Source organism: Equus caballus, chromosome 29 (assembly GCF_041296265.1).
Source record: "Equus caballus isolate H_3958 breed thoroughbred chromosome 29, TB-T2T, whole genome shotgun sequence".
Classification (NCBI taxonomy): Eukaryota; Metazoa; Chordata; class Mammalia; order Perissodactyla; family Equidae; genus Equus; species Equus caballus.
The window spans coordinates 10,287,086-10,359,174 of NC_091712.1; the positions used below are offsets into that span (position 1 = coordinate 10,287,086).

The 72,089-nt window shown below is 38.1% G+C and overlaps 1 protein-coding gene and 3 pseudogenes across 1 annotated transcript; 3 read left to right on the top strand and 1 right to left on the bottom strand.

Annotated features, from left to right (window-relative positions):
* On the top strand, positions 31,898 to 32,707 carry OR2CJ1P (olfactory receptor family 2 subfamily CJ member 1, pseudogene; annotated as a pseudogene).
* LOC119645537 (olfactory receptor family 2 subfamily T member 102, pseudogene) lies at positions 49,851 to 50,757 on the bottom strand (annotated as a pseudogene).
* On the top strand, positions 49,855 to 50,767 carry OR2T102P (olfactory receptor family 2 subfamily T member 102, pseudogene; annotated as a pseudogene).
* Positions 59,851 to 60,881, top strand: OR2T1B (olfactory receptor family 2 subfamily T member 1B). The gene has a single exon (XM_001488476.5). It carries the CDS (start codon positions 59,851 to 59,853, stop codon positions 60,805 to 60,807), a length of 957 nt encoding a protein of 318 aa, XP_001488526.5. The 3' UTR covers positions 60,808 to 60,881.
* The last annotated feature ends 11,208 nt before the right edge of the window (positions 60,882 to 72,089 follow it).

Below are 72,089 nucleotides of genomic sequence, written 5' to 3' on the forward strand. Positions count from 1 at the left end.
TAGTATGTTTCGAAATCGGGGATTGTGATTCCGCCGGCTTTGTTTTTCTTGCTCAGGATTGCTTTAGCAATTCGCGGTCTTTTGTTGCCCCATATGAATTTTAGGATTGTTTGTTCAATTTCTGTGAAGAATGTTCTTGGGATTCTGATTGGGATAGCATTGAATCTGTATATTGCTTTAGGTAGTATGGACATTTTAACTATGTTTATTCTTCCGATCCATGTGCAAGGGATGTCTTTCCATCTCTTTATGTCATCGCCTATTTCTTTCAAGAGAGTCTTGTAGTTTTCATTGTATAGATCCTTCACTTCCTTGGTTAAGTTTATCCCAAGGTATTTTATATGATAGACCCACAGCCAACATCATACTCAATGGACAAAAGCTGAAAGCCATCCCTCTGAGGACAGGAACAAGACAAGGGTGCCCACTTTCACCACTCCTATTCAACATAGTTCTGGAGGTGCTGGCCAGAGCAATTCGGCAGGAAAAAGAAATAAAAGGAATCCAAATAGGTAACGAAGAAGTAAAACTCTCGTTGTTTGCAGACGACATGATCTTATACATAGAAAACCCCAAAGAATCCACAGAAAAACTATTAGAAATAATCAACAACTACAGCAAAGTAGCAGGGTATAAAATTAACGTGCATAAATCAGTAGCATTTCTATACACTAACAATAAACTAACAGAAAAAGAACTCAAGAACTCTATCCCATTCACAATAGCAACGAAAAGAATAGACTATTTACTTTTTACAATAAACCCAATTTATGTATAAAACCAAAGTTGATGTGAAGGTAGAGAACTAAAAAATATATAGCAGGAAAGAAAATCTTTATTACTTTATCATCAGGTAAAGTATTGCTAGAAATAAAAAGTGTCATTTTAGATTGAGAAAGATTTAATTTAGTGTGAAGATAAAGAAATTGCCAATTCCTACTCAATTAATTGCATAATTCACAATATAAAATGGATGAAACTGACAAAACTAAAAGAAAAAAGTGAAATCCACAAACATATGTGGAGATATTTACATTCTTCTTTCAGTAACAAACTGAAACACCAAATAAAAACTTCATAAAGATTGTGATTAAACTACTCTTTTGAAAAGTTAATGTAATTAATATTTCTAGAACAGTGCACAGTGTATTTTTATCAGCTGCACATAGAACATTTAACAACTCAATGTTTAGCCAGAATAATATGCTAACACTCAGCAAATTCTAAAGCATTTAAACTATATACCTTCCTAATCACATAGAAACAAACCAAATATCCAAGACAGCGCATAACTAAAAATTTCCCAATAGTATAGAAACAAAATAGCACAATTCAAGAACAAGAACTGGATCATATGTGGGGGCAGGCCACATGACCAAGTGGTTAAATTTCCACATGCTCTGCTTCAGTGGGCTGGGGTTTGTGGGTTCAGATCCCAGGTGCAGACCTACTCCACTCATCAGCCATACTGTGGAGGCATTCCACATACAACATGGAGGAAGAATGGCATGGATGTTAGTTCAGGGCTAATCTTCCTCACACACACACAAAAAGAATTGGATAAAAAGAATAAGAAATAAAATTAATACAGTATTTTAAACAAAAATATAATGAAAATTAAACATATCCAAATTTATGATATGCTGCCAAAATAGTGCAGAGATTTATAGCTTCCAAAGTGTACGCTGAAGGAGAAAAACATTTGAAAATGAATGATCCAAGTGACATCCCAGGAAGGTGTAAGAGGAGCAAAGTAATTCTAAAAAGTAGAAGAGAGTAAATAATTAAATAAAAGGATAAATTAATAAATACCATGCAGGTCTGTAATGGAAAACAGATCTAAATATTAGCCTCTGTGGGAGTGAGGTCTCCCAGGTGTTTCACATGAGCTGTTCCCCAGCACTGCCCAGGTTAGCAAGGCTAAGGAATCCTATGAAATCTCGCTTCAGGAAAGCAGGAATTTCTCTTTTGAAATGGGCTGAACATCAACAGTGTGTGGTGTCCCCTAAAAGTCCCTAATTCTGTCCCAGTCTGTCCCTACATGGTCAGAAGATGGGGTAAGATCCCAGGAAGCCTGGATGCTGTGTCATGCCCAGCCAGCACACACATAGTTCACAGCTGAGCTCCTGCCCTCAGTCATCAGTCCCTCTACACCCATTTCATAGGGCCTGCTCCAACCACCAGGCATTTTCCTGGGGCCAACAGTTTCCCAAACTGTGCCATTGATGAGGAGGTTTAATTGCGATTACCCTAGGATAGGATAAGGCCCTGATGTCCTTTTTCCTGCAGTTTTTCTGTCAATCATGATTCTCAGCTCTCTCCCATCTTTTGGAACCATGGTCAGGCCTGGAATGGCTTTAGAGATCCTATCAGATATGGCAGTAGTGAAACCAGTAATATGCTGTGGAGCCAGGTGGAACTTGGCATCTCAGGTGTCCCCCAGAAGCTCCATGTGTGGCCCAGACTATCCCTACATGGCCCAGATGCAGGAACTAATACCAGGGAACTTGGATGCATAGTCAGGGCAGAATGTGCATGCCCAGTTGACTCCCAGAGCACCTGCCTTCAGCAATCCAGTACTTCTATACCCATTTAACGGGGGCCACTCCAGTCCCAAAGCCATCTTCCTGGGGCCTGTGACTCCTTGCTCTATATTCCTCATGAAGTCCAGGAAAGCTCATTTCACCAAGCCCCCTTGTGACCCTGTGCCAGAAAGACACACAGGCCTCTGTGGGAGTGAGTTCTCCTAGGTATTTCTAATGAGCTGTTGTTGGCACAGCTAGGGATGGCACGGCGAAGAAACTCCCATGAGTTCTGGCTTCAGGAAACATGCATGACTATTTTTGAATGGGCTGGACCTCATCAGTGCAGAGTGTTCCCCAAAAGTCCCTATCTCTTGCTCAGTCTTTCCCTAGATGACCAGGACTTGGAGAAAGATCCCAGGTTTCTGAATGCTGTGGCAGACTGACCCACATAAGCACAGTTTGCACCTTAGTGCCTGGCCCCAGTTATCAGGTCTTCGAGGTCTGCTGGCCTGAGACTGCCATAGGCAAGCAGACATTATGCTGGGGCTAGTGTTTCAACGTCACACATATGATTAGAATGTTTGGATTGTGGTTACCCTCTGACCCCATAAGGCCCTGTTGCACTTTTTCCCTGGATCCTGTCTGGTCATCATGATTCCAAGCTGTCTCTCAGCCCTTTGGAGCCTGGTTCAGGCCTGGAATGGCTTCTGAGAACCCCTGAGATCTGGCTGCAAGATGCCATGAGATGTGGCCTCAGGGGAACAAGTAGCTCTGCTTTTGTGCCTGACAGCCCTGGGTGTCCCCCATCGGACCCCGCCCATGGTCCAGACTGTCCTTATACAGTGCAGGCCCAGGGACTGAAACCAGGTGTATGCAGGAGAGAAACAGCCGAGGACACTACCACGGAGCTTCGGGGGATTGAAAAAATGTGCACACAGCCAATGGCAAAGTAGATATACTTTTATTCACTTGGGCCTGGCAAACAGATGGTGGGAGCACAGCAGCTCCCCTTGTGGCCACTTTTATGTGACCATTCGACAAAAGTGGCACACAGCCAGCAGATGACATACAAGGTTTACATTATGCAGGTTACACAAGGTGTTTACACACATGGTTGGTGCAGGTGCTGCCTGCAGTGAACATGCTGAGTCACATCTGCCTGGAAACTGCTCTGGTATGACTGTCCATGATATTTCCATTTCCCTTCACCAGGGAACCTAGATGTCTAGTCAGTGCAGCGTGTGCTGCACAGCTGTCTCCCAAAGTACCTGCCTTCAGGGATCCAGGAAATCTAGGCCTGTGAAAAAGGGTCCTCTTTGGCCCAGCAGGCCATCTTCCTGGGGCTAGCGTTTCTTCCCAAATGTACTTGTGATGCAGAGCAGGAAATGTTGTTTCAGCCAGACCTTTTATGACTTTGTGTCAGGAAGATACACAGGGCCTGTGTGGGAGTGAGGTCTACCATGTCTTTCACACGAGCTGTTCTCCAGCACTGCCTGGAATGTCCAGTTTAAGTATTTGCCATCATGTCTGGTTTAAGTGGAACAGTTATTTCTTTTTTGAAATAGTTTTAACCTTGGCAGAGTGAAGAGCCCCCACCATTCCCCCTGTCTCTCTCTACATGGACAGGACACAGGGAATTATCCCATGGAGCATGGTTGCTGAGACATGCCAGGACATGCATGGACAATTTTGCCAAGCACCTGTCCTAAGTCATCAGGCCCATCAGGCCTGTTTGATAGGCTCTGCCCTAGCCTTCTAGGCATTATACTGGTGAGCAGTTTCCTGCATTGTGCCACTGATGAAGAGTTTTGAATTGTGATTATGGTGAGACCTCATAAGGCCCTGCAGTCCTTTTTTTCTGAGGCCTGTCTGGCTTCATGACTCCCAAATGTCTCCCATCATTTAGAGCCCTGTTCAGGACTAGAATGATTCTGTGATCCTGCAAGATCTGGCTTCAGGAGAATTAGTTAACTCTGCTTTAAAGCCAGATGGGCCCTGGAGCTTGCAGTGTCTTTCAGAATGCCCCATCTTTGTCCTGCACTATCCCTGCAGGGCCCAGGCCCTGGGGACCAATGCCAGGGATGCTCAGTGCATGGTCAGTGCAGAATGCTCATGTGCAGTTGTCTTCCACTTGCCTTAAAGCATCGAGGTCTTCAAGTCCTTTGAAACTAGGGCTGTGCCAGCCCAGCAGGCCATCATCTTGTGGCCAGTGGTTCCCACACTGCAGTCCTGATGTGGAGCAGGGAAGGTAGTTTCAGCCAGACTCTTTATGGTCCTGGGTCAGGAAGATACACAGTGCTTCTGTGGGTGTGAGATCTCCCAGGTATTTCTCATGAGCTGTTCCTGGGAACTGCCCAGGATGGTACAGGAATTTATGTAAGTCTGGCTTCAGAGGAATAGGCTTCTCTTTTTTGGAATGGGCTGAACCTTGGAAGTGTGTGGTGTCTCCCTGGAGTCCATTTTTCTTTCCTGGACTGTCCCTACATGTCCAGGATCCTTGAAATATCCCATGGAGCCTGGATGCTGAGTCACACTGGCCTGAGCACGTACAGTTCACACACAAATAATTCCATCTGTCATCCCTCTAGACCTGTTGGATATGTCCTGCCTCAGCCCACCAGGAATTATCCTCGGGCCAGGGGTTTTCCTTAAGTCTTTTATGAGAAAGTTCGAATTGTAGTTATCCTCAGAGGAAATAAGCCTCTGTTGTCCTTTTTTTCTGGGTCCTGTCTGGCAGTCATGATTCCTAGCTGTTTCCTATTCCTTGGAGCCCTGCTGAGGCCCACAATGAATTCTGAGAGACTGGGAGAGATGGCTTCAGAGGAGTTCCTAACAGTTTTGGAGCCAGATAGACCCTGGCAGCCCAGGATAGGTCCAGAGACCCCCAACTTAAGCCCAGATTGTCCCTATATTGTCCAAACTGACAGTCTGATCCCAGGAAGCCTGGATGCCCTATCAGTGTGGCACATGCACGTGACATTGCCTACAGCGCTTTTGTCTGCAGGCATCCAAGACTTCCAGATCTGTGTAACAGGGGCTACCACAGCCCAGCAGACCATCTGCAGGGGGCAGCAGTTCCCCACATTGAACTGCTGATACAGCAAACTAAAAATGGAAACTAAAAAAAGTTTAGTTTTTAATTAACGAGACCAATTGGTAGAAAACTAAAAAAAGAGAAATTGCATGATTATTTCAATTGATACACCAAAAGCTTTTGACATAATCCATTATCCATTGCAGATTCAATTTCTCAGAAAACTAGGAATTGATGGAACTTCCTCAGTCTGACAAAGGACATCTATGAAATACCTGTAGTTGGACTTCAATGAAATAACTCTGTTTGGAATGGCCAAGGAAACCAGCATTCCTAAGAATTTCTTTTAAAGCTGCATCTTTTAGACTGGACTACAGGCAGAACAGTATGGTGAACACATTCACATCACTGAAATAACGTTGTGCTGAATCACGTGTGCAGCTAGCACTCTTCTATACTGACTTTTTAAACATTTTAGTAATATGAAGGTATTGTTTCACATTGTTTTCTCTGTTGCATTCTTTCCAGTGAGAACGCTGTGGTATCTTTACCTTTGCTTCTCTGTATATAATGTTATTTTCTCTTTAAGATTGCTTTCACTATTTTCTCTTTAACACTGATTTTAAATCAATTTTATTTGGTCAACTCTGACATAATTTTCTTCATGTTCCTTGTGCTTGAGGATTGTTGAGCTTCTTGGATTTGTGGCTTTATAGAGTTTTTTTAAACTTTGAAAATAAAATGGCCATTATAACTTCAGATATTTATTCCTGTCCACACTAAATTTTCTTTCTTGGATACATCAATTACATGTATTGATCACTGTTTTCACATGTCCTCCAACTCACTGTTCCCATTTTCTTTCTGAACCTCATTTTGGATATTTTCTATCGCTACATCTTCAAGTTCACCATCTTTCTTATTTACTATGTCTAGTCTGTCATTAATACCATCTCATGTAATTTTCATCTTACATGATTGTATATTTTTTATTTTTAGAATTTCATTTGGGTTCTTTATATCCTTCATACCTCTACTTAACATTTTGAACATATGAAAAATAGTTAATACAATTGTTTCTGATTTCTTGCCTTCTATCTGTATTATCTGCTTCTGTCTAAGTCGTTTTTACTGATTGTTTTTTCTCCTCATTGTGTGTTGAATTTTCCTGCTGGTTGCCTGCCTGGTCCTCCTTGATCAGATTCCAGATATTGTTAATTTTACCTTTTTAGTTTTTTTTTTTTTTACATTCCTATAAATATACCCAAGCATTGTTCAAATTCACAGTTTAGTTGTTTGGAATCACTTTATTGCTTTAAGATCTTCCTTTAAGATTTATGGGCAAGACTGGAACAGTGTTTTTCCTGAGGCAAATCTCTCCTGAATACTCTACCCATTGTTTTCTGAACTCTGAGGTATTCCATTCTAATTGTTAGGTACAGCCATGGTTCTGCCCTGTGTGAGCATCTGACACTATTCCCTTTAATCCTTTTAGATAGTACTTTTATGGGCCTTTGGCAGTTTCCTCCCATGCACATGCAGGACAGTGCTCTGCTGAAAACTTGAGGGTAATTCTTTGCAGATTTTCAGGTTTCTTTCTTTGTAGACTACTACTATTTTGGATTTTATCCTGCAAAGATAGCCCACTTAGTCTCCCCAGAATGCCATGTCCATCTCCTCAACTCGTGATTTTAGTGGACTCTGCCAAAGTTCCACTTACCTGTGCCACAGCCTAAAAAGCTGCTGGAGACAGTAAGCTCAGGGAACTGTGGGACTTACCTCATCTGTTTTCTGTCTCTCAGGGATCTTTATCCTTCATTGCACATTATTCAGTCTCTTGAAATTTTTTAAAACTATACTTTGGCTGAAATTTCCTGATTGTTTCAGGAAGGAAGATGCACTACACAAAATCTCATATGTCCCCCGATGATCCTCATGTATTCCTATTTATACCCTTGTGTTACCCCCTCCCTTAAGTGGGGCCTGGACCTATTGACTTTCTCTTATCAAACATGATAAACGATGAGATGTCACTTGTGATATTAAGCATTAAAAAGAATATGGTTCCTTCCTTGGGTACCTTGTCATACACTTATTCCCTTGTGTGCTGGTCCTGATACAACCTGCTGCCGTGATGTGAGGCAGCCCTGTGTACAGTGCCATGTAGCAAGGTCCTGGTACCTGAAAACAACCATGTGAGTGAACTCAGGAGCAAATCCCTCAGGTTACTCCACTAGAGGCTTCAGATAAGAACGCAGCTGACAACTTGATTGTAAACCCATAAGATATCTTGAGACAGGTACACTCAGATAAGCTGCTCCTGGTTTCCTGATCCTCATAAAATCTAAGATAATAAACGGAAATCCTAAAATGTTTGAAGACATTCATTAAGTATGAGTTTATATTTGGAAAAGATTCAGTACCTGGTAGTGGGATCATGGCATTACAACAAAAAGTTAAAATGTGAGCATGTCCTCGATAGTAAATGGTAGGCTTTGAGGTGCCTGTGAGTGAAAATGTAATATATCTGATGAGTTATCAATAGAAATCTCATGGTGTTGGATAAAACTGCCAGTATGGGCTTGTAAGAACCTGAGAAAATTCTTGTTGGAACTGAAGTATGTGTAAACTTTGTGATGTAGTATTGGAAAATTTAGTAACTTTCTAATGCAGTAATGTGGAAAGTACAAAATTAATCTAATGTCTCAATCACATTTTTTTCTTGTGATGAAAACTTTTAAGATCAACTCTCTTAAGGCAACTTTCAAATATACAATATATTGTTGTTAAATTGGACACCATGCTGTACATGATATCCTCAGAACTCATTTATCTTATAACTGGAGTTTTGTAACTTTTGACTACTCGTACCCATTTTCCCCACACCCACCCCCACCTCTCGAAACAACCAAACTGTTCTCTATATCTATGAGATTCTTTTTTTAATTCCACATTTGAGTGAGACCATGCATTATTTGTCTTTCTCTGTCTGACTTATTTCACATAGCACTATGCCCTCAAAGTCCATTCATGTTTTCACAAATGGTAGGATTTATATATATTCTACATTCAATTTTGCATCCACACCAAGAGTGTACAAGTGTTCTGATTTTCCACATCATTGCCAGCACTTGCTTTCTTTGTATTTTTGATAGTAGCCATTCTAACAGGTGTGAGGCGATGTCTCATGTGGGTTTCACTATCATTTGCCTGATGATTACTGATGTGGAGCACATTTTCATATACCTGTTGGCCATTTGGATGTTTTCTTTGTAAAAATGTCTATTCAGGTAATCTACCCATTTTTAATCAGATATTTATTTTTTAAGATTTTATTTTTTCCTTTTTCTCCCCAAAGCCCACTGGTACATAGTTGTATATTCTTCGTTGTGGGTCCTAGTTTTGGCATGTGAGATGCTGCCTCAGCATGGTTTGATGAGCAGTGCCATGTCCACGCCCAGGATTCGAACCAATGAAACACTGGGCCGCCTGCAGCGGAGCACGTGAACTTAACCACTCGGCCACGGGGCCAGCCCCTAAGAATTTTTTTAATGTTTACTTGTATGAGTTCTTTATATATTTTAGATATTAACCCCCTTAGTGGATATATATGATTGACAAATATTTTCTCCCATTAGTTAGGTTGTCTTTTCATTTTGTGGGTGGTATCCTTCACTGCTCAGAAGCTTTTAATTTTGATGCAGATATGCTTGTTGACTTTTGCTTTGCTGCTTGTACTCTTCATGTCATAAACAAAAAGTCATTGTTAAGAACAATGTCAGTGAGGCTTTTCCCTATGTGTTCTTCTAGGAGTTGTACTGTTTCTGGTCTTATATTTAAATATTTATTAAATTTTTACTTAATTTTTTGAGTGATATAAGATGGGGATCCAATTTCGTTTTTTCTGTGTGTAGTCATCGAATTTTCTCAAGACTATTTATTGAGGAGTCAATCTTTTTACATACATGTCTGGCTCCTTTGTCATAATTTAATTGACCATATATCAGTGTGCTTATTTCTGGGTTCTCTATTCTGTTCCATTGACTTTTGTGTCTTTTTATTCCAATACTATATTTTTAATTACTATATCTTTATAATATAGTTTGAAGTCAGGAATGTAATATCTCCAGCTTTGTTTTTATTTCTCTAGATCTCTTTGGCTACTTGGGGTTTTTTGTGTCTCCATACCCATTTCAAAATTGTTTTTATATTTCTGTGAAAAAGACATCATAATTTTGATAGAGATTGTGTTGAATTTGTAGATTTGTTTTAACAGTAATGACATTTAAACAATATTCATTCTTCCAATCCATGAGCATAAAATATCTCTCCATTTAGTTTTGTCTTCTGTTTACTTCATCTATGTCTCTTAGTTTATAGTGTACTAATCTTTTATCTTCTGATTAAATTTATTCCTATGTATTTTATTTTTATTGCTGCTATATATATGTGTATTAAGTGCTACTATATATTTAAACTATTTGAATTTTTCCTAAGTATTGAATTCATTTGTCATTTCCTCATTTTTTAAACATAAACTTTAATACATTGTTTACTGAAATTGGCTTTTGTTGTGTCCCTTATGATTTTATATGACCTGGTTTAAATTTAATTTTGTTCTTTATACCAAATTTGTTGGATAAAATGATCTTGAAAATGTGCCAAAGTTGTTATAAGACAGAAGTGAAGGCCAGCTGGGAAAATAAAAGTTTAGAGAGAACTAATAATCTCCCGATAATGAGGAAATATTTACACCAGTGTTTAAGCTAAAAGTAATGCTAGAGGTTTACATTATGAGCCAAATATACTGAAATATACTTAGGAGTTGACACGTGTTAACACCTACACCAGATACTGAAGGGTCATCTTTTTTTTCTTCTTTTATTTTCATGTTATACTTATCTACTTTATTATCTTTTTAATGACAGAAATGATGCAAGCTAAAATCAAACAATAACAAAGTATGGAAAGAAAAAGTGAATATCCCTCCCTACCCCAATAACAGCTGCACAGCCACCATCACCATCCCTCAGGGTGATTGTCAACAACTTGGTGTGTATCCCTTCACATCATTCTCTGTGCTCATCAACATAGAGACACTCATGTGGGTTTCAGTTTGCTTATCCTCTAAACATGTAATCACATACTTAGCAAGGTAGAATTTATTTTTTAACGAATGTCTTTATAGATCAAAATATACAGATTTGAGTTGTTCTTTTAAACAATTGTATTTGATTCCTTATGAGTGAACCATATATTGTTATTCATAGGTGTTTTAGTCAGGGTTCTCCAGAGAAACAGGGACAACAGGATGTATATATGTAGAGAGAGAAATTATTTTAAGGAATGGGCTCATGCAATTGTGAAGACTGGCAATTCCAAAATCTGGTAGGTCAGGCTGGCAAGCTGGAGACCCAACAAAGAGCGGTAGCTCAAGTCTGAAACTCTGCTGGCAGAATTCCCTGTACATCTGGGGAGGTCATTCTTTTTTTTAGGGCCTTCAACTGATTGGATGAGGCCCACCTACACTATGGAAGATAATGAATATGTTTTACTCAAAGTCTACGGATTTAAATGTTAATCTTTTTTTAAAAAAATGTCATTTTGGTGTAAATAGTTTATAACATTGTGAAATTTCAGTTGTACATTAACATTTGTCAAACAACATATAAATGTACCCCTGAGCTCCTTATGCCCATGCTCCCTGCCATGCTCCAGCTAACCACTAAATTGTTCTCTATGTCTGTAAATTTGTTTATATTTCACATATGAGTGAAATCATACAGTGTTTGTCTTTCTCTGTCTGGCTAATTTTGCTTAACATGCCCTCAAGACTCATCCATGTGGCTGTGAATGTGAAAATTATGTCTTGGTAATATTGCATTGCATGTATATACCACATCTTCTTTATCCAGTTATCAGTTACTGGGCAGCTGGGTTGCTTCCACACCTTGGTTATAGTGAATAATGCTGCAATGAACATAGGGGTGCATAAATCTTTCTGTCTTATTGATTTCAAGTTCTTTGGAAAAATACCCAGTAGTGGGATAGCTGGGTCATATAGTATTTCTATTTTTAATTTTTTGAGAAATCTCAATACCATTTTCCAATGTGACTGCACCAGTTTGCACTCCTACCAGGAGTGGATGAGGGTTGCCTTTTCTCCACAACCTCTCCAACATTTATTATTTTTTGTCTTGGTGACTATAGCCATTCTAACAGATGTAAGATGGTATCTAAGTGTAGTTTTGATTTGCATCTCCTTAATGTTTAGTAAAGTTGAGCATCTTTTCATGTGCCTATTGGCCATTTGTATATATTCTTTGGAGAAATGTCTGTTCATATCCTCTGCCCACTTTTTGATTGAGTTCTTTTTTGTTTGTAGTTCAGTTGTGTGTGTTCTTTATATATTATAGAGATTGACCCCTTATCAGATATATGATTTGCAAATATTTTCTCCCTGTTGGTGTGTTGTTTTTTTTCATTTTGATCTTGGTTTATTTGCCTTTCAAAAGATTTTTGGTCTGATGAAGTCCCACCAATTTATTTTTTCTCTTTTCCTTGTCTGAGTGGACATGCTATTTGTAAAGATCCTTTTAAGGCTGATGACAAAGTGTATACTGCCTACAGTTTTCTCCAAGAAGTTTTATGGTTTAAGGCCTTACCTTCAAGTCTTTGATCCATTTTGAATCCATTTTTGTGTATGGAGAAAGATAATGGTCTACTTTCATTCTTTTGCGTGTGACTGACCAGTTTTCCCAGCAACATTTATTGATGAAGGTTTCCTTTCTCCATTGTATGTTCTTGGCTTCTTTGTCAAAGATTAGCTATCTATAGATATGTGGTTTTATTTCTGGGCTTTCACTTCTGTTCTATTGACCTGTGTGCCAGTTTTTTTTTTTTTTTTTTGTACCAGAACCATGCTTTTTGATTACTATGGCTTTGTAATATGTTTTGAAGTCAGGGATTGTGAAGCTACCAGCTTTGTTCTTGTTTCTCAGGGTTGCTTTGGCTATTTGGGGTCTTTCATTACCTTGTATGAATTTTCAGATTCTTTGTTCTATTTCTGTGAAGAATGTCATTGGGATTTTGATTGGGATTGCATTGAATCTGTAGATTTTTTTAGGTAGAATGGACATTTTAACTATGTTTAGTCTCCCAATCTATGTACATGGAATATCTTTCATTTCTTTGTGTCATTTTTTATTTCTTTCAATCATGTCCTATAATTTTCCTTGTATAGGTATTTCATCTCCTTGGTTAAATTTATTCCTAGATATTTTATTTTTTTCATTGTGATTATAAATGGGGTTATATTCTTGAGTTCTTGTCCTGTTAGTTTGTTATTAGAGTATGGAAATGCGGCAGATTTGTAAGTTGACTTTGTATCCTGCAACTTTGTTGTAGTCGTTGACTATTTCTAATAGTTTTCTAATGGATTCTTAGGGGTTTTCTATATATAAAATCATGTCGTCTACAAACAGCGAGAGTTTCAATTCTTCACTGCCTCTTTGGATTCCTTTTATTTCTTTTTCCTGTCTAATTGCCCTGGCCAAAACCTCCAGTACTATGTTGAATAAGAGTGGTGAGAGGGGCGGGCCTGGTGGCACAGCAGTTAGGTTTGCACATTCTGCTTTGACAGCATTGGGTCCACTAGTTTGCATCCCAGGTGCAGACCTATGCACCAGTTGCCAAGCCAAGCTTTGGGCAGGCGTCCCACATATAAATTAGAGGAGGGTGGGCATGGATGTTAGCTCAGGGCCAGTCTTCCTGAGCAAAGAAGAGGAAGATTGGTGGTGGATGTTAACTCAGGGCTAATCGTCCTCAAAAAAAAAAAAAAAAAATAGCAGCGAGAATGAGCACCCTTGTCTTCTTCCTTTTCTCAGAGGGGTGGCTTTCAGTTTTTCCCCATTGAATATGATGTTGGCAGTAGGTTTGTCATATAAGGCCTTTATTATGTTGACGCATTTTCCTTCTATACCCATTTTCTTGAGAGTTTTTGTCATGAACGGGTGTTGGATCTTGTCAAATGCTTTCACTGCATCTATGCAGATGACCATGTAGTTTTTATTCCTCGATTTCTTGATGTGGTCTATCACGTTGATTTATGGATGTTGAACCATCCCTGGGTCCCTGGTATGATTCCCACTTGATCATGATGTATGATCCTTTTAATGAATTGCTGAATTCAGGTTGCCAATAGTTTGTTGAGCATTTTTGCATCTATGTTCATCAGCGATATTGGCCTATAATTTTCCTTCTTTGTGTTGTCCTTATCTGGTTTTGGGATCAGGATGATGTTGGCCTCGTAGGATGTGTTAGGAATATTGCTGTCTTCCTCACTTTTTTGGACTAGTTTGAGAAGAATACGTAATTAATTATCTTTGAATGTTTCATAGAATTCTCCAGGGAAGCTATCTAGTCCTAGACTTTAATTTTTGGAGATGTTTTTGATTATTGTTTCAATCTCTCTACTTGTGATTGGTCTATTCAGATTCTCTAATTCTTCTTGATTCTGTTTTGGGAGGTTGTAGAGTCTAAGAATTTATCCATTTCTTCTAGATTCTCTAGTTTGTTGGCATATAGTTTTTCATAATATTCTCTTATAATCTTTTGTATTTCTGTGGTATCAATTGTAATTTCTCCTCTTTCATTTCTAATTTTGTTTATTTGAGCCTTCTCTCTTTTTTACTTAGTGAGTCTGGCTAAGAGTTTGTCAATTTTGTTTTTCCTCTCAAAGCATCAGCTCCTTGTTTCACTGATCCTTGTAACAGTCTATGTGTCAATTTCATTTATTTCTGCTCAAATTTTTATTGTTTCCCACATTATGCTGCGTGTGGGCTTTGTTTTCTCTTCTTTTTCCAATTAGGTTAGGCGTATTTTAAGGTTGTTTATTTGAGCTTTTTCTTGTTTGTTAATGTGGTCTGTATAACTATAATTTCCTTCATAGGACCACTTCTGCTGCATCCCATAAGTTGGTACGGTGTGTTTTCATTCTCATTTGTCTCCAAACATTTTTTGATTTCTCCCTTTATTTCTTCGATGACTCATTGGTTGTTTAGTAGCATGTTGTTGAGTCTCCACAGTTTTGTTCTTTTTCCATGTTTTTCTTATAGTTGATTTCTAGTTTCATGGCATTATGGTTGCAAAAGATAGTGGATATGATTTCAATTTTCTTAAATTTATTGAGGTTTGCCTTGTTTCCCAAACTATGGTCTATCATTGAGAATGTTCCATGTGCACTTGAGAAGAATGTAAAATATGCTGTTCTTGGATTGAGTGCTCTCTATATATCTATTAAGTTCATTTGGGCTAGTTTTTCATTTAATTCCTCTATCTCCTTGACATTTTTGTCTGGATGATCTATGTATTGATGGCAGTGGGGTGTTGAGGTGCCCTACTATTACCATCTCATCATTGATATTTCATTTTAGGTCTGATAAAAGTTGCTTTATATACTTTGGTGTTGTTGTTTTGGGTGCATACATGTTTATAAATGTTATGTCTTCTTGGTGGAGAGTCCCTTTTTTCATTATATTCTGCCCCCTATGTTTCTCTTTATCAGTTTTATAGTGAAGTCTACTTTGTCTCATATAAGTATGGCAACACCTGCTTTCTTTTGTTTGACATTAGCTTCTATTCCTTCACTCTGAGCCTATGTTTGTCTCTAGAGTGGACATGTGTTTCCTGGAGGCCGTATATTGTTGGATCTTTTTTTTTATTTGAGGAAGATTAGCCCTGAGCTAACTGCTGCCAATCCTCCTCTTTTTGCTGAGGAAGACTGGCCTTGAGCTAACATCCATGCTGGTCTTCCTCTACTTTATTATTTGTGGGACACCTACATAGCATAGCTTGCTACACAGCATAGCTTGCCAAGCAATGCCATGTTCACACCTAGGATCCAAATGGCAAACCCCAGGCTGCCAAAGCAGAACATGTGAACTTACGTGCTGCACCCCTGGGCCTTTGTAAGTTATTTTCTTCTTCCTTGCTGCCCTTAGTATATTTTCTTTGTCCCTGACTTTTGCCAATTTCACTACTATATGCCTTGGAGTGGGTCTCCTTACATTGGCAAAGTTAGGGAGTCTGGAGGACTCTGTCACATGGATTTCCAGCTCCCTCCCCAGGTTTGGGAAGTTCTCAGATATTATTTCTTTGAACAAGCTCCATTCTCCTGCTCTTCTCCCTCTGGAATACCTATAATCCTTATGTTGCACTTTCTGATTGAGTCAGATATTTTGCTCAGAGCTTCTTCATTTCTTTTTGGTCTTAGTTCTCACTTCTCCTCCCTCTGAACCATTTCTGTAGTACTATCCTCTAACTGGCGGATTTTCATTAATATTGTCTGCTCTGTTGTTTAGCTAATCAGAACTTTTTTTCTCATCCATCATGGTTTTCATCTCAAGCAATTCTGATTGGTTCTCCCTTAGGGTTTCAATCTCCTTTGTTTTGTTTTGAGGAAGATTAGCCATGAGCTAACATATGCTGCCAATCCTCCCATTTTTGCTGAGGAAGACTGGCCCTGAGCTAACATCCATACCCATCTTCCTCTACTTTATACATGGGGCGCCTGCCACAGCATGGCTTGCCAAGTGGTGCCATGTCCACAGGAAGGATCCAAATTGGTGAATCCCAGGCAGGCAAAGCAGAATGTGTGCACTTAACTGCTGCATCAGCAGGCCGGCCCCTCAATCTCTTTTGTGAAGAAGCTCCTGAATTGGTTTATTTGTCTTTCTGTGTTTTCTTGTAACTCATTGAGTTTTTTTATGATATCTGTTTTGAATTGTCATTTAGGATATGGATTTCTGTTCCTTCAGGATTGGTTTCTGGGTACTTGTCACTTTCCTGCTGGTCTGGAGATTTAGTGTACCTACTCATACTGCTTGATGAAGTAGGTTTTTGCTTCCTCATGCTGTGCTTATATAGTCACAGCTGCCAAGTATTGCTACTAGTTGGGGCTCAGGTAGTTTGTATTCTGAGCCTGGCACAAGCAGGCTCCACCCAGCTCTGGTCAATGACTGTTTTTCTCTCTGAGCAACTGATTGATGGCAGATATGCAGCACCAGGTAGGGGAAGAATACTCTCCTTCCCAAGCACTTCCCCCAGGTCTCCCACTCTCTCTCTGTATGGACCTCTGGGCAATTTCAGGGCAGTGCACTTTCTTTTTCCCCCAGCCAGTGATCCCTCACTTACCACTGTGTGCTCCAGGGAATAGAGGGGCTGGAGCACCAGGTGGGGTTGTGTACCTCTCCTCACCTTCACACTTTCCAGGCTGCCACTGCCAAATGTTCTCTGCACTGTGCTCCAGATGACTCTGTGGCTGCAGTGCCAGGCAGGGATGGGTAACTCTCCTCACCTTCACAATTCCCCCACCACCACTGACAAGCTCTCTGCATCTTGTTCCGGGTGATTCTGCAGCTGGAGTTCCCAATGGGGATGGGGTACTTTCCTCACTTGCATACTTTCCCTGCCACTACTGACACACGCTCTGCACCATGCTCCAGATGATTCTGGGCTGGCATAGCAGGCGGGGGCTGGGAGCCCTTTTCACCTGCCACAGTTCCTACTACCATGGCCTGTCTCTCTCCATGGAGCTCCTGTGGATCAGTTTACACTTCCTCTGGAGAATTCAGCCCCACCACCACCTTAAGGTATATGGCTGTGTGATTATCTCAGATGTCTTTTGTGATGTATATATGTCCTCTATTGGTGTAGGAATGTCTTTTTGGTTGTATCTTAGAGGGCAAAGTACAAGGGAAGAGCTCACTCTGCCATGATGCTGACATCGCTCCCCAGGGTCATCTTTTCTTAATCACCAGACATAATACTCTATTTAAAGAATAGATGAGAAATATATCAAGGAAGAAACAGTAAGAAAATATACCTGTAGTCCTGGAGGAATTCCCTGTAAACAGGCCATTTAGCATGAGGCGGGTAATATAATGACAAATAAACTCAGCCAATGGTGGGAAAAGGTGTTCTCTCAAATAGCAGGGACTTAATATTTTAGTCAAATAATGAGGCTGAAACCATAGTTTTCTTAGTTCTTATTTTGTGGACATAAATTTCACTTTCCAAGTGGATTGCAATATTATTTTTAAGTACATATATATTTTAGATTATTATTTATTTGGGACTTCATTTGCAATTTCCAAGTATTTAAACTCATTCAATTGCATATAATATTGTTTAAATAGTTACTTCACCTTTTTTTTGATAAATCAGTGGCACTTGTAAGAGACTCCATATTAGATTTATTAAGACTTCCTTTGAAGCACTAACAACTTTGCTAAATGTTTGACAATTCATAAACCTATTCTATTCTAAAGTGATTCCCAACATATACATTTAATCACACACCCACTCATTAAAGTATGAAATTTTTAAATATCCTTACTCAGCTCACAGAGAATAAGTGGAAAGAATACAAAAAATAAATATAAGATCAATGACTTGGGTCTCTATGAGACCAAACACAAGCATCTTCATTTGCTCAATGCACACAGAAAGGCTAGATACGGAGGCAACAGTCTTTTGAAGAAAGAAATGGCTTTATTACAGCATGGCCAAGCCAGGAGACAGGATTCAAAGCTCAGATCTGTCTGCAAAATTGGCTTTTGAGTGGGATCTTTATCCTGGGAATAAGAACTAGGAATATATTGGGGCTGAGACATGATTGGGAGAAGGGTAAAAGGAAGTTTCAAGAGTCCCTTGTGCTGGTGTGTCTCTCTTTCATGTCTCTTCATGGGTTGCATGTGCAAGGTCAAGGAGTGCTGTGTGTTACATGCAGTGGATTTTCAGCCTGTGATGGCCAGAGTTCACTGAGCAGTGATTGTAGTCCCTGAATGCACCTGTACGATGTTTAGTTGAAGGTGGCTGTCAGCAAACTGTTTCCTCACATGTAGTTTTCCTGTTCTACAAGATAAGCTCAGAAGTCTTAGTCAATCATCTATTGTTTTAACCTTATTTACTATGGATCTGGGGTATAGTTTCATCAATAGAGTGATTTTGGAGTGGGGAGTGTAACGTACAAAATCAAGATATGAGCAAAGTCATCTGGTGTTTGTCTTTCTCAGACTGGATTATTTCGCTATCATAACTCACTTTAGGTCCTTCCATGTTATTGCAAGTGGGATGAACTTGTCTTTTTTTTTCTGGCTGAGTATTATTCCACTGTATATATATATATATATATATATATATATATATATATATATATATATATACACACACACACCACATCTTCTTTATCCAATCATCAGTCAATGGGCACTAAGGTTGTTACCATGTCTTGGCTATTGTGAATATTGCTGGAATGAACATAGGGGTGCATAGGTTACTTTGGATTGTTGATTTCAAATTTTTTGGGTAGATGCCCAGGAGTGGAATGGCTGGGTCATATGGTAGTTCTATTTTTAGTTTTTTGAGGAGTCTCCATGCTGTTTACCATAGTGGCTGCACCAGTTTGCATTCCCACCAGCAGTGTATGAGGATTCCCTTCTTTCCACACCCTCTCCAACATTTGCTTTTTAGTCTTAGTGATTATATCCACTTTAACAGGCGTAAGGTGTATCTTAGTGAAGTTTTGATTTGCATTTCCATGATGACTAGTGATGTTGAGCATCTTTTCATGTGTTTATTTGCTGTCTGTATATCTTCTTTGAAAAAATGTCTGTTCATCTCCTCTGCCCACATTTTGATCAGGTTGTTTGCTTTCTTATTGCTCTGCTGTGTGAGTTCCTTATATATTATGGAAATTAACCCCTTGTCATATATATGATTTGCAAATATTATCTCCCACTTGGTGGGTTGTCTGTTTATATTGATCCTAGTTTCTTTTGCCTTGCAGAAGCTCTTTAGTCTGATGAATTCTCACTTGTTTATTTTTTCTTTTGTTTCCCTTGTCTGAGATGACATGGTGTTTGTAAATATCCTTTTTAGTTCAATGTCAAAGAGTGTACTACCAATATTATCTTCCAGAAGTTTTATAGTTTCAGGATGTATCTTCAAGACTTTGATCCATTTTGAGTTTATTTTTGTGTATGGTTGGGATAGTGGTCTACCTTCATTTTTTTTGCATGTGGCTGTCCAGTTTTCCCAACACTATTTATTGAAGAGACAATCTTTTCTGCATTGTATACTCTTGGCAACTTTGTCAAAGTTTAGCTGACCATAGATGTGTGGTTGTATTTCTTGGCTTTCAATTCTGTTCCTTTGATCTGTGTGCCTGTTTTTATACCAGTACCACGCCATTTTGGTCACTATGGCTTTCTATTACATTTTGAAGTCAGGGATTGTGATACCTCCAGCGTTGTTCTTTTTTCTCAGGATTGCCTTAGCAATTCGGGGTCTTAGATTGCCCCATATGAATTTTAGTATTCTTTGCTCTATTTCCACGAAGAATGTCATTGGGATTCTCATACGAATTGCATTGAATCCGTAGATTGCCTTGGGTAGTATGGACATTTTAACTATGTTTGCTTTTCCAATCCATGAGCAAGGAATAGGTTTCCATCTCTTTAATTCATTATCAATTTCTCTAATTAGTGTCTTAGAGTTTCCTTTGTATAAGTCTTTCACCTCCTTGGTTAAATTTATCCCTTGGTACCTTAACGTTTTAGTTGTGATTGCAAATGGAATTATATTTTTGAGTTCTCTTTCTGTAAGTTCATTGTTGGAGTATAGAAAAGCAGCTGATTTTTGTAAGCTGACTCTGTACCCTGCAACTTTACTTTAATTTTCAATTATTTATATTAGTTTTCCATCAGATTATTTGGGGTTTTCTATATATAAAATCATGTCATCTGCAAACCATGAGAGTTTGAATTCTTCACTCCCTATTTGGATTCTTTTTATTCCTTTCTCTTGCCTAATTGCTCTGGTGAAAACGTCTAGCACTATGTTGAATAAGAGTGGGTGATAGTGGGAATGCTTGTCTCATTCCTGTTCTCAAGGGGATGGCATTCAGTTTTTGCCCATTGAGTATGATGATGGCTGTGGTTTTGTCATATATGGCCTTTATTATGTTGAGATAATTTCCTTCTATCCCCATTTTGTTCAGAGTTTTTATCATAAATGGCTGTCGGATCTTGTCAATGCTTCCTCTGTATCTATTGAGATGATCATGTTGTTTTTATCCCTCAGTTTTTTGATGTGGTGTATCACGTTGATTGATTTGCAGATGTTGAACCATCCCTCTGTCCCTGATATGAACCCCACTTTATTGTGATGTATGATCCTTTTGATGTATTGCTGAATTTGGGTTGCCAAAATTTTGTTGAGAATTTTTGCATCTATGTTCACCAGTGATATGGACCTGTAGTTCTCCTTTTTCGTACTGTCCTTGTCAGCATTTGGTATCAGAGTGATGTTAGCCTAGTAGAATGTGTTAGCAAGTGTTCCATCCTCCCTAATTTTTTGGAATAGCTTGGAAAGGATAGGTATTAAATCCTCTCTGAAAGTTTGGTAGAATTCCCCAGGACAGCCATCTGGTCCTGGGGTTTTATTCTTTTGGGTGCTCTTGATTGCTGTTTCAATACCTCTCCTTGTGCTTGGTCTCTTCAGATTGTCTGTTTCTTCTTGACTCAAATTTGTGAGCTAGTAAGAGTCTAAGAATTTATCGATTTCCTCTAGGTTATCCATTTTGTTGGCATATAGTTTTTCATTGTATTCTCTTATAATCTGTTATATTTCTGCAGAGTCTATTGTTATTTCTCCTCTTTCATTTCTGAGTTTGTTTATTTGAGCTTTCTCTCTTCTTTTCTATGTAAGCCTGGCTAGAGGTTTGTAAATTTTATGTATCTTCTCAAAGAACCAGCTCTTTTTTTCATTCATGCTTTCTACTTTCTACTGCCTTTTTTGTTTCAATAGCATTTATTTCTGCTCTGATTTTTATTATTTGTCTCCTTCTGCTGACTTTGGGCTTTGTTTGTTCTTCTTTTTCTAATTCAGTGAGGTGTAATTTGAGATTGCTTATTTGGGATTTTTCTTGCTTGTTAACTTGTGCCTGTATTGCGATGAACTTCCCTCTTGATACAGCTTTTGCTGCATTCCATATGAATTGGTATGGCATGTTATCATTTTCATTTGTCTCCAGATATTTTTTGATTTCTCGTTTAATTTCATCAATAGATCATTCTGAAGTCTTAACCAGTCATTTTTCAGCCCAAGTATTTATTTAATCTGTGGCCTGAAGCCCATTCTTTGAGACTTCGATGAGAGAAACTATTTATTTTTGAAACCAGCAAATCCTGAGTTCTCAGATTAACATCTTTTTCTTTAGCCTATCTCACCCTCTCACATTCTATCACAGGCCATGAAAAGAAAGGTGGAATTTTTAATGTTTCCTCTGAAAATCTTCGTAGCAAGGTCATTAACTTTTTTGATTACACTAATTTCTTATTACCACAGACTTTCTTTCACTAGATAAACATGGTTCCCTTTGATTAAGATTCCAATGAGACTTTTCTAACTTCCCTCTAAGCCCTCAGCAAGTCTTTTCTAGGCCTTAGGTTTTTAATTAACAGTATCTTTGAGGTCCTTTTTTGCTTGGTCTGCCACCTGACTCTATGAAAACATTACATGAGTTAATATCAGTTTGGGATACATCCCTCCTCCAACTACCAAAATAAATTCAAGTAACTGTTGACTCATAGCAAGCCACTCCAAATCTTCATGGTTTAAAACAAAAATACCAATTTATTTTGCTCGGGAAACTGCTGTTTTGGTAGGGTTTATTGGACTGTTGATTTTTGCTCTACATGATATCAGTTGGGCAGCTCAACTGAGAACTGGAGATTTACTTCCAAGATGGCTCATGTACGTGGCAGTGAAATGGTGCTAACTGCTTTCTGAGAGCTAACCTCTCTGTAGAGCTTAATTGTTCTCCATGTTGGCCTTTCCACAAGCTGCTTGAACTTCCTCATAATGTGGTCAATGGGTCTGAGGGTAAGCAAGCTAGAAGATAAGGAGACAGTCAACAACATTTAATTATGGAATTCACATACAGTCATTTCTTCCATACACTAATGGTAAAGGGAGACACAAAGTACTTCCCAGGTTCTGAGAGATGGGCTGTATACTTCATTTCTTAGTAGATTAGTTGCAGTGTTCTAGTAGAATTTGTGGAATGGTAGATTTTGCCACCTTCTTTGGAAAATGCAATGTATCACAACTACCCTATAGCACTGTGCTTTTATATAATAGAAATTATGTCACATTTTTCTCTTAACTCACAATAGTGCCTAAGACAGCATTTAAAATATATGCTTTGCCTCTAAATAAGCAATTCTAACCATCCATTGAAAATAAAATATGTGAAAATTATGTCCATTATTTCTGCTATACAATTAGTATATTTTTAATATACTGTAATTTGGACTTTGTGGTTTCATGAAGTAATATATATTGGTAAATATTTTATATATTATGTATTTAAATATAAATGTGTTATATCTATTATATATGCAAAATCTTATATATATTTATATCATATATATGTAAAAACATTTATAAGCTTAGTTAGATATATGTAATTATATAAATACATATATTTTTACATATTATATTGTGTATATAAGTTGCAAATATAAAAAATTACATACATAAATATATGTAATCATTTATCAGCATAGTTATTGTTAGGGCTATTGAGTCGATTCAGACTCCTAGTGACATTTCTGTACAGCAGAGCAGAATCCTATCTCACCCTTTTGCATCATCCACTCATCTTCCAACACTGTATTAAACAAGACTGCTGGCATTCATTGGGTTTTAATGGGCAATTTTATTGGAAGAGGGTGTCCAGTTCCTTCTGTTTAGTCCATCTTAGTCTGGAAGCTCCACTAAAGCCTGTCTACCATGGGTGACCTTGCTTGAACTTGAAATATGGCTGGCTTAGTTTTCAGCATCACAGCAACACAGCCATCACAGTGTGACCATCATCTGACAGGTGGTGTGGTTCTCTGACATGGACACAAATCTGTGCCATGGCAGTGAGATAATTAGATCTTAATCACCAGATCACCAGGGCTGGCTATCAGCACAGAATACTTCATAAATACATAGATTCCAATCTGTTTGTCACTCAAAGTACACTCTCACAAATAATTTTTAAATGACTAAAGGCTAAAGCATACAGTTTCACATGGCCTGGAATATAGTATCAAGGCCGATGTGTATGAATTTAGAATTAATTATGTTTAAGACTGATGTTTAAAGTCATAATTTGGCATACTGCCTCTAGTTTTATTCTAATTTAATTCATTAAATTTAAGGAGGAGAAATATGAGCAAATATAAATTTTCATTCCTACATTTCTGTTTCAAGGATCTGACATTCTTTTAGCAGCAAAATCTTACAATTATTGAAACTATGGAAGAGCATGTTTTTTTCACTCCTTGAAGACCTACAGATATGGTGCTTTATTTTAAGTTGATGCATGACAGTTAAATAAACTAGCTGTGGTAACTTGTCACACATCACCAAAACTCATATTTTAATAATTTTTGACAAGACTATTTTAATTTGTTTTTCTTATTGCTAAACTGATGTTTCTTTCAAATAAAAATGTGTGCCATGTCTTTTTTCCTTTTTTTCTGAGAAATAAATGACCCTAAATCAAAGTTGCAGAGAATTCATGTATTAAGACTTCTCCAAAACCATTTGATACACTCCTTTCAGTTAATCACCAAAAAGGTAAAACCTTCAGCCCTCGGCTTTCTTTGTGCTTTAAAATCACTTTTTAACTGCATAAAATTTAATAGAAAGTAGATATTTATTCATTTTAAGATGTGCAAAAATACTGTGATTTTTTTTCATCTTAATTAGTACAGTGAATAAATATACAATCTGTATTAATTTATGTGGTAAATTTTACCACATGTGAATATTTTAATTAGTTTTGTTTCACAGATAAAAATGTTGACTTCTTCCTTTCATGGTTAATACATATTTTAATAATATTTAAATGTGTATAGTCCAATCTGTTAATCTTTTTATTTAGGAATTTTTAAATCACATATAGTGACAGAAAATCTTCCCCTGGGAAACATTTTGACAAATGTTTACTGCAACTTTCTTATAAGTGTTCTGTTTAATATTCATGCTGCTTATTTATTAATTTGAAATTTGTTGCATCAAAGTTATACAAAGTTAAATCTGCATTTCTTTTTTCAAAATAAAAATGCACTTTTTAAACAATTCATTCTATCATAATTAGTTATTTTCATTATATATGCAAATAATGTACATCGCATTATTGATATCTAGCATATCTTGTGCTACAGTGCCTCAATCAGTTACTCTTATTGATGAGATCCAAAGTTCAGAATAAAAATAATGCAACACCGTATAAAAGTGAGACAAATATAATTTTTAGCTAATGTACAAAATGTAAAATAAATAATGAAGAAAAACCCAATGCAAACTAGCAAAGTGAGAGGAAAATATAGATACAATATAAATTTTATTAGCTAAATCCAATTTGGCTGGTGCCAAATTGGCAAATTATGCTCACTATTGAAATCACAGAAAATATCTCTCCAGTCACTTTCTCAAGGCCCCCTTGACTTTTATTCCTCCCACTGTAAATAATGAGGTTCAACAAAGGTGTGAAGATGCTGTAAAAAGCAGAAACTGCGTTTTCATGAGCCACCGAATGGTAGGACTTGGGCTGCTTGTAGATGAATATGAGGGTGCCATAGAAGAGCCCTACAAGAGCTAGGTAAGAGAAGCAGGTGTCAAAGGCTTTCTTTCAGGCAGCAGTGGCCTGCACATGGAGCACAGCAGCCAGAATGAGATTGTAGGATGCCAAAGTGAGAGATACAGGGATCAACAGCATCAGGATGCAGAACACACACATGAAAAACTCAAAAAGCTTATAGTCTGGTGGAGAAGATCCAAGATGGTGGCATGAGTAGTATTCTTTGTCTCTCCCCCTTTGAATCTACAACTAATTGGACATTCATCGCTCAACAAAGGATATCCATACAGCATCTTGGGACGCCTGAGAGACCCACGCTGCTATACATTGGAAGGAGGATGGACTTCCCTCTGGGAGGAGGTGGAGATAGGTGAAAACTCTCCGACCCCGACCCGGAACAGCTTAGTACCTGCAAGCGGCTTTCTTCCAGCGGACGCCCCCAGAACATCGACACACACCTAGGGCAGGAGAGAGCGCACACCAGAGGAGCGATGGTGGAAACAGGTGACCATAGCCCTACCTAAGCCCCCCACAATTACACCTAACCCCAGAGGGAAGCTCCAGAATTACACACCTGAATCCACGGGGAGAGCCTCTGCCCGCCATTGGCAGGGAAGCCACGCCTAGCATCCATGGCACTGGGAGGGTCCTGGAGAGAATCCCAGATGGCATGGCAGCCCACCAGCTGCTGCTGCTGGCCCCACTGACTACCAGGCTGGGCTCGGGACTACTGGAGATCTCCTGGGAGAGGACTGGGGCTGGGTGGAGCTCCAGCAGCTGACTCCGTGGCCCAGGGGTAGAAGCTCCGGAGTTCTGCCCGGGCAGCAGACAAAGTCTCTGCCTGAGCTTAGTGGAGAGGCCCCTCCCAGCATCCACAACACCAGGAGGGTCCCGGAGAGAATCCCAAGCAGCACGGCGGCCCACCAGCTTCCACTGCTGGCCCCAATCACTGCTGGGCCTGGCTTGGGACTGCCGGAGATCTCCTGGGAGGGGACTGGGGCTGAGTGGAGCCCCAGTGGCCAGCTCTGCAGCCTGGGGGGGAATCTCCAGAGTTCCACCCGGGAAGTGGGCAAAGTCTCTGCCTGTCATTGGTGGAGAGGCCCCTCCAAGCATCCACAACACAGGGAGGGTCCAGGAGAGGAGAATACCAGGCAGGGCAGCAGCTGGCCAGCTGCCACTGAACTCAAGGTGTCCAGCCATCCCCCAGACAGGGAAAGGGGCTCCCCAAGATCCTGGGGGAGAGGACTGGGGCTGGGTGAAGTTCAAGCTACCCAGCTCCATAGCCCAGGGGGAAATCCTACAGTCTCACAGCAGCCTCAGCAAAAGCCTCTGCACAGCACTAATAGTGAGCACGCATCTGGCAGCCACAAGGCTGGAAAACCCTGGGACAAAAGTAGCATAGCTAGGTGAGCTAACCACAGACTGCAGAAGATGCCAATAGCTCTGATGTGACCCATAGTGGACAAGTGAGATTTTGTGGGTGCTGACAGTGATGGAGCTGCAAATATAAATGATCCTGCCCCTGGCCACTGGGAAAGCCCATAACACCGCTGCAGACCCCAAGGAGGGAGCACGTCTAGGTGGGCTGCAACAGTAGGCACCAGCAGCCTTAAGCCCCTCTGTGATGGACCCCACAGCTGAAGAGGGAACCCACAGGACAACTGTGACTATGAGGAGGTGCCCAGGCCCAGTTAGCAACAGCCGATAGGGTTCCTGGTTGGTGCAGTATAAACAGCTGCTCCCCCACCACACCAGTAGAAACAAGTGGAAGGAGTAACTAAACTCTATCTCTATGTGGAGGCACAAATCCACAACATCAAGCAATATGAAAAAATATATTAAATCTCCAGAACAGAAGGAAAATAACAAATACACAGAAAACAATCCCAAAGAAAATGAAATATATAACCTAAATGATGATGACTTCAAAACAGCCATCATTAAAAAACTCAATGAGTTAAAAGAGAATTCAGATAGACAACTCAACGAGTTCAGGAGCTATGTCACAAAAGAGTTTGATACTATAAAGAAGAACCAAACAGAAATACTGGAAACGAAGAACACAACAGAGGAGATTAAGAAAAATCTAGATGCACTGAACAGTAGGGCCGATAATATGGAAGAAAAGTTAGCAATTTGGAAGATAGGAATATAGAAATGCTGCAGGCAGAGGAGGAGAGAGAAGTAAGACTAAAAAGAAATGAAGAAACTCTCTGAGAATTATCAGAAGCAATTAGGAGATGCAACGTAAGGATTATAGGTATACCAGAGGGAGAAGAGAGGGAGAAGGGGCAGAAACCTATTCAAAGAAATAATGGCTGAGAACTTCCCAAACCTGGTGAGAGATGGAACTTCATGTGACAGAAGCCAATAGATCTCCAAACTTTATCAATGCAAGAAGACCAACCCCATGGCATACAGTAGTGAAGCTAGCAAAAGTCAATGACAAGTAGAAAATACTAAGGGCAGCAAGGCAGAAGAAATTAACCTACAAAGGAACCCCCATCAGACTATCAGCAGATTTCTCAGCAGAAACTTTACAGGCAAGAAGAGAGTGGAGTGACATATTCAACAATCTGAAGGACAACAACCTATAGCCGAGAATTCTCTACCCAGTGAAAATATCCTTCAAATATGATGGAGAAATAAAACACTTCCCAGATAAACAAAAATTAAGGGAGTTCATTGCCACAAAACCTCCACTTCAGGAAATGCTCAGGAAAACACTCATACCTGAAAAATCAAAAAAAGGAAAGGGACTACAAAGAGCAAAGGAGATAAGTAGAAGGACAACAACAGAGAGTAGCAGCTATCCATCAGAACAGATTAAACCATTGGATGAGAAACAAAGGAAATTGAAGAAAAGCGGAAAACAAGACATAAAATGGCAACGGTAGGCCCCCACATTTCAATAATCACTCTAAATGTAAATGGATTGAACTCTCCAATCAAAAGACACAGAGTGGTAGGATGGATCAAAGAACAAGACCCCACAAAATGCTGCCTCAAGGAAACACACCACAGCATCAAAGACAAACAGACTCAGAGTGAAGGGATGGAGAACAATACTCCAAGGTAATAATGAACAAAAGAAAGCAGGTGTCGCTATACTAATATCAGACAAAGTAGACTTCAAAGCAAAACAGGTAAAGAAAGACAAAGAGGGACAGTATATAATGATAAAAGTGACTCTCCACCAAGAAGACATAACACTTGTAAATATATACGCACCCAACACAGGAGCACCAAAATTTGTAAAACAACTCTTAACAGAACTAAAAGAAGACATCAACAACAATACAATAATAGTAGGGGACCTCAACACACCATTAAAACCAATGGACAGAACATACAGACAGAAGATCACCAAGGAAATTATAGAATTAAATGAAAAATTAGACCAGATGGACTTAATAGATACATATAGAACACTTCATCCAAAAACAGCAGGCTACACATTCTTCTCAAGTGTGCATGGAACATTCTCAAGAATAGACCATATTTTGGGAAACAAAGAAAGCATCAATAAATACAAGAGAGTTGAAATAATATCAAGCATCTTTTCTGATCATAATGTTATGAAACTAGAAATCAACTACAAGAATAAAGCAGAGAAAGGTGCAAAAACGTGGAGACTAAACAACACACATCTGAACAAACAATGGATCATTGAAGAAATAAAAGAAGAAATCAAATATTGTCTGGAGACACATGAAAACGAGAACACGACATACCAAATCATTTGGGATGCAGCAAAAGCAGTCCTAAGAGGGAGCTTCATTGCAATACAGGCTCACCTCACTAAACAAGAAAAATCTCACATAAGCAACCTCAAATGACACCTAACAGAATTAGAAAAAGAACAAACAAAGCACAGAGTCAGTAGAAGGAAGGAAATAATAAAAATAAGAGCAGAAATAAATGATATTGAAACTAAAAAGACAGTAGAAAGGATCAATGAAACAAAGAGTTGCTTCTTTGAAAAAATTAACAAAATGGACAAACCCTTAGCCAAACTCACCAAGAAAAGAAGAGAGAAATCTCAAATAAATAAAATTAGAAATGAGAGAGGAGAAATCACAACAGATACCAATGAAATACAAAGGATCATAAGAGAATACTATGAAAAACTATATGCCCACAAATTGAACAACCTGGAAGAAATGGACAAATTCCTAGACTCCTACAACCTCCCCAAACTGAATCAGGAAGAAATGGACAATCTGAATAGGCCAATCACAAGTAAAGCAATAGAAACAGTAATCAAAAACCTACCCAAAAATAAGAGTCCATGACCAGACGGCTTCTCTGGAGAATCCTAGCAAACATTCAAAGAAGATTCAATACCTATCTTTCTCAAACTATTCCAGAAAATTGAGGAAGATGGAGTACTCCCTAACACATTCTATGAAGCCCACATCACTGTGATCCCCAAACCTGACAAGGACAACACAAAGAAGGAGAACTACAGGCTGATATCACTGATGAACATAGATGCAAAAATCCTCAACAAAATTCTGGCAAACCGAATACAGCAATACATCAAAAAGATTATACACCATGATCAAGTGGGATTTATACCAGGGACACAGGGATGGTTTAACAGTCAATCAACGTGATACACTACATTAACAAAATGAGAAAGAAAAACAGCATGATCATCTCAATAGATGCAGAGAAAGCATTCGACAAGATCCAACATCCATTTATGATAAAAACCCTCAATAAAATAGGTATAGAAGGAAAGTACCTCAACATAACAAAGGCCATATATGACAAACCCACAGCCAACATCATACTCAATGGACAAAAACTGAAAGCCATCCCTCTGAGGACAGGAACAAGACAAGGGTGTCCACTTTCAGCACTCCTATTCAACATAGTACTGCAGGTGTTGGCCAGAGCAATTCGGCAGGAAAAAGAAACAAAAGGAATCCAAATAGGTAATGAAGAAGTAAAACTCTCGTTGTTTGCAGACGACATGATCTTATATATAGAAAACCCCAAAGAATCCATAGAAAAACTATTAGGAACAATCAACAACTACAGCAAAGTATCAGGGTATAAAATCACCATACATAAATCAGTAGCATTTCTATACACTAGCAATGAACTAACAGAAAAAGAACTCAAGAACTCAATCCCATTCACAATTGCAATGAAAAGAATAAAATACCTTGAGATTAATTTAACCAAGGAAGTGAAGGATTTATACAATCAAAACTACAAGACTTTCTTGAAAGAAATTGACGATGACATAAAGAGATGGAAAGACATTCCATGCGAATGGACTGGAAGAATAAACATAGTTAAAATGTCCATACCACCTAAAGCAATCTACAGATTCAATGCTACCCCAATCATAATCCCAAGGACATTCTTTACAGAAATTGAACAAAGAATCCTAAAATTCATATGGGGCAACAAAACAGTGCGAATTGCTAAAGCAATCCTGAGTAAGAAAAACAAAGCCGGAGACATCACAATCCCTGATTTCAAAACATACTACAAAGCTACAGTGATCAAAACAGCATGGTACTGGTACAAAAACAGGTCCACAGGTCAATGGAACAGAATTGAAAGCCCAGAGATAAAACCACACATCTATGGACAGCTAATCTTTGACAAAGGAGCGGAGGTCCTACACTGGAGACAAGAAAGTCTCTTTAACAAATGGTGCTTGGAAAACTGGACAGCCACATGCAAAAGATTGAAAATTGACCATTCTTTTTCACCACACCCCAAAATAAACTCAAAATGGATCAGACCTAAAGATTAGGCCTGAAACAATAAGTCTTCTAGAAGAGTATATAGGCAGTACACTCTTTGACATCAGTTTCAAAAGAATCTTTGCGGACACTATAACTCCTCAGTTGAGGGAAACAATAGAAAGAATAAACAAATGGGACTTCATCAGACTAAAGAGCTTCCTCAAGGCAAGGGAAAACAGGATTGAAACAAAAAAACAGCCCACTAATTGGGAAAAAATATTTACAAGCCACTTATCCGACAAAGGGTTAATCTCCATAATATACACAGAACACGCACAGCTTAACAACAAAAAAACAAACAACCTGATCAAAAAATGGGCAGAGGACATGAACAGACATTTCTCAAAAGAAGATATAAGTATGGCCAATAGACACATGAAAAGATGTTCATCATCGCTAATCCTCAGGGAAATGCAAATCAAAACTACACTAAGATATCACCTTACACCCACTAGATTGGCAAAAACATCCAAAACCAAGAGTGACAAATGTTGGAGAGGTTGTGGAGAAAAAGGAACCCTCATACACTGTTGGTGGGAATGCAAACTAGTGCAGCCACTATGGAAAACAGTATGGAGATTTCTCAAAATTTAAAAATAGAAATATCTTACGACCCAGCCATTGAACTACTGGGTCTCTATCCTAAGAACCTGAAATCAGAAATCCCAAGAGTCCCTTGCACCCCTATGTTCATCGCAGCATTATTTACAATAGCCAAGATGTGGAACCAACCTAAATGCCCAGAAACTGATGATTGGATAAAGAAGATATGGTATATATACACAATGGAATACTACTCAGTCATAAAAAAGGACAAAATTGTTCCATTCGCATCAACTTGGATGGACCTCAAGGGTATGATGTTAAGCGAAATAAGCCAGACAGAGAAAGACGAACTCTATATGACTCCACTCACAGGTGGAAGTTAACATATAGACAAAGAGAACTGATCGGTGGTTACCAGGGAAAAGGTATGTGGGGGGAGGACACGAAGGGGGGAGTGGTGTACCCACAACATTACTAACAATAATGTGCAAGTGAAATCTCACAATGTTGTAATCTATCATAATCTTAATAATAATTAAAAAAAGCTTATAGTCTGCACAGGCAAGATGCATGTGTGATGATGCCTCACAAAAAAAGTGTTTGATTTCCCAAGAGTGATAGTAAGGGAAGCTCAGAGTGGCACAGGTCTGCATCAGCCCATCCACCCCTCCCAGCAGTCCCAGAACCTGAAGTCATGTGCAAGCAGAGCTTCTGATTCATGAGGATGTAGTGCAGGGCATGACATATTGTCATGTAGCGATCATAGTCCATGGCCACTAAGATAAAGCACTCCCTCCCTCCAAGAGTGAGATACAGAAAGATCTGAGCTCCACAGCCAATGGGAGAAATGGACCTTTTGTCCATCAGATAGTTGGCTGCCATTCTGGGGACAATAGTGGAGACCAGCATCATGTCCATGAGGGAGAGCTGGCTAAGCAGGAAGTACATGGGCATGTGAAGCCCGTGATCCTCATGGATGAGCATGATCATGAGGGCATTGCCCCTCAGAAAGGTGAGAAAGATCATGAGCACCATGGGAAAGAGGAACAGATGGGTCTGTGTGTATGTGGTTAAAGAGCCCGAGAAGAATCAAGTTTATCCCTGTGGTTTCATTTGCATTCTCCATGGCTCCAGTCATGACTGGAAGACAGCGAATGAATAGGAAATGAGAACTGCTTAAAAGGAAGCTTGAGATTTCTTTAAGAAAACTTGGTCAAATGACATAGAAACAACTGAGACTTGGAGGAATGAGCATGACTTTAATCTTTCAATTCACAATAACATCCCGTCATCCATCTCTTTGGAATTACATATTACTTTTTATCAAAATAAACTGGAAAATGTATATATATATATATATATATATACATTTACATATATATACACATTTATATATATATATATATAGTAGTACCAATTATATTTCTATCATTTTTGTATATCCTTTCAGTATGCCACACACATCATTTACTCATGATGTTGGGAAATATTGTTGTGTAATCCCAATTTTCTCTAATTTTGCTACTTCTATCTTGAAGGAGCTTCAGATTCACACATTTTGGTTAGTATTGATGTGATATATCTCATATGACATTTGTATATTTTTTGCCTATTTGTTTGACTATTTCACAAGATATCCTTCAATGTAATGATGAGCCAAATTTTAAAATTAAAAAGCATACAAAAAATCAATATAGAATTGCTACAGCTCCACTTCCTGGTGAGGAAAATGAAAATGGCTAAGTTTCTCTATTTCACACCTGTAGGCAGCCTGTGATCTCAGTTCACCGAAGTTTCAGCTACCATAGATAGAGCTCTGGGGCAGCTACCGCCTCATGGCACCATGACCTGTCTTCCTGCATACAGGGACTTTTTTCGGTTTAGAATCCTCTAAAAAGTTAACATTTATACTCGACATGAACTCACACAATGTGTCTGAATCTATTCAAATATGTCCACCAGAAAAAGTTAATAATTTTATGCATTAATTAAAGGAATATAAAGAAACTGCTCTTACTTGCAGCTTTCACACTTTACCAGTAATCACACATTCTTAAATGTAGGCAAAAGATTAATTTATTAACCAATTTGATTATTAATTAAAAGATTAATTATCATACTTAATTATTGGTTAATTATGTAATCAGTTAATTAAGATTTACCCAAATTAATTTGTTGCACAAAATTAATCTGAGGTATAGCATCAACTAGAAATAAACTATGGAGCATTTCTGTTACCTTCAGGGATTAATTCTTTTTTCACTAAAGACTTTAGCTTCCATTTTTCTTACCTGTAAGTATATAGGGTAGTAGAAGTGGATGTATATGCAATGAATTCTTTCTTATACTGATGTGACATTTGCCGTGTCTTTACAAATCAAACTTTCAAAGAGATCAATAGATTGATTATTTCCAAGAGGGTTATGTTTGGGCATTATTCATAATCTATGATGTAGCACATCCTTTTTTGGTCTCTTTGTTAATTGATAAGCAGTGTAAATTATGTCAGTGGGCACCACGTCTTTTTTTTTTTTAAGATTTTTAAATTTTTTTCCTTTTTCTCCCCAAAGCCCCCCGGTACATAGTTGTGTATTCTTCTTTGTGGGTCCTTCTAGTTGTGGCATGTGGGACACTGTCTCAGCGTGGTTTGATGAGCAGTGCCCTCTCTGTGTCCAGGGTTCGAACCAACGAAACACTGGGCCCCCTGTAGTGGAGCGCGTGAACTTAACCACTTGGCCACGGGGCCAGCCCCAGTGGGCACCATATCTTTAATAAATATTTCCATTGTTTATAGTGCCTAGTTTATACCCCCAATGTCTATTATATAATTCAAAGATTATAGACGCTTTGTTCATCCAAAGAACTAAAAATAAGATATAATAATGAGCATATCATTATCATGCTCTATTACTTCAATAATACGTATATTATATATATCCAGCTTAGTAAATTGTTAATTACTACTCCATTTTATTACATTGTATATTGATAGTATAATATAATTGTGAATATTTAGTTCCTTTTAAATTTTCTAATGTTATAGTCCATGGCCATGACCATGTGTTGAGTATCTCTAGTAAGGAACCTGAAAGTAGCAACTTTATATTTTGGATAACTGAATTCTTAACATTTTATTTCCATCAACTGTTGATTTTTGTGTCAATTCCTCCAGGTGTAGAACTTTTAGATATTTTTAGTGCAATAATTATGAACAATCATAGAAAAGTGAAAATTAATTTTGTTTTAATTTATAAGTTCCTTAATGATATTGAGCAGAAACTCTTGAGCAGTGATTCATGTAACATCTTTGCCTATACTCACATCTTCATGCTATGTGTTTTCTTAAAATAAATTCATAAAGGTAGCTAAAGTAGATGTTTCTTAAAGACATCTGATAAATATTGCCAAATCTTCCAGGAAAATTGTTTTCATTTGTACTCACATTAGCAGTGCATAAGAATGCATGAGGCCACTCCCTCACATTGAGAACCCTAAATGTTATCATCCTTTAAACAAATCTTTTCTTACAAAATAATATACTTCTTTGTTAAAAATATTCAAACACTACATAAAAGTTTTATTTTAGAAATGAATTTATTTCTTTTATTTAAGGTTTTGAGCCAGCTAGTCTAAAAATTGTGAATTGGAAAGAAAACTCTTACTCTTTACCTCTAAATTGCAATTTTGTCTCTGTAGAGGATGCAGAACTTTACTTCTACCAATGTTAGGTTTTCATCTGGGACTCTGTAAGAAAAAGTCAGGTTAACCAAAGAAAAACAGTATATTACTGCATGCAGGGTACATGCAGCATACAGCATTCAGGAGAAACCTCAACAAAAAAGCTACAAAGCAGGGGCTTAGAACTGTGGCTTATACAGCATCTTCAAGAAAACCAATATGTTTATTAAAAAGTGACAGGACAAATGCAACCTTTTTTTCTTTTTTGAGGAAGATTAGCCCTGAGCTAACTACTGCCAGTCCTCCTCTATTTTGCTGAGGCAGCCTGGCCCTGAACTAACATCCTTGCCCATCTTCCTCCACTTTATATGTGGGATGCCTACCACAGCATGGCATGCCAAGCGATGCCATGTCCACAACTGGGGTCCCAACCTGTGAACCCTGGGCCATGGAGAAGGGGAATGTGTGCACTTAACCGCTGTGCCACTGAGCTGGCCCCTAAATGCAAGCAGTTTTAAGCTTCCATTAGCAAACTATGGGAAGGTAAATATGTGGGAGAGAACTAATGGAATAAAGTTATTTTGCAGATTCCTCTAGTGCTGTCTTTGGGTTGATAAGAGTCTGGCTCCAGTAAAAGGAGAATGGGATCCTCCTTTTAGGATGAAAAAGGAGAACTTTTCCTGAGTTTGTTGCTTCTGAATTGCTTTTAGCTCAAAATAACTTTTATGTGAAAGAGGTATATTTTGGGGAGACATATTCTGTTTTCCTTCATCTCCATCTACACATTGTGAATTCCATCTTTCTATTTCATTGAATTCTTATGTAAAACATTCACCTACATGCTATGATTTTTGACTGTGTTTTTTTTGGGGGGGGATGTTTATTTCTAAACACTCTTCTCTGTCCAGTTATTCAGTCTCTGTATTTTACACTCATCCCACAGAGGTTAATATTTAACATTTTTCTGTCAATACTTAAAATTTTTCTCCCCTGGACAATTAACACATGCTCATTCTTTAAGATTAAATTTAGAACCACTTTGCCAAGTTTCCCCAGAAAAAAATCTCTATTAGAATTTTAACCAGAATTGTATTTTATTAGTTTTACATTCTTCTCCAAGTTTAGTACATTACCAGCTATGTCGTCATTTTTGTTGGTAATATATAGAAGTATTTTATTGATATTTTTGTAGATATTATGAACAAATATGTTAGCATGTAATGAGGGCATTTTACACTATTACTAACAACATAGGGGCTCCCCCCTCTGAGAGAAGTATATGCAAGCTGAGACCTGGGGCTGCAGAAACCAGATGAAGATGGGAGGATTGTGCTCCAGGCAGTGGGAGCTCCTGAGTTGGGCTACTTCATGGAAGGCAAGTGCCAAGAACTGAGAGCGCTGGAGAGCACAGGACTGAATAGCCAAGCCATTGAGGGCCATACAAACCACACACGGGACGTTTATCTTTAGTTCACAACCAGTACAGAGCCTTGGAAAGTGTTAAGAAGGAGACGGAGTGGGTTTACATGAACAGGTTTGCATATATGTTATCCTCAATTTACTGCTAGATTTAATAACTAATATTAATTTAGGCAATTTTAATCTATATTTATAAATGAGATTGGTTTATACTTATGAGAGTTCTTTTGGAAGTTACACAGGTTTATAAAATAAATGAGGATTAATTTACACACTACAATAATTTTGAAATTATCTCTTCTTAGAACATATTCACAGAATGCTTTCTGAACTAGAAATTTTGGGGAGACATCTGTATTAAAATCTTAATTTTTCCAAATTTTAGGGGTCTTATTATTTTCCCTTAGTAATTTTGCTACACATATATATACATACATATGTATGTATCGTATTTATTTGTAGTTATACATCTATATTATGTATATAGATACAGATGTAACATATTTTGAAATAATCTTCTTCATTGAAATTTCCAACTATATTAATATAGTGTTAAAATAACATCTTATACTATAAATATTTTGCTACTCTTCTCATATTTGTGGTTAGATCATTTCTGTTTTATTCTTAATGATGTTCTGTGTCTTTTTTTCCCCCGAATTTCATAGCAATAACGAAGAGTTGGTCCATTTGTTTCAATTTCAAAGAATCACCTCTTTATATATCTGGTCTACTTATTTCAGAATTCATGGATATCTATTTATGTGTTTTATATTCTCTTCCTCTTACTTAAATTTGTTCTGTTGATATTTTTCTAACTTCTTGGGTTAAATCTTTATTTGCACCACATTTTCTATATAAAAATTATATTTTGAGTGCTATAAAATTTTGCCTAACCCATTTATGATAAAAACCCTCAGTAAAATGGGTATAGAAGGAAAGTACCTCAACATAATAAAGGCCATATATGATAGACCCACAGCCAACATCATACTCAATGGACAAAAACTGAAAGCCATCCCTCTGAGGACAGGAACAAGACAAGGGTGCCCACTTTCACCACTCCTATTCAACATAGTACTGGAGGTGCTGGCCAGAGCAATTTGGCAGGAAAAAGAAATAAAAGGAATCCAAATAGGTAACGAAGAGGTAAGACTCTCGTTGTTTGCAGACGACATGATCTTATATATAGAAAACCCCAAAGAATCCATAGAAAAACTATTGGAAATAATCAACAACTACAGCAAAGTAGCAGGGTATAAAATTAACGTGCATAAATCAGTAGCATTTCTATACACTAACAATGAACTAACAGAAAAAGAACTCAAGAACTCAATCCCATTCACAATCACAACGAAAAGAATAAAATACCTTGGGATAAACTTAACCAAGGAAGTGAAGGATCTATACAATGAAAACTACAAGAGTTTCTTGAAAGAAATTGACGATGACATGAAGAGATGGAAAGACATTCCTTGCACATGGACTGGAAGAATAAAAATAGTTAAAATGTCCATACTACCTAAAGCAATCTACAGATTCAATGCTATCCCAATCAGAATCCCAACAACATTCTTCACAGAAATTGAACAAACAATCCTAAAATTCATATGGGGGAACAAAAGACCGCGAATTGCTAAAGCAATCCTGAGCAAGAAAAACAAAGCCGGCGGAATCACAATCCCCGATTTCAAAACATACTACAAAGCTACAGTGATCAAAACAGCATGGTACTGGTACAAAAACAGGTCCACAGATCAATGGAACAGAATTGAAAGCCCAGAGATAAAACCACACATCTATGGACAGCTAATCTTCGACAAAGGAGCAGAGGGCCTACAATGGAGAAAAGAAAGTCTCTTCAACAAATGGTGCTGGGAAAACTGGACAGCCACATGCAAAAGATTGAAAATTGACCATTCTTTTTCACCACACACCAAAATAAACTCAAAATGGATCAAAGACCTAAAGATTAGGCCTGAGACAATAAGTCTTTTGGAAGAGAATATAGGCAGTACACTCTTTGACATCAGTTTCAAAAGGATCTTTTCGGACACTGTAACTCCTCAGTTGAGGGAAACAATAGAAAGAATAAACAAATGGGACTTTATCAGACTAAAGAGTTTCTTCAAGGCAAGGGAAAACAGGATTGAAACAAAAAAACAGCTCACTAATTGGGAAAAACTATTTACAAGCCACTTATCTGACAAAGGGTTAATCTCCATAATATACAAAGAACTCACACTGATTAGCAACAAAAAAACAAACAACCCGATCAAAAAATGGGCAGAGGACATGAACAGACATTTCTCAAAAGAAGATATGAATATGACCAATAGACACATGAAAAGATGTTCATCATCGCTAATCCTCAGGGAAATGCAAATCAAAACTACACTAAGATATCACCTTACACACATTAGATTGGCAAAATCATCCAAAACCAAGAGCGACAAGTGTTGGAGAGGACGTGGAGAAAAAGGAACCCTCATACACTGTTGGTGGGAATGCAAACTGGTACAGCCACTATGGAAAACAGTATGGAGATTCCTCAAAAAGTTAAAAATAGAAATACCCTATGACCCAGCCATCCCATTACTGGGTATCTATCCTAAGAACCTGATATCAGAAATCTCAAGAGTCCGTTGCACCCCTATGTTCATCGCAGCATTATTTACAATAGCCAAGATGTGGAACCAACCTACATGCCCAGAAACTGATGATTGGATAAAGAAGATGTGGTATATATACACAATGGAATACTACTCAGCCATAAAAAAAGACAAAATTTGCCCATTCACAACAACGTGGATGGACCTCGAGGGTATTATGTTAAGCGAAATAAGTCAGTCAGAGAAAGACGAACTCTATATGACTCCACTCATAGGTGGAAGTTATTATATTGAGAAGGAGATCTGATCGGTGGTTACCAGGGAAAAGGGGGGGTGAGGGGAGGGCACAGAGGGGGAAGTGGTGTACCCACAACATGACTAACAAAAATGTACAACTGAAATCTCACAAGGTTGTAATCTATCATAACATTAATAAAAAAGAAAAATTTTGCCTAAGTAATACTTCAGCTATGTCACATAAGTTTCTATATGTGATATATTTTTTCCCAGTACAAGTTTGTGCTTCCTTTTATCCTGAGTAGTGTTTTAGGCATATGTTTAAATATTTCAGTTTCTCTAAATTAGAAGTAAATCTGTTATTATTATTTCAGAGTTCTAATATATTTTACAAAAAAAAGATTGTTCGTTGGAAGCTAACTGAATCTCTTAAGCACAGAAAGGATTTCCATTTAAAATTTGAATGATAGAATTATTTACATGCTTCATTTATAATATTACCTTAAATTATATTCTATATATGGTTAAGTCATTCACTACTTTTTTTTGCATCTTTTAAGTCTACCTTTTCTGATTTGCTTTCTTAAGGAGTGAACCTTCACTTTAAAAGTGATAATGGAGAGCCAAGATGGTGCCGTGAGTCGTGCTCTTTGTCTCTCGCCCTTCGAGTCTACAATTATTTGGACACTTATCGCTTGACAAAGGATATCCAGACAGCATCTCAGGACGTCTGAGACACCCACGGGACTATACATCGGAAGGCGGATGGACTTTCCTCCGGGAGGATGTGGAAATAGGTGAAAACTCTCCGACCCCGACGGGCAGCCTAGTACCCGCAAGCGGCTTTCTTCCAACGGACGCCCCCAGAGGATCCACGCACATCTAGGGCAGGAGCGAGAACACAACAGAGGAGCGACGGTGGAAACAGGTGACCAGAACCCTACCTAAACCCCCCGCAATTACTCCTAAACGCAGAGGGAAACTTTGGAGTTGCACACCTGAGCCCGCAGGGAGAGTCTCTCCCCGCCATTGGCGGGGAGACCCAGCCTGGTACTCGGGGCGCCCGGAGGGTCCCAGAGAGAGACACGGAGGGCACGGAGGTCTCCCAGCTGCTGTTGCCCGCCCCGTGGGACTAGGGATTGCCGGAGATCTCGGAGAGGACCGGGGCTGGGGGAACTTTCAAAGGCCGGTTCGGCGACCCGGAGGGGAAGTGCCGGAGCTCCGCCTGGGCAGCAGACAAAACTCTCTGTCTGCCGTTAGCAGAGGGTCCACGCTGAGCACTCACGGCTCCGGGAGAGGCCCGGAGAGAATCCCAGAGGGCGGGGCGACCCCCAGCTGGCGTTGCCCGCCCCGTGGGGCTAGGGATTGCCAGAGATCTCAGAGAGGACCGGGGCGGGGGAACTTTCAAAGGCCGGTTCGGCGACCCGGAAGGGAAGCGCCGGAGCTCCGCCAGGCAGCAGACAAAACTCTCTGTCTGCCATTAGCAGAGGGGCCACGCCCAGCATTCAGGGCTCCCGGCAGAGGCCCGGACAGAAGCCCAGAGGGTGGGGCGACCCCCAGCTGCCGTTGCCCGCCCCGTGGGACTAGGGATTGCCGGAGATCTCGGAGAGGACCGGGGCTGGGGGAACTTTCAAAGGCCGGTTCGGCGACCCGGAGGGGAAGCGCTGGAGCTCCTCCCAGGCAGCTGACAAAACTCTCTGTGTGCCGTTTGCAGAGGGGCCACGCTGAGCAGTCACGGCTCCGGGAGAGGCCCGGAGAGAATCCCAGAGGGCGGGGCGACCCCCAGCGGCCGTTGCCCACCCCGTGAGGCTAGGGATTGCCGGAGATCTCGGAGAGGGCTGGGGCTGGAGAGAGTTCCAGAGACCCAGCTTAGTAGCCTAGGGGGAAACAATACAGGCTCACAGCAGCCTTAGAGAAAGCCTCTGCACAGCACCAGTAGAAGGCACCCAGCCGCCAGCCACAAGGCTGGAAGACCCCAGGGCAAAAGCAGCATAGCTAGGTGTACTAACCACAGATTGTAGAAGATGCCAATAGCTCTCCTGCGACCCATAGAGGACAAGTGAGATTTGGTGGGTGCCGACAGCAACGGAGCGACAAATATAAGTGATCCAAACCTTGGCCGCTGGAAAAGCCCATAACACCGTTGCAGACCCCAAGGAGAGAGCGCATCTAGGTGGGCAACAACAGTAGGCACCTGCAGCCTGAAGCCCCCCTGTGACGGCCCCCACGGCAGAGGAGGGAATCCAAAGGGCCACTGTGGCTACGAAGAGGGGCCCAGGCCCAGTTAGCAACTACGGACAGGGTTCCTGGTTGGTGAAGTATAAACAGCTGCTCCCCCCACCGCAGCAGCTGAAACAAGTGAAAGGAGCAACTAAACTCTATCTCCATGCGGAGGCACAAATCAACATCATCAAGCAATATGAAAAAATACATTAAATCTCCAGAACAGAAAGAAAGTAACAAATACACAGAAAACAATCCCAAAGAAAATGAGATATATAACCTAAATGATGATGACTTCAAAACAGCCATCATTAGGATTCTCAATGAGTTAAGAGAGAATTCTGACCGTCAACTCAACGAGTTCAGGAGCTATGTCACAAAAGAGTTTGATACGATAAAGAAGAACCAAACAGAAATATTGGAAATGAACACAATAGAGGAGATTAAGAAAAATCTAGATGCTCTGAACAGTAGGGCCGATAATATGGAGGAAAGAATTAGCAATTTGGAAGATGGCAATATAGAATTGTTGCAGGCAGAGGAGGAGAGAGAAGCAAGATTTAAAAGAAATGAAGAAACTCTCCGAGAATTATCAGACACAATTAGGAGATGCAACGTAAGGATTATAGGTATACCAGAGGGAGAAGAGAAGGAGAAAGGGGCAGAAAACCTATTCAAAGAAATAATGGCTGAGAACTTCCCAAATCTGGTGAGGGAGATGGATCTTCAGGTGACAGAAGCCAATAGATCTCCAAACTTTATCAATGCAAGAAGACCAACTCCACGGCATATAGTAGTGAAGCTAGCAAAAGTCAACGACAAGGAGAAAATACTAAGGACAGCCAGGCAAAAGAAACTAACCTACAAAGGAACCCCCATCAGGCTATCAGCAGATTTCTCAGCAGAAACTTTACAGGCTAGAAGAGAGTGGAATGATATATTCAAAAATCTGAAGGACAAAAATCAACAGCCGAGAATTCTCTACCCAGTGAAAATATCCTTCAAATACGATGGAGAAATAAAATCTTTCCCAGATAAACAAAAATTAAGGGAGTTCATTGCCACAAAACCTCCTCTTCAGGAAATCCTCAGGAAAACCCTCATTCCTGAAAAATCCAAAAAAGGAAAGGGGCTACAAAACCAAGAGCAGAGGAGATAAGTAGAAGGACAACAACAGAGAGTAGCAGCTCTACATCAGAACAGATTAAACCATGGGACGAGAAACAAAGGAAACTGAAGAAAACCGGAAAACAAGACACAAAATGGTAGTGGTAGGCCCCCACGTCTCAATAATCACTCTAAATGTAAATGGATTGAACTCCCCAATCAAAAGACACAGAGTGGCAGGATGGATCAAAGAACAAGATCCAACAATATGCTGCCTCCAGGAAACACACCTCAGCCCCAAAGACAAACACAGACTCAGAGTGAAGGGATGGAGAACAATACTCCAAGCTAATAATGAACAAAAGAAAGCAGGTGTTGCTATACTAATATCAGACAAGGTAGATTTCAAAACAAAACAGATAAAGAAAGACAAATAGGGACAGTATATAATGATAAAAGGGACTCTCCACCAAGAAGACATAACACTTATAAATATATACGCACCCAACACAGGAGCACCAAAATTTGTAAAGCAACTCTTAATAGAACTAAAAGAAGACATCAACAACAATACAATAATAGTAGGGGACCTCAACACACCATTAACACCAATGGACAGAACATCCAGACAGAAAGTCAACAAGGAAATAATAGAATTAAATGAAAAATTAGACCAGATGGACTTAATAGATATATATAGAACACTTCATCCAAAAACAGCAATTACACATTCTTCTCAAGTGCACATGGAACATTCTCAAGGATTGACCATATTTTGGGAACCAAAGCAAACATCAATAAATACAAGAGAGTTGAAATAATATCAAGCATCTTTTCTGATCATAACGCTATTAAACTAGAAATCAACTACAAGAAAAAAGCAGAGAAATGTGCAAAAATGTGGAGACTAAACAACACGCTTCTCAGCAAACAATGGATCATTGAGGATATTAAAGAAGAAATCAAATATTATCTGGAGACAAATGAAAATGAGAACACGACATACCAAATCATTTGGGATGCAGCAAAAGCAGTCCTAAGAGGGAAATTCATCGCAATACAGGCTCACCTCACTAAACAAGAAAAAGCTCACGTAAGCAACCTCAAACGACACCTAACAGAACTAGAAAAAGAAGAACAAACAAAGCCCAGAGTCAGTAGAAGGAGGGAAATAATAAAAATAAGAGCAGAAATAAACGATATTGAAACAAAAAAGACAATAGAAAGGATCAATGAAACAAAGAGTTGGTTCTTCGAAAGAATTAACAAAATTGACAAACCCCTAGCCAGACTCACCAAGAAAAGAAGAGAGAAATCGCAAATTAATAAAATCAGGAATGACAGAGGAGAAATCACAACAGATACCAATGAAATACAAGAGATCATAAGAGAATACTATGAAAAACTATATGCCAACAAATTGAACAACCTGGAAGAAATGGACAAATTCCTAGACTCCTACAATCTCCCCAAACTGAATCAGGAAGAATTGGAGAATCTGAATAGACCAATCACAAGTAAGGAAATAGAAACGGTAATCAAAAACCTCCCCAAAAACAAGAGTCCAGGACCAGATGGCTCCTCTGGAGAATTCTACCAAACATTCAAAGAAGACTTAATACCTATTCTCCTCAAACTGTTCCAGAAAATTGAGAAAGATGGAGAACTCCCTAACACATTCTATGAAGCCAACATCACTCTGATCCCCAAACCTGACAAGGACAACACAAAGAAGGAGAACTACAGGCCGATATCACTGATGAACATAGATGCAAAAATCCTCAACAAAATTTTGGCAAACCGATTACAGCAATACATCACAAAGATTATACACCATGATCAAGTGGGATTTATACCAGGGACACAGGGATGGTTCAACATCCGCAAGTCAATCAACGTGATACACTACATCAACAAAATGAAAAACAAAAACCACATGATCATCTCAATAGATGCAGAGAAAGCATTCGACAAGATCCAACACCCATTTATGATAAAAACCCTCAGTAAAATGGGTATAGAAGGAAAGTACCTCAACATAATAAAGGCCATATATGATAGACCCACAGCCAACATCATACTCAATGGACAAAAGCTGAAAGCCATCCCTCTGAGGACAGGAACAAGACAAGGGTTCCCACTTTCACCACTCCTATTCAACATAGTACTGGAGGTGCTGGCCAGATCAATTCAGCAGGAAAAAGAAATAAAAGGAATCCAAATAGATAACGAAGAAGTAAAACTCTCGTTGTTTGCAGACGACATGATCTTATATATAGAAAACCCCAAAGAATCCACAGAAAAACTATTAGAAATAATCAACAACTACAGCAAAGTAGCAGGATATAAAATTAACGTGCATAAATCAGTAGCATTTCTATACACTAACAATAAACTAACAGAAAAAGAACTCAAGAACTCTATCCCATTCACAATCGCAACGAAAAGAATAAAATACCTTGGGATAAACTTAACCAAGGAAGTGAAGGATCTATACAATGAAAACTACAAGACTTTCTTGAAAGAAATAGGCGATGACATAAAGAGATGGAAAAACATTCCTTGTACATGGATTGGAAGAATAAACATAGTTAAAATGTCCATACTACCTAAAGCAATATACAGATTCAATGCTATCCCAATCAGAATCCCAAGAACATTCTTCACAGAAATTGAACAAACAATCCTAAAATTCATATGGGGGAACAAAAGACCGCGAATTGCTAAAGCAATCCTGAGCAAGAAAAACAAAGCCGGCGGAATCACAATCCCCGATTTCAAAACATACTACAAAGCTACAGTGATCAAAACAGTATGGTACTGGTACAAAAACAGGTCCACAGATCAATGGAACAGAATTGAAAGCCCAGAGATAAAACCACACATCTATGGACAGCTAATCTTTGACAAAGGAGCAGAGGGCCTACAATGGAGAAAAGAAAGTCTCTTCAACAAATGGTGCTGGGAAAACTGGACAGCCACATGCAACAGATTGAAAATTGACCATTCTTTTTCACCACACACCAAAATAAACTCAAAATGGATCAAAGACCTAAAGATTAGGCCTGAGACAATAAGTCTTTTGGAAGAGAATATAGGCAGTACACTCTTTGACATCAGTTTCAAAGGAATCTTTTCGGACACTGTAACTCCTCAGTTGAGGGAAACAATAGAAAGAATAAACAAATGGGACTTCATCAGACTAAAGAGCTTCTTCAAGTCAAGGGAAAACAGAATTGAAACAAAAAAACAGCTCACTAATTGGGAAAAAATATTTACAAGCCACTTATCCGACAAAGGGTTAATCTCCATAATATACAAAGAACTCACACTGCTTAACAACAAAAAACAAACAACCCGATCATAAAATGGGCAGAGGACATGAACAGACATTTCTCAAAAGAAGATATGAATATGGCCAATAGACACATGAAAAGATGTTCATCATCGCTAATCATCAGGGAAATGCAAATCAAAACTACACTAAGATATCACCTTACCCCCGTTAGATTGGCAAAAACATCCAAAACCAAGAGTGACAAATGTTGGAGAGGTTGTGGAGAAAGAGGAACCCTCATACACTGTTGGTGGGAATGCAAACTGGTACAGCCACTATGGAAAACAGTATGGAGATTTCTCAAAAAGTTAAAAATAGAAATACCCTATGACCCAGCCATCCCATTACTGGGTATCTATCCTAAGAACCTGATAACAGATATCTCAAGAGTCCGTTGCACCCCTATGTTCATCGCAGCATTATTTACAATAGCCAAGACGTGGAACCGGCCTACATGCCCAGAAACTGATGACTGGATAAAGAAGATGTGGTATATATACACAATGGAATACTACTCAGCCATAAAAAAAGACGAAATTGGCCCATTCACAACAACGTGGATGGACCTCGAGGGCATTATGTTAAGCGAAATAAGTCAGTCAGAGAAAGACGATCTCTATATGACTCCACTCATAGGTGGAAATTAGTATATTGAGAAGGAGATCTGATCGGTGGTTACCAGGGAAAAGGGGGGGTGGGGCGAGGGTACGAAGGGGGAAGTGGTGTACCCACAACATGACTAACAAAAATGTACAACTGAAATCTCACAAGCTTGTAATCTATCATAAAATTAATTAAAAAAAAGAAAGAAAAATAAATAAATAAATAAAAGTGATAATGTTGTTACTAAATTAATGTTGTTGCTAAATTAACATAATTGTTTTCCATCTAATCTCATTACATGCTTTTTTTTCTCTTTACCTCCTGCACTTTTATATGATGCATTTTTCCTTTCATATTTTTCAGTGTTTTAGAAAATACATGCACAGCAGAAAATTCTGGCTCTGGAGCCCTTAGTTTTTAATTCCAATAGCATATGTCTTCTGTTTAGATATTTCGTCACTTTTATTTGGATTTTATCAATATCAAGAAAATGTTTGTGGCCAGTGTGAATTTTATTCTATTATAGGTGCCATTTTTTCCTTTTGTTATTCTGTCTGTATGCTTCTAGATGTTTTTTCTTCTTCACTCTCATTCTCTTTCCTGTCTTTCTCCTTTCTTTGCTTCTTTCTTTCCTTTCTTTCATATTGCTTTTACTTTAAAAATTTTCCAGGACATACTTAAGTGCATGTATCAATTTACTAAATGAAACTTATACATATATTAAGATTTTTTGTTCTTTTCCCAGAAGTTTTCTTCTCTTCAATTTGTTATTAATAGTTGTCTTACACTGGAATCCCTATTTTAAAAGCCACCAATTATTTATAGCTTGCTTTTGTATTGTTATTATTCCTTATCTATCACTTTGTTTCTTGTCATTTAATCTCTCTCCTTCTGGATTCCTGGAAAGCTACTCAAGGTTTACTCTCCACACTTGTGATACAATTTTACATCATTTGCACTATTCTTTCTTGCCTTTCCTGTGACTTTCCATCCTGGAACCATGGTATTTAATTGTCATGGGTAACCTCCTCTTTCCCTTCCATGCAGTAGTGCACTGATCTAGCAGCGTGTTTGTCCTTTCCTGAAGAGTCCCCTAGCATCATAGGCTTCCCTTGGCTTTGCTGCGGGCCCCTTCTGATTCTGCAGCTCATCACTAGGAACTCATTAGAGCAGGTGGTACGCCTTTCTGGAAGAGCCCCACCATGGATGACAAGGGTCAAATAAGCCAACACTTGTTCCCTTCTCCTCATCACTCAATCCATTCAACCTTCCCCACGCTGGCAAGCAAGATCATAGAGTTATGCTTTGATTTTTGTTGAAAGATCAGAATAAACTTTGAATGATAGAGATTAGATTTCTAGTTTGCTTGCATTTTCCCTTAAGTCTGCATATTTTCCACTTTCCTAAATTGGGTCTACAATTCACTGTGCTGACATCCTTAAATATATATAACTGGCATCATACGGAACCCTTACTCGAAAATGCTCTTCCTAAAACAGAAAAATGGCTGTCAATTCCATGCACTTATGGCCACATCACCCGTTTCTTTCAGTGCATGCAGTGGTTAATGTGATATCCATAATTCAAAATGTATATTTAGCCTTTGAATAATGGTAAAACTGATGAGGAATTTTTGGAAAATATTATCTTATTTTTATATATATTCAAGATGTAAATGCATCACCCACAGTGTGGACACCCTCCATGTCCTAAGACCTTGCAGAATTTCCTGTTGCCCTCTTACCTACATGTCCTTCAGACATTTTATTCAGGCACCATGTCTAGGTTTATGATGAACCAAATCAGGATGCTATTGAGAGTGAAAGGAGATGGAAGAAATGCTAAACCAGATGAGATCCTGGACAGAAGATGCAAGCTGGAGTTCCCCAAACTAACCTGGATGGAAGTCCCTTCTTGTAAAGCCTTCAAAACCCACAACAATGCAGGATCAAGGGGAAAGAATTATTGGCTCAAATGACCAAAATAAAAACTAAAAAAACCCAGAATGAACACATATTTAAATGTTAAACCATTACAAGTTGTCAACTACACCTCAATTCTACTGATAATATTTAGAAAATAATTTTGACCTTGTTACCTTGGTCCACATGTCTTAAAATCTGACCTCTGATGCCTCACTATACCTTTCATTCACAATGTTCTCCCTGAGCTATCCTGAACATAACAAGTTTATTTCTTCTTTAGGAATATTAAATTTGCTATTCATTCTGCATGAATACCCTTCCCCAAATCTTCACATGGCTGCTCTTTGTCATCCTTCACTGGCCATGTTACACTTTTCCTCACAGCGATTCTTGGTATTATCCAGAACCATAATCATCATTTACTTGTTTACTTTGTTTCTCCCACAACTAGAGCCATAGGTCACAAGATGTCTCCTTTTGTCTACAACAGGATCCCTAAAGCTTAGAACACTGTGCTGATAGCATCCCATAAATAAAAGTCGGTGTGTGAATGATTGAGAAATCAGCAAATGAGTGAAGGAACAAATAAGGAGGATCAAGGCTCAGAAGGATGATACTGTGATCTAATTCACTACAGTTCATTATAGTTTGCAACTATATCTACAACTTAATTATTATTCATAGATGAGGTTGATTAGTTTTAAAGTTGTCACAAAACTTCCCGATTCAATAAAACATCTTCCTGAATTATTTGGTTATTTGAACTGATTGAATCAATTCTTTTGCAGTTGTTTGCATATTTGAAATAAATGGAGCTAACTCCAGGTGAAGAATCCTCTCTCTTGGGCCCAAATCTTCTGCCATAATAATTAAACTCCCTTAAACTAATCATCTACTGCCAGATGTCCATTTATCTTCATACCATGGAGATCCAGATTTAGAGTTACTCTTTAACAGCCAAGAAGGAAGATGCTGCAAATCCACTCCCCACACAAAAAAATATTTGATGTTAGTTATATAAATAATTTTAATTTAGCAGTACATATACAGACATCTTTAAATAATTCATTTCATCTACTGCAATTTCATTAACCCCACACTTTTCTTCTTGCGCCTCTGGGTATAACTCAATGCCATGGATGGAGATAAAAAGAACTTTTCCAGTGACTTCACCCTCACAGGGCTCTTTGCTCACAATAAAGCCTCAGGCTTCCTTTTCAGCATCATTTGTGCCATCTTCTTTATGGTCATGATAGCTAATGGAGTCATGAGCTTTCTGATCCACACAGACCCTCACTTCCACACTCCCGTGTCCTTTCTGCTCAGTGCCTCTCTTTCAGCAACATGATGTATATGTCAACTTTTGTACACAAGATGCTGGTTGATTATCTCATGGGCAAGAGGACCATCTCCTCTATCTCCTGAACAGTCCAGTACTTTCTCTACATGGGGTTTGTGGGGGCTGAATTCTTCTTGCTGGGACTTACAGCTATGTGGCCACCTGCAACCTCCTCTGCTATCCCGTCCTTTTGAGTCACCACGTCTGTTGGATGATCTTGGCCAGCTCTTGGTTTGGTGGTGCTTTTGACAGCTTTCTCCTCACCCCTAACACCATGAGTCTCCCATTTCGTGCTTCCCACAAGATCAACCCCTTCTTCTGTGAGGCTCCCACCATGCTGAGGCTGGCCTGTGGCAACGAAATGAAATAGTGATGTTCATTTGCTGTGTCATAATGCTACCAATCCCTTTCTCTGTGGAGATTGCTTGATATGCCAAGATTCTCATCATGGCATACCATATGAGGTCAGCAGAAAGGAAGAAGAAGGCCTTTGACACCTGCTCATCACACATAATGGTGGTGACCTTTTTTTACAGGGCTTCCCTTTACACATATATAGTTCCCCAATCTTACCACACTCCAACAAAAGACAAGATTTTCTCTGACTATTATACCATCCTCACCCCATTGTTAACACAGTATGAGAAACACAGATGTAACAGGGGCTTTGAAGAGGGTTTTGGCAGATGCCAAAGGACCTGTGGCATGACAAGGGAAGAATTCTGACAGTTTAAATCCTCCATCCCTACTCAGAGTAGTATGGGTGATGTTATATACATATTATCATGAGTTATATGGATGACACCTGCATCAACTGCCAGTGTCAGCTATCTTAAAAGGTGTATCAGCAGTATTTTTGTCAAAAATGTTAAGTCATGGTAACATTCACACATGAATAAGGCTGTAAACACCAGTGGTGTTTATTCCTTCTCTGTGTCCACTCATTCCAGTTCTTCTCTCATACCACTTCTCGGACAGTGATTCATGTATATAAATGTCCCAAAATGTCTATTTAATATTACGTGCTCTGACCACCTTCAGTGGCCTCATATGATCTGGTGATTTGATGACATTATTTAAATCATCCATTGATGGAGTTTGCAGAAGGGCTAGATGTATGGACATTTGAAAGAGACTAAAGGGCCATAAAGCTTCAAAGAGAATAGTTACATAGACTCAGACTAGGATTTAGAAAATCTGGACATCCTTTCTTTGAGTATCATTTGAAAACATTCTTCCTTTATCTAAATTTGGAACTGAAAAAAATGAACCCTGTTTTTTAAGAAATGCAAAGACTAATTCTCTATGGGCAAAGATCCTATGATGTTGTATTTGTTATGTGGTAGATACTTAATACATCAGAAGACACAGAGGTAGATGAGGAAGAAGTGCTCTGTTAGTTCATAAATTCAATAATCACTTTTCAGCTTCTTCTCCAATTCGTTAGGATTGTTAGATTTATGGAATCCTTCTCTAGATGGTAGCAGTGGTATGGATATTTCTATCGACCATTTTCTTCCAAAGAAATTGTGGACAGTCCCTTTTGTCCTTCTCTAGAATACTGGGTTTTACAGTAGATAACATTACTAAATGGGAAGTAAAGATTTAGTTTTTCATTTGAGAATTGGAACTGGAAAATTCTTTGGAAATGACTTAGTATAATTTCTTTTTAGGTACCTGATAAGCAGAGAAAGTAAATGTTTAGCCTAAATCATACACTCAGTTGTAAAATCCTGGTCCATATCCCAGGCCTCTTGGACCACCTCTAAATGGTGCTCCACCAGGCTTTGTGCTCCCAGCAATTTGATAAAACCCTGGCTGGGTTCAGCACTGTTTACTGTGGATAGACACTGGCAGTGGTGGGTGGGGTGCCTCCAATGCCCTGAAAAAGCTGCCGGGTGGTAGACAAAATATTTGACCAAATGAAACAATTCACATTGAAACACAGTGGGTTGAACTGACCAGCTAATCAGGAAAGTAGACTTGCTCCCATCTCAGTCAGCTGGGTTACCAATTGCAAACCAGGTGCAGCCTTCCTGTGGTTCTCTATGTCAGACTAGCTTGGAATGCATTGCATACAGGGTGATAGGAGGGGGCATTTCCAACCAAGAAGGTGATGGGGTACACAAAACACAGTAAACAAAACAGAATAGAAGGAGATGGCTGACCCTGAGAACTTGGGATCCATTTCAGCTCCACTTCTCAAGAACTTCTGTCCATCATGTGAGATAACTGAGGCCCAATTTCCTATTCTGTGAAATTTGAGTTAATATATTTTTTTCCTAAATTAAGTATAAGGATGTTCATTATCACATGATTTATTACTGCCACAATTAAAACAATGTGTGCATTGAAAATGAAGCATTGATTAAATAAAATAAATTATAGCTATGGGGTAGAATACCCTATGAATATTGTAAGTTACATTTGGAGGAATATTTCACATCAGGGATACTTCTTAATAAGTAGTTCATGAAAAATAAAAATTGTCAAATTATACATAAATACACGCCCATATGCACATATACATATGTTGGTATGCAAATGATATATATGTAAGTATATATATTATATAAATGTATGTATGTATGTATCCATGCAGTGGGAATGTAATTTTGTAAGGATAACCATCTACATGATATGTTTTTTTGTGTCTATCTCTGAGTATTATGGATGCTTCTAAATTTTTAAACTTTTTCCTATTCTCCTGAGATTATGTATTAACTTAATACTCAGGTAAAATAATTATTATTAGATTACCAATAAAATGCTAAAATAAATAACAGCAATTGGGCAACTTTTCATTTTTTATGACTTTTCACATTTGCTCCCACATTTCTCCAGGAGGAATAGCTGCTAGAGGAAATTTCTGATGAAATGTTAAGAAAATCAGGGTCTTGCACTTTGGAGCCCAGTGGTGGAAACACTATTCTCAAAGCTCATGTGACTTTAGGGCTCCCTCTCCTACACCTTAGGAATATACTTTTAATTAGCTGTGACAAAACTCTCTCACTGAACTCTACTGAGAACTGAAGGGGGAGACCTGCTCTTTCCAAGAGCACTTTACTTCAGTACCTTCTCTGAAAACTATTTAAACTCCTGCCTCTTCTCTCTCAGAGACCTCCCATTGTGCCAAGGAATCCAAATGCAGAGCAACCAGAGATAATTCATTGTTCTTTAGTAGTCTACCGCTTTCTTCCTGCCTTTTTACTTTTTCTTAATTGTCCCTCTTTGGTGTCTAAATATTTTCTTGCAAAGAGAGGAAGCAAGAGTTAACATACTTTTCTAGAAGGCTGGAGAATTTGTGTGGTATATCCTGGCAATGTAAAATGTCTCAGGGATTTTGGGGTGGAAATTATTTAATTTTTATTTTTTAAAAATAATACTTCATTCTGCAGATATTAAGAGCAATATTACCAAATTGTTCTTAATAACTTGCTGCATGTCTGTCTGCGCTAATTCTATCATCAGTCAATAGTTCAGTAAATTCAAGTTCACAGTCCAAGTAAAAATCCTCTGCGTGCTGGATCTTTAGGGGTAAGATGCAAAGCACACAGGCACATGGGTGGGCTTGAAAGTTTTCTTGTTGTGGATACTCATGACTGTGAATCAATTTGTGTTCTTTTCTCTCTCAACATAAGCTGAAGAAATTCAATCTACTAAACAACCATTTTCTCTTCTACTAAGATATCATCTTCTTTCTGAAAAGCCTCTGTTCATTCCCAATCTCTTTCTTAGTTACATAAAGTTCTTATAGTTTGCTGCTGAGTTTATGTTTTACTAAATTTTGTATGACTAGCTCTACATTTGAATAATGCACTCTACTCTGAATGACTATCTGGAGAGGATTCAGCTCTACGTAAGTGACAATGATGATTTTCTTTATTTGGAGCAAAGTTTAGGATAAAATTAGGCATTTGGGTGATTTTTTTTTTTAAGACTGGCACCTGAGCTAACAACTGTCACTAATTTTTTTTTCTGCTTTCTCTCCCCAAATTACCCCTGGTACATAGTTGTACATCTTTGTTGTAGGTCCTTCTAGTTGTGGCATGTGGGACGTTGCCTCAACGTGGCCTGAAGAGCTGTGCCATGTCCGCACCCAGGATCGGAACCAGCGAAACCCCAGGCTGCCACAGCAGAGCGCGCAAGCTTAATCACTCAACCACAGGGCTGGCCCCCTTGGGTGATTTTTTTAATATCAGTGATATGCATTCCATTCCTTTATGCATACTAAGAGATGTGTAATATGCTGCTTTTAATATGTAGTATTCAGATTTCATGGATAAGAAAAGGCTTTGAGGAAATGAGGTGATGAGTTAAACAAGTGTAGATATAGGAAAAACAAATCACTTTAAAGATTTTTGAAAATTAAATGATTGGATTTAATAGTTTGAGATTTCGTCTAAACAATGCAAAATTCTTGATTAAATTTAAGCAATTCAGTGAATCATCTACAAGCTTCTGCAATATTTAGACCAACTCTGTATGTTCTTCTCTCTCTCTTATTTTAGTGAAAATCCAGGTCTTTTGAAATTAAGGAAGATCCCAGGTTATAGATCAAATGCTGTTGAGCACCTAGCTTGGCTCATCTTAATGACACTTTAACTATTTCATGAATAAGGAAATCACTGAGTTTCTACAGCATTTCCCAGTCGTCTTAATCATCTTTCTTTATATGATGTAAACAAGACTTACGCAAGCTAAATCTAAGGAAATGGAGGCACAGTGTCTACAACTGATGGGTTGCAAATCTCAAGTGCAAGTTCAATGGGAGAAGACTGCCCCATACAACCCCTCAGCTGCAAGTGCACCAAGAAGCAGATTGCCTGATTATTTCTGGGAATTTGCTGGAGTATGCTTTGCAAATCTCCTGCTGTAAGGGTGCTATTGAGTGAAACAATACAAAGAATCTTCTTTATAAAATGCCTGTTTATGTCTGTGTGTGCAATTTTAACAAAACCTTTCCTCCCTTTTTTTTTTTTTTTGATAATTCAAGCAAAGCTTGACCTTGTGAATTAGATGGGATATGGACAACACTATTTGAAAGATACAAAAGGACTAAATGAAAAACTTGCACTTAGTCCCAGTTTATAGGGCACAGACTATGAAGAGGCTTTCTGATTCCCTGTTGGTGCTTTTCTTTTCCCCCCAACCACTGGCATGATTGCCTTTTTATCCTTGTCATTTTTTTTTTTTTTTTACAGATAAGGACACTGAGGGTCTGAGAATTGGGTGTTCTTGTCTTAAGGACATACAGGCAAAACAGACAGACTGCTGGAGGCCCTGTAACTTAAAGCCAGGCCTCATGCCTTGCTGCCAGTGATGCAAGCATTGTACATATGACTTTTCTATAATGATGTTAAAGGATGTGCAGACACCCGCATTCCTCACCCCCACTCTGCCAATGATTCCAAAACATTTTTTTTTAGTGCCTGCCATATCATAGAATAAATTCCCCTCTGAAATAGTGGGTCTCTCCAGTTGTGGGGCGTGTGATCTCTTTAGGGGTCCTGGCAAGAGGGGTAGGTGATGAACAAAGGAATGTGGCCTGAGTGACTCCCTGGAGTGATTTCCCAAAGAGTAATGGATGCTTGGTGAAATTGTCTCAGTACATTCGCATTTTATCACGTAATAAGCTTATGATTCTTATTTCAATTTGATTTTATTCTTAATGATTTCAACTTTTTGAGATACTGGGAAGAATTTTGGAATACAGAGAAGATTTAGGGATATATCTAAGGTTTTGTATTTTGTTTCTAAACTGGACAACAATGGATTGAACTGGCTTGAGAAACTCACATGTGAAAATTCAACTGGAAGAGGTTTTTACCCAAGATAAATAATATTTTAATGAAATTTTTTTTAAAAGGCAAAAAATCCGTGATAAATGAAATACAAAATTTTAAATAAAGATAGAATCAACAACAGTATCATACATGATACTGGCAGAAAAACAGATGCTTAGATCAATAAAACAGAATTAGAATAATTTTAATGTGTATATAATGTGCCAACAATGTGATGTGTTTGATATAAAATAGAAATGTAACATCCCCAGTTATGCTGCACTGGAAAAACTCCATCTAAAATAATTGTTGAAATAGAGATTGTATTTTGAAATGGGCATTTCCAAAGATTATCTCAAATTAATACCTAGAACTTGGGCATTTTGGCAAAGAATTCATAGATGAATGCATACAAAAATAGGGAAGCATAACCTGGCACAGAGAAAGATGGAGAAAGACTTTATGGGCATATTCAAATTATGAACAGATGAACATTAAAAAGGGAAGAAACTGCTTCTGAGTGGATCTAGAGGGCAAAAAAGGTGGTTTCATGAGGCAGCTTTTAATCCAAGTGAGCACAGAGCTTCCTAGCTACAGGGCTGTTGTGCTGAAAGACCGTGGACTATGGTCTTCATTTGGCAGAAAGTTCACCAGTAGTCAGAGAGAATCAGGGAAAGGAAGCAACTTACAACTTAGAGGTACCATTATCACTTGATTTAAAGGATGAGCTTCGTGATCATCCTAGTTCTAGGCAGAAATCACATCCTAACTTCAAGTTAGGTGGGAAGAAGTAATTTTAACCACCCTACTCAACCAAATGTGTACCCCTTGCAAAATAAGAGGGAATAGTTTCAAATGTCAGAATGGAATAATCGTGTTGCATTCTTTTGATGTGTGGTATAGTGTAATAAAAAATTAATTTAAGTAAAACTTAAAGACAATTTTATCCAATAAAGTCATGCCAATTTTATGCAATCTTCTTTTTCTTGTGTTCTCATAATTTGCAGGCCAAGCATATCTATGCTTCTCAAAGATATTTAGATTCTCTTCAGGCTTAAATGTGATTCACCCATATTTCTGAGAATTTATGCTGAAGACCATTTTCTTCAAGTCAAGAGATATTTAGAAAAAAATATAGAATTTAACAGCTGAAATATTTCCACCAGGAGTGCCAAAGTCTATAGACCTGAAATTCAAGAGGTATTTATAACTGAAATTCACAGATTCTAGGTGAATGTGTAGATTGCTTAAATGAGAGATTGAGGATTCTCACACACTTATAGTTTTGCAATAATTAACATATATGGGTATAACATTGGTATTTTACCTTGCATTGTATAATATATTTTTCACTTGTAACTAAGAATTTCTTATTTGATCTATAGAATAGCCCTGATGTCATATCATCTAAAATTAATGTAAATGGGAACCAAGGCTCAGAGAGTTTGGGGAGAGAATACAGGGTAATAGAATTAATTAATATCATGTCAAGGAGAACTCAATTCATTTGATTCTAAATTTGGTTTTACTCTATGTCCACTACCTCATTTCAGAAGAAAATTCCTGTATAAAGTCACAGAATTATTCCAGACATTTTATGATAACTGTCAATTGTACTAAATCATAGGAAAGCAGTACAATCTTTGTCCAGCAGAAATTCAACAAGTATAATTCCTTCTCATTATGATTCAGCATAGTGAGACAGCAGATAATAAATTTAACCAAATAGGGCTTGCTGTCTGACAAATTAGACTTTTTATGTGCAATTGGGAGAGTAATGTCAGGCAGCTGCAAAATAGAGAAGACTTTAGAATTTACCTTTGTTATTGCAATTACTATAGAGCTGAGTGGAAAAACTAGTCAAAGGTAGATTTTTAAGAGATTTTGGAATGAGTGTAATGGAAAGCAGAGAATGCTATTTGACTTTGTAAAGCAATACATCATTTTCCCTCTCTTCCTGGCATCACAGGGCATGATAAGAGTTAGACCCAAAATGTGAGAGGTGTGGAAGCAGTTGAAATACTACTAATATTTAGGATATTTCAACATCTGGAGAGCATTTTTCCTTCAGACACATATTTTAATAGGCTACATTAGTCGAAACTAGAAAGGCAAAAGAAAAATGAGGCAGATTCTAAATGGTGATGAAATGATACATGATGTCAGGGAAAAATCTATGAAACCTGCCATCAAAGATTGTGAAATTGGAGGAAAAGAACAGCTAAACACGAGAAACAGCATTTGCTCTCTCAAAAATAAGCAGTCCTGGAGCTGGCCTGGTGGCATAGTGGTTAAGTTCATGCACTCTGCTTTGGCAGCCCAGGGTTCTCAGGTTCTGATCCTAGGCATGGGCCTAGCACCACTCATCAAGCCACGCTGTGGTGGCATCCCTCATAAAACAGAGGAATATTGACACAGATGTTAGCTCAACTACAATCTTCCTCAAGGAAAAAGAGGAAGATTGACAACAGATGTTATCTCAGGGCCAATCTTCCTCACAAAAAAACAAAAAGCAGTCTTGATTATACTAACTTATGTCATGTGGTCTTGTTTATGACTAGTTTTCATGAGTCACATTACTAATTACATATAGTTAAAAATTTAACAGATTCATGTTGTTGTGACACTTTATTTGGCAACTACAATAAATGTCTAGCTGTTTTTCTGTCTATTTTTCTGTAAGTAAGAGAACAGAGAGAATTGAGACTGCGTGGTCCAAACATCCCTGCACTAACAGATTGTGTGACCACAAGAATATCACTTTCAATCCACCATTGGTGAAACGGGGTTTACAGTTCCTCACTGCTTAGCTTTATTGTGAAGCTCAGTGATTCAATAGATGTGAAGAACTAGGCACAGGTAAACTCTTCACAATGTCATTATCATTGCTCTTAATAGTAAGATTTTTCAGCTCAGTTGACTCAAGTGTTCATATTTTTTTAATATTTTGAGAATAGACAGGTTTTATCAGTTTAATTCTCAAACATATTGGTAAAATATATCTTGCCTTATCCTATTTAATTCTAAAACACATGGAAATCATTCTTAACATTCAAAATGTTTTTTGTGGATATTTTTTCTTCTATCATAACCTGAAATTATATAAAGTGCAGCTACTCAATTTGTTTTAATTTACAAATCACATTGAAAAATTTCCAGTTTCTAAAAATAATAGCTGAGTTATAGTTCAGGATGTATGTTCATGTGCTGTTTCCCCTGAATCCTAATTGTTAGTGCTAATTGCTAATAGGTAATGCCAATCATAATACCAATGCTAATTACTCATCATTCTAAAATTGAAATTTCTTTCTTAAAAATAAATAAAAATAATTCTAGAACAGTGAATGCCTCTTATAATGGATAACCTTTTCATGTCTGAATTTGCAAGAATAGTTTCCATTGCCCACTTTATTTCCTCCCATACAATTTTATTTCATCATGGATGAACTGACACCAAAAGAAACACTTATAATGTAGACAGTGACTCATGGCCCAAATGGGAGATCACCCATATTTGTGGCTAAACGGTAGACATAGACTACCCATATCCAGACTTAAATATTCTGAAGATGATGGTGATGCTGATTATAATAAACATTTATTTAATAAAAATACTCATTTAAACACATGTAAGGTAGCATGTTCACACACACATGTGCACACACACCATACTAGGGTATGTTTAACTGCTGCATAGCATGCTATATACCTTTAGGTGGTGGTGTGTGTATCACTGTAGTACAATAGTACCAGCTGGTATAATCTTGTCCAATCCATTTCAAGAATTATTGATTTTAAATAATCAGTTTTACTTAAAAACATTCTAGAAAAGATTGGTTGCTAGGTGTCAGTGCCAAAGTACGAAGAAAAATATTTTTTAAAGTTTTCTTCCAACTTTTATGAGTTCACTACATAACAGTTAACCCATATTTTCTTTTCTTAATTGTGCATGAGTGATCATTTTATTCTGCAAATTTTAGGGCACAGCAGAGCCATCATGGAATCAATGCAAGTGGACAACACATCCTCTACAGACTTCACTTTAATGGGGCTGTTCAACAGAAAGGACATCTCAGGCCTTCTTTTTGTCATAATTTCTATCATCTTTTTCACTGCGCTGATGGCCAATGGGGTCATGATCTTCCTGATCTGCACTGACTCATGTCTCCACACTCCCATGTACTTCCTGCTCAGTCACCTCTCCTTCATTGACATGATGTACATCTCTACCATTGTGCCAAAGATGCTGGTTGACTACCTGTTGGGTCAAAGCACTATCTCCTTTTTGGGATGTACAGCTCAGCATTTCCTCTACCTCACCCTTGTGGGAGCCGAGTTCTTCCTGCTGGGCCTCATGGCCTATGACCGCTATGTGGCTATCTGCAATCCCCTCCGCTATCCTGTCCTCATGAACCGACGGGTCTGCTGGATGATCATAGCAGGTTCCTGGTTTGGGGGATCTTTGGATGGCTTTCTCCTAACTCCCATAACCATGAGCTTCCCCTTCTGCAATTCCCGGGAGATTAACCATTTCTTCTGTGAGGCACCTGCAGTCCTGAAGTTGGCATGTGCAGACACAGCTCTCTATGAGACAGTGATGTACGTGTGCTGTGTTTTGATGCTGCTGATTCCTTTCTCTGTGGTGATTGCCTCTTATGCCCAAATCCTGACCACAGTTCACCACATGAGCTCAGGGGAAGGGAGGAAGAAAGCATTTGCCACCTGCTCATCTCACATGATAGTGGTTACCTTGTTCTATGGGGCTGCCATGTACACCTACATGCTGCCACATTCTTACCACAGGCCAGACCAGGACAAAGTCTTCTCTGTGTTCTACACCATCCTCACACCCATGCTAAACCCCCTCATCTATAGTCTGAGGAACAAGGATGTGACCGGAGCTCTGAAGACGGCACTGGGGAGAATCAAGGGTACACAAAGAGTGTCAGGGGATGCCTTTTGACAGTTTCTTCCCACTTAGCTGGTGAATGGAATCCTCCGTGACCAGTGCGGCCATGCTCTCAATGAACGATTAAACTGGAGGGTAGCGTTCAACTGTGTAGATAAAAAAAAAGTCAGTATAAGACATGTTTCCCCTTGGTCTCCTTCCCTTCACTCTTCATTCCTTTCTATGTCTTCCTTTTCTCCTGTGCTGTTCATGTGTATTCAAAATAAATGCACAGTGGTTTCCAGAAACACAAACTAAACTTTTTTTGCTCTGAAATTTTATCTTTTAGAGACAAAATAAGTTGCATGAAATTTTAAATGGCATGGATTATGCTGATGAGTGCAGGAGGGAAGATGTTACTTTTTGAGTATATGCTACTATGTACAACTGCAGTTCACCATCTAAGGATAAAAGAAATATCCTCTTTTCTATTTATTAGAGTAATACTTTGACACAGCCTTTTAGGAAGATGGCTGGGTAGCTATCTATGTGTTCCAATTTGTTGGGTAGTATGAAGAATCACTGAGCATAATTTTCTTGAAAAGCCATTGCACTTGCTACAATCATTAAGTGTTTTTTAAAAAATTTTCTGAAGAAACACAGTATTTAACTTTTGGTTGTTTCCAACGTATTTGTGCAAACTATTTGTAGGATAAGGTAAAACTCATGGATGAGAATAAGGGACATTGCCCAGACAGACAACATGTGAGCACTGTGTGGCTGAGAGGGTTTCTAAGATGTTGGCAAAACACACATGGATATGAGTTGGGAGAATACTAAAATTATTTTTCAAATATATCACAAAGTCATCAAAGTTAAGCATATATGCCAGGTAATAGGAGTTAGCTCATGATTCATATCCATGCTGCCCAACAATCCAGGAATTGAGGACAGAAAGGATGTGACAAACCATGTTCATTGTCCCATTTGATTATATGATGAGTTTACTCAGGGACAAAAAGGGGTGACTTTATTAAATTATTAATGATCATAATTATAATCACATTGGTCAATCTGTCTAAAACTTAATAATTTATGTGCTTTATCAGGTTTATTATCCTCTAACAACCTCATATGAAAAAGAAACACTTTTTATAAGTTCTAATTTACAGATGAGAGCAATGGAGGTCAGGCACACAAGGAACTTCTGTAGGGTAAACATTTTTAATTAGTGCCCTAGATCACAGGATTTCAAGGAATGCAATTGATAGAGCACTGTATCTTTCAGATACAGCTTCCTCATTCATTCTTCCATTCATCATAGCTATTAGCTAGATAGTCAAAGCACCTGCATTTAAGAAGTTTGTATTCCAATGGAAGAAAGACAATGAAAATAAAGAACAACAAGGAAGCAAGTAAACAAATGACTTATATTCCCACCATAACATATGTGGCAGCAAAGACTAAAACTGAACATATCCAAAGCTCTATATGTTCAAGAAATTCCTTGCACACAAGAAATTCCTTGGGTGAATTTCCAGCAGATGTGTATGCATAGTCTTCAGCAAAAGACACACGGTAACAGACGAAAATTAGAAACTACTTAAAAACATACTGTGAAATGGATAAGTAAATTGTGAGACATTCATACAATAAGAATAGATGTTCCAATACTACTAGCAACAACATGGATTAATCTCGGAAACATAATGCTGAACTGAAAAAGCAAGTCACAAAAGAATATATTTATATAAAATACAGATCCAGAAAAAACTGTGTTTGGGGAAGGTTAGTGGCTGGAAGGGTAGATGATGGGCTTCTGGGGTTTCCTGTTTCTTGAAGTAGTTGCAGATTATACACCTATGGTTCACTTTGAAAAAAATTATCAAGTTCAAATTTATTTGTTTAATATTTTTGTATTTTAATTATGCTCCAATTAAAAGTTAAAATATAGCCTATACATAAATACATATATCACATTTTCTTTGTGCATTCATCCATCAGTGGATTTTTAGGTTGTTTCCATTCCTTGGTTATTGTAAAAAATGCTGCAATAAACATGAGGGTGCAGATATCTCTTTGAGATAGTGATTTCATTTCATTCAGGTATATAATCATACGTGGAATTGCTGGACCATATAGTAGTTTTATTTTTAAGTTTTGAGGAACCCCATACTGTTTTCCATAGTGACTGCACAAATTTACATTCCTACCAACAGTGTACAAAGTTTCCCTTTTCTTCATATCCTTGCCAACACTTATTATTTCCTGTCATTTTGATGACAGCTATTCTAACAAGTGTGGTATAATATCTCATCTTGTTGTACACTTTAAACTAATACAGTATTGTATGTCAACTATATCTCAGTAAAATTTGGAAAAATATAATTCATAATATAATGTATTGTGTACAAGAAATACAATAACACAATTGGATAATGAAAATAAGTGGAGGTCTACTCAAACTATGGTGTTCAAAGAAGAAAATTCTGAGCAGGCAATCTTTGAGCAGGAAAGGAAAAGGCATAGGAAGATCCAAGCAGGAGCATTCCAGGTAGGAAGAATAGCAAGTGTCAATGTACTGACACAGGGAAGGTAAGTTCAGAAGGCTAGACAGTGGTGCTGTCCTGAAATGAGTGATAGGAAAAATGGGTAGGGACCAGATCAGGAGGTCTTTATATACTGTGGTACAGAAGTTAGCACTTTATTTACATTGCAATAAAATATCATTAATGGATTTCAGGTAAAAGAAAGGCAGATCATGACTAACATGCTGATGACATTTTTCTGGCTGCTTTGTAGAGAATGGACTGTAGGTAAAAGCATTAAAGTAGGAAGAATTTTTTGGAGGGTTTTCATGCATTCTGAGGAGAGATGCTCCTGGCATGGGTTAGAATTTTAGGTGTGAAGGTAAGAACTGCAATAACCGGGGATGTATTTTTTAGACATGGATAATAGAAGTTGATGATGAGTAGAGGGTAGGGTGTAAGGGAAATAGGATAATCAAGGAGAGTCCCCAGATGTGGGTACTGAACAATTAAGTGGATGGTAGATATATTTGATGAAATAGAGTAAAGCAGGGTTTGTGAATAGAATTAAGAATTTTCTTTCAATCACCTTAAGTTTGAAATGTGTATTGACTATCTAAGATAAAAAGTCAGATAAGAAGCTAGATATTTTTGTTTAGATATCTTTGGAGTTGTTAGGTGTGAAGATAGGTTTTACTAGTCATTGATAAGCAGATGGATGTAAAGATGGGAGATTAGATTAAAAGAGATCACCTAAGAAGGGATTGTGTAGATAGAGACGAAAGGAACTGAAGAACTGGGGCCAGGGAATTTAAGCGGTGGCAATGGAAGGATGGAAAAGATGTAAAACACCCAGGGGATAATGATGTGCTATAAACTTAGAAAAAAATTTCTTTCTAACAGAAGGGTGATGTCCACCATGTGACATATTGGGCATAGTTCAAGTACTCTGAAGAGGAAAGCTGATCACCTGAGTAGACAAGCTAATAGTCCATTTTGTTCTCCACAGAGGGGTTTCAATGGAGTATTGGAGAATACCCTATGAAATAGATTAAGCACAAAAAGAGGTTTACAAATTGGAGAAAAGTACAGGAATTTGCTCTGAATATCAGACGAAAGATGAACTTATATCTGGAGAGTTATGTGTGGTTAAAGGAAGATTTTTAATTTTTTCAATATAGATACTATTAACACTTTTTTTTGGATTTTGACAAGAATAGTCTGGTGTTGAAGGAGGAATCAGTGATTCAAGGGAGAAAGAGGGGTATTTCAAGAAGAGCACCTGTCAATTGGGTGAAAGAGGTTCCAGAACCCCATTGGAAGGCTAAATTTTGGATGAGAGCAGAAACAGTTCCTCATGAAAAACAGGGATACAAGCAATAAGAGGGAAAACAAAATGGAATATCTTCAAGTATGTTGCCTCATTTTCATTATTTCTGCCACCTAACCCCTCACTGTTTTGCAGCTACCTGCTTGTTTCTTTTAACACATGCCTGACAGATGGATTGCTCTTATTGTGCAGACACTATCTACTAGAGCCAAATTTTTCTTTGAAATAATTGACCATTTCATTTCACTGCTTAAACTTGTTTAGTCTATGAGATTGATTTAAGTAGATGCACGTGAAAACTTTTAAATCTCTTCTGTTTGGCCTGTCTCATTCACTGGGAACTCTCAGCAAAGCTCAAATAGTCCGCAGTCCATCTACAGTTGCTATTTGCTTAGAGTCTCTAGATTTCTAACTTCCTGAGTTTAGCATCATTACAGAGGACTCTGATGCATGGCAACACTAAGGATGGGTATGAACAGCCAGGTGAAGAGAAACATAGTGTGAGGTCTCAAACATAGGAGCTTCTGATCTCACAGATCTTGGGCCCAGCACAGCGGTGTGTGGAAGTGTTCTGGTTCCTCAATGTGGCCGTTCTCTGAAAAAAGAGTCTGGTGAGCTGTCCTTTTGGGTTTTTATGGAGGCTTCATTACATAGTCATGATTGATTAAGTCATTGGCCAATGGCAGTTGATTTAACCTCAAGCCATCCTCTCCTCTCTCAATAATCAGGGGGGAGTACTGAAAGTTTTAATTCTCTGATCACATGACTGGTTCTCCTGGTGGCCAGCCCCCACCCCTGGGTGCTTCCAAAAGTCACCTTTCACATAACAGAAGAAACATTATCAATCTAAACACTTAGAAAGTTCCAAGGGTTTTGAGAGCTGTGAGCCAGGAACTGAGGACCACTATCAAATATATGTGAGAAGTATATATTTTAATTATCTAAATGACCACATACATATAAATCACAATATTGTACTGCTCAATAAAGTTTGAATATTTTTTATCTGATTTGTAATGAGGTTGAGTAACTTTTTATTGGTTTGTCAGTCAGAGTTCCTTTTTTGTAAAGTGCCTATTCAAGTGTTTTGCCCATTCCTTATTAAATTTCTCCCTTTTAATATATACATATTTTTTAATAAACATGCTATTTTGTTTTTAGTTTATTATATGATGTGCTAGTTTGCAACTTATCCTTGTATTTAAATCATGTTTGTATATGCATGGAATTATCGACATTTTCCTTTATGTTAGTGTTTTTTGTGCCTTAACTAATTCTTCCATATCCTAAAGTCATTAAAGGTATTCTCCTATCCTATCTTCTAAAAGCTTCATAGTATTTTCTTTGTTCACATTTTCATCTTTACCCACCTAGAAGAGATTCATGGTGTATAAGAGGAAAAATTTCCATATGAATCAACAATTTTCCCAGAAAAATGTAATGATAACTCTTTTCCTTTTTTCTGATTTGCAGTGACATCTCTATCCCTTTTTCAAACACACTCATAAAAAACTTTCTCTATTTTTGATATCCCCAAATCTTGTCCTTCCATTCTTTCATATGCCCTCTCTATTGAGAATTTGTGCCTATTCCTTTAATGTCAACTACATGGGTAAATTCAATAATTAATTCTGTTTTCATTGCATTTGATCCATCAGAAGCACTTGACCCCCAATTGAGAATGTATGGGTTTTGTTGTTTGTTTGTTTGTTTTTGTTCACTTGGCTTCAAGTGCCCTATATTGTGATGGTTTTATTCCTACACAACTGTTTGTTTCTCTGAGATCTCTAATTTTTTTTTCTGGCATAACTTCTCCAGGTTCATTTCTAAATATTGGAGTGAACCATGCTCAGTCACTGGCCACCTTCTCATCTTTTCTATACCTAATCCCAGGTAAGCTTATTTAGGTTTTTGGTTTACCATGTAATATGTATATAGTGATGACTCCAGTCCAGAACTCTTTTTTGCATTCCAGACCCATCCACCCAGCTGCTTACCCAATATGGCCACTTGAATGTCTAATTGTTTTCCCCAACATGCCCTTCACCAAACCGAACAGATGTAGACTTTCCTAGGCCCACTGAAGGCAACTCCTCCCTTCCAGTTGGTCTATGTGAGCTCTTGGAACTCTTTATCTTGATACCATCAAATCAGTGAGCAAATCCTGCTGGCTCTTATCTCCAGACTACATCTAGTCTCTAAGCATTTCTTAAATAGGTTCCAGTTTTATCTCAGTCCTCTAATGGTTATTTCTGAAGTAGCAGCTAAGGTGAAAACACATCAGAGCATGTCAGTGCTGTGGTGAAAACGCTGCTATAGCTTGTTATTTCACTGGGAGTTAATTCTAAATTCCTTATGATAAGCTACAAGGACCCTTCCAATATGCCCCCTCCCATAACTTCTTGGCATCTGCTCCTGCTACTCTCCCCTTCACTCACTGTGCTGCCCCACTTGCCTTGTCCTTTCTTGAACAAGCCAAGCACTCTACCACCTCAGGACTATTCCACTGGATTTTTTCTCTGTTTGAGATTATCTTATCCCAGCTATATTCTTGGTTAAAACCCTTCTCTCTTTAAGATTTTTCTCAAATGTTATCCTCCTAAAATGGTCAATACCATCCATGATACTTTGAAAAGCAACAAACAGGATCTCATCCTGAGCAATTCCTCTCCTCACTTATTCTACTCTACTATTTCTATAGCATTTGAAACTGTTTATCATACTATAGCTAGCTTACCTATTCTATTTAATTTTAATGTTTGTTTCCCTGTTAAAATGGCAGCTCCTTGAAGACAAGGGCCTTTGCCTATTTTGAGAACTAATATTCCAATGGTCTTGAGCAATGGCTGCATACAGTAGAAACTCAGTAAATAATTATCATATGAATTAGTCACAGAATGCCCATAAATTCATGGATCCATTTCTCAATTCTTTATTTTGTTTCTCTGTTTTATTTGTCTCACAATGTGTCAATTTCATATTGTTTGAATTAGTGTAGTATTGAAATCAATCTTGATTTCTAGAATGACAATTTTACCTTCATTGTTCTTATTTAACATTATTTTCACTGCTATTGTTGGCCTTTTGATCTTTGTTAGAAGAGTTAGATTTTCAAATTAAATATATATATATGTTTTATTAACATTACATTGAATTTGTATCTCTATTTCTATCTTTATCTCTATGTATCTAACTCTATCAATCTCTATATCCATCTCTATCTATTATCTCAATCAAACAGTTTCATTTTTAACATATGTCATTATTACATTGAAGTATTTAAGATAAATAACCAATGTCTTGACATTCTAGTCCTATTATGCATTTGTAAAAAGCAATAACAGTGCACAGTCTGCTTGTATTAAGCCCTGCCATAGGAGTTACTTAAAATCCACAAAATTTCAGTGGCTTACAGCATGAGTGTTTACATCTCAGCTTATTGAAGATATCATTCTTCTGTCTTGTGACTTCCTTTGTTTATTGTTGAGAAGTCAGGACTCAACTTAACTGTAACTACGTTAAGTAATCTCTTCTTTCTGTAGTTCATTTTGTAATTTTCTCTTTGTCTTTGATGTTGCGCAGTTTCACTGTAAGATGCCTAGCTGTGGGTATCTTTTTATTTATTCTGCTGGGTATTTATTAAGTACCTTTCATAAGTATGTAGATGAATTTTAACAGTTCTGGAAAATTATTGGTGATTTTCAATTACGGACCATTGGCAGGGGCCCTGGCAATTTGTTCACGTGATATACCTTTTTGCAACATAAACCATACTTCCTTTTGCAAATGTGCAAAAGAAATATATTTAAACTACCTCTATTTGCATTTCTATATCTTATAATTTGAAGAATAATCCACAGACATGCTTCTCGCTCTGATGTTTCAAGAATTTTAAAATTCATTTGCAATCTCAAGGTAAGCTAATGTCCAACACAATTTTTAAAATTAAGAACAATGTTAAAGAACATTTTCCAGTTTAACTCAAAATGGATCAAAGCCCAAAAAATAAGAGCTAAAATTATAAACTCTTACAATAAAACACAGGAAATCTCTACAACATTTGATTTAGCAATGATTTATTGGATATGAAATGGAAATCACAGGCAAACAACAAAAATAGATAAGTTGGACTAAGTCATATTTCAAAAAGTCTGGTTATCAAAGGTCACTGTCAAGAAAGTGAAGAACCAACCCACAGAATGGGAGAAAATATTTGCATATCATATATCTCATAAGAGATTAATATCAGAGTCCATAAATAATCTACAACTCAATAACAACTGCCACACACACACATATAAAAGTAAAAAATAAAAATTGGGTAAGAGACTTGGATAGATATTTCTCTGAAGAATATATACAAATGGCCAATAAGCACATGAAAAAATGCTCAACATTATTAGCCATTAGAAAAATGAAAATCTGTGTTAGTTCTTTGTATATTTTGGATATTAACCCCTTATCTGATACATGGTTTGCAAATATCTTCTCCTAATTGTTAGGTTGTCTTTTCATTTTGTTGATGGTTTCCTTTGCTGTGCAGAAGCTTTTTAGTTTGATGTAGTCCCATTTGTTCATTTTTTCTTTTGTTTCCCTTGCCTGGTCAGACATGGGACTTGAAAATATACTGCTCAGATCTATGTCAAAGAGCGTACTTCCTATGTTTTCTTCTAGAAGTCTCACGGTTTCAGGTCTTACTTTCAAGTCTTTAATCCATTTTGAGTTGACTTTTGTGCATGGTGTAAGGGAATTGTCTACTTTCATTCTTTTTCATGTGACTGTCCAGTTTTCCCAACACCATTTATTGAACAGACTCTCCTTTCTCCATCGTATGCTCTTGGCTCCCTTGTCAAATATTAGCTCTCCATAAACATGTGGGTTTGCTTCTGCACTCTCAATTCTGTTCCATTGATCTGTGTGTTTGTTTTTGTGCCAGTACCATGCTGTTTTGGTTACTATGGCTTTAAGTAAAATTTGTAATCAGGGAGTGTTTTACCTCCAGCCTTGTCCTTTTTTCTCAGGAATCCTTTGGCTATACAGCTCTACAACAACAAAAAAATACCAATCCAATTAGAAGATCTGCAAAAGATCTGAACAGAAACTTCTCCACAGAAGATATATGGATGGCCAACAGGCATATGAAAAGATGCTCAATATCATTAGCTATCAGGGAAATGCAAATCAGAACTACAATGAGGTCTCACCTCCCTCCAGTCAGAATGGCTAGAATTAACAAGACAGGAAACAACAAATGCTGGACAAGATGTGGAGAGAAGGGAACCCTTGTTGACTGCTGGTGCAGCCACTATGGAAAGCAGTATGGAGTATCCACAGAAAATTAAGGATAGATCTACCATATGATCCGGCTATTCCACTGCTGGGTATTTATCCAAAGAACTTGAAAACACAAAGGCATAAAGATACTTGCACCCCTATGTTCATTGCAGCATTATACACAATAGCCAAGACATGTAAGTAACCTAGGTGTCCATCAAGGCACAAATCGATAGCAAAGATGTGGTATTTATACACAATGGACTACTACTCAGCCATAAAAAATGATGAAATCTGGCCTTTTGTGACAACATGGATGGACCTTGAGGGTATTATGCTGAGTGAAATAAGTCAGGGGGAGAAAGATGCCATGTGATCTCAATCATAAGTAGAAGATAAAAACAACAACAAACACACACATAGCATTGGAGATTGGATTGGCGGTTACCATAGGGGAAGGGGAGAGGGGGGAGGACAAAAGGGCTGATTAGGCTCACATGTGAGGGGATGGACTATAATTAGTTTTCGGGTGGTGAACATGATGTAATGTACACAGAATTCAAAATATGATGTACATCCAAAAATAATAATAAATAAATAAATTGAACAGTATCAAGAAAAAAGATTAAAAAAAGAAAAAGAAAAAGAAAAACCACATTGATATAACACTTTGTACTCATTAGGATGGCTAACAAAGGATAAAGGAAAAAAATAGGAAATAAGAAATATTGGTAAGAATGTGGAGAAATTGGAACACTGTGCATTGCTGGTGGGAATGTAACACGGTTCAGCCACTGTGGAAAAAGTTTGGCAATTCCTCAAAAAAAATATAGAATTACTCTGTGATCCTGTAATTCTACTTCCTGGTATATATCACAAAAGAATTAAACCAGGGACTCAAACATATATCTTTACAAGGTTGTTCATAGCAACATTGTTAAGGATAACCAAAAGGTGGAAGCACCCCAATCATTCATCCACATATGAAAGAATAAACAAAACATGATATTTACAAACAAAGTGATGTCACTCAGCCTTAAAAGGAAATGCATTTCTGATATATGTCACAACATGCATGAATCTTGAAGACACTATGCTACGTGAAATTAGCATAAGAGCAAATATTATCCGATTACACTCACAAGAAGTAACTAGAAGAGGAAGATCCAGAGAGACAGAAAGTAGAATAGAGGACATCAGGGACTGGGGGCCAGGGTATAGTGAGTTATTGTTTAGTGGGCACAGAAGTTTTATTTGGGATAATGAAAATGTTCCGTTGATGCATAGTAGTAACAGTTATACAACATTGTGAATATGCTTAACACCTCTGAATTGTACACTTAAAAATGGTTAAAATGATAAATTTTATGTTTTGTACATTTCATCACAATAAAATACTTAAAATTATTTATTTAATAACAAAGAAAATTCAGATGCAAACATGTGGACTATTATGTAAAGGCAATAAATGTGAGTTAATAAGTATCCATATAAGATATTCTGCAACTGAGGAAAGAATAATAAAATATATTTACATCATATCATAAATGGAAGAGAAATATTTCAGTAAAAATAAGTACTTGTTTCTTGGAATTTTTAAAATCCAATTACAGAAGTCATTCATATCATTGAGTGATTTATATCATATGCAGATATAAATTTATAGGTATATATATACTTTTTTCTCAAATATATGCTGCATCTATACCTGATTTGACACAAATTACGATGTATAAGTAGACAATGTAAAACATTACATTCTCAATACCAAAAGTCAGAAAGGTCACTGCACAGGAGATGTTAAAATATCCTAAAATCTTACACTACATATATACACACATGGAACATATTTTGAGAATTCTCATGGTTTTACCTGTTTCTTCTTCTATCACTGCTGGAGGAGAACATCATAAAGGACCGGGTGGCTGGTGAATGGAAGTTGCTCCTTTTTTTCCTCATGAAAGGCAGTGCTAAGATGCATCTGACCTGCCTTCTCCAGGATCATCTAGAGGGTGCTTCCACACAGCCTTGGTAACTGCCACCACAACAGATCATCTGGGCACTGATTTTTTCCCCCTGCTTTAACCACTATTTTTCTCTGCCCATCCCATTTGCTCTCTGGATCACATTCCTCAAGAAAACACTTGCAATACAGTACCTATTTCCCGAAATCAATTTTCTGGTAAGCTCAAGCTAAGGAAAATTATATATGAGAGTAATTTAAT

Excerpts from the sequence above, each read along its gene's own strand:
- OR2T1B (XM_001488476.5), top strand. The coding sequence starts at position 59,851 with ATGCAAGTGGACAACACATCCTCTACAGACTTCACTTTAATGGGGCTG.